This window comes from Notamacropus eugenii, chromosome 2 (genome assembly GCF_028372415.1).
Source record: "Notamacropus eugenii isolate mMacEug1 chromosome 2, mMacEug1.pri_v2, whole genome shotgun sequence".
Classification (NCBI taxonomy): domain Eukaryota; kingdom Metazoa; phylum Chordata; class Mammalia; order Diprotodontia; family Macropodidae; genus Notamacropus; species Notamacropus eugenii.
In genome coordinates, this window is record NC_092873.1 from 312,964,127 (window position 1) to 313,036,215 (window position 72,089).

General features: G+C 35.4%; 1 protein-coding gene and 2 long non-coding RNA genes across 6 annotated transcripts in view; all 3 read right to left on the minus strand.

Moving 5' to 3' along the window:
- Window positions 1–10,167: 10,167 nt before the first annotated feature.
- LOC140523014 (ankyrin repeat domain-containing protein 26-like) lies at window positions 10,168–34,484 on the minus strand. Its single transcript, XM_072638122.1, has 7 exons — window positions 34,470–34,484; window positions 29,013–29,156; window positions 26,047–26,837; window positions 23,481–23,630; window positions 18,501–18,613; window positions 11,624–11,669; window positions 10,168–10,292 (listed from the first exon to the last, which is right to left on the minus strand). The coding sequence occupies exons 1-4, from the start codon at window positions 34,482–34,484 to the stop codon at window positions 23,621–23,623; spliced, it is 960 nt and encodes a 319-aa protein (XP_072494223.1). The 3' UTR covers window positions 10,168–10,292; window positions 11,624–11,669; window positions 18,501–18,613; window positions 23,481–23,620.
- Window positions 34,485–35,619: 1,135 nt separating this feature from the next.
- Window positions 35,620–40,651, minus strand: LOC140527818 (uncharacterized). Its single transcript, XR_011974934.1, has 3 exons — window positions 40,256–40,651; window positions 36,687–36,824; window positions 35,620–35,744 (listed from the first exon to the last, which is right to left on the minus strand). It is a non-coding gene; the product is annotated as an uncharacterized lncRNA (long non-coding RNA).
- A 15,393-nt stretch (window positions 40,652–56,044) lies between these two features.
- The window catches only part of LOC140527819 (uncharacterized), a 21,654-nt gene continuing 5,609 nt past the window's right edge, over window positions 56,045–72,089 (minus strand). For 2 of the 4 annotated variants that reach the window (XR_011974938.1, XR_011974936.1), the window contains exons 4-9: window positions 71,609–71,899; window positions 68,262–68,456; window positions 64,622–65,389; window positions 62,708–62,844; window positions 62,005–62,116; window positions 56,045–61,211 (exon numbers count right to left, since the gene is read on the minus strand). This is a non-coding gene — a long non-coding RNA (uncharacterized lncRNA). The remainder of the gene's footprint in view (window positions 61,212–62,004; window positions 62,117–62,707; window positions 62,845–64,621; window positions 65,390–68,261; window positions 68,457–71,608; window positions 71,900–72,089) is intronic. The other 2 variants (XR_011974939.1, XR_011974937.1) reach the window with 2 other exon arrangements.

The following is a 72,089-nucleotide window of genomic DNA, read 5'->3' on the forward strand; positions in this document are numbered from 1 at the left end:
GGAGATTCCTCTTCCTGAGTTCAAATATGGCCTCAGACATTTAATAGCTGTGTGATCCTGGGAAAGTCACTTAACCCTGTTTGTATCAGTTTCCTCATATGTAAAATGAGCCAGAGAAGGATATGGCAGTCCACTTCAGTATCTTAGCCAAGAAAACCCCCAATAGGGTCAAAAATATTTGGACACAACTGAACAACAACAATTAACATAACACATATAACCATCATTTAACATTGATATTCTCCTGATGATGTCACACGACTACCAAAAAAAGGATACACAAAATTCCCTAAAAATTTGAGTTGTAATTGATCTAAAGGACAATGGAAAGACGCACAGTAGGCACAAGTGTACGGTGCAGCAAATTTACCCTGATAATTGAGAAAGGGAGCCAATGGAAACAATGCCTGTCATTTCCAGAGAGTTATTAAGTTTATAGAGTATTTTACTTTATTTGTCTAATTTGATCTTCACAACAACCCCATGAAATAAGTAGTAAATGAGGAAACTAAAGTATACTTCAAGGGAAAAAGACAACCTGAAATCACCTATTTAGTAAATATCAGAGATGATATTTGAACTCAAGTCTTCTGGACTCCAAGTCGAGGCCTCTATTCTCTGCTCTACATTATCTTGCACATTGTTAAAGGTAAATATGATTGATCAGAAAAGCAGATAGGTCAGTCATGTAATGAGATCAAGGAATAACAGATGAATAACAATAATGGTGCCAATAACAATTATTTATATGGAGCTTTAAGCTTTTCATATATGATCACATTTTATCCACACAACTGCACTCTGAAGGAGGTTCTCAGGACACAATGATATCGACAAAAATTGTCAAGGGTATGATAGCACTATTGATTATAATCAGCACCATGGAAGAACTATCACCCTGACGAACTCCTGTGCCCATCCAAGCATTTAGACTATAAACACTTGTATCCTCCATGCTTCTCATCCCTCTCAGTCCTTTCTGGCACCCTTCCACTCCAAGGATGTCTCTGTGATGTCTCAGGGACTGAGGAACCAGGAGTCAACTTTCCAGGTTCCTTTGGGTTTCTGGGAGTTTCCAGTTCATGTCCTCTACTCCTGCGAAGGGAAACATCTTTGACATTTAAGCTCCTGGCTTCAAATTTTCCATTTTCTAGAAGAAGGAAAAGGAAGAAATCGAGTTTAAGGTCCTCAGGACTACCATCTGAATCTCTGGGTAAGGACTGTATGAGTGAGGAAAAGCAATTTTCATTGCCTTTACCCTGAATGTTTAGGTGTGTGTGTGTGTGTGTGTGTGTGTGTGTGTGTGTGTGTGTGTGTGTGTGTGTGTGTAAATGTGTACTTGGGGTCATTAGATGTCTATGCACGGAGAGATGGAGATGGATAGATAGATGGATTGACAGATAGCCTGACAGGCAGATGATAAAGCTTAGATACATATGCACATATTTGGCTACATATAAATACACAAATATGTATTAATTGTTACAGATATTATATGAATATGGGTATGGATAGAGATTACAGAATCAAAAAATTTTAGAGTTGAGAGAGATCTCAGTAGACATCCAGTCCAACATATATCTGAAAGGAATCTCCACAATAACATATGTGACAAAAGGTCATCGAGCCTTTGATTAAACACCTCTACTGAGGATGAACTCACTACAATCAGGGGCAATCTATTCCACTTTTGAATGGGTCTCATTGTTGGGAAGGTTTTCTTAGCAGCAAACCTAAACTGATCTCTTTTAAATATCTATGCATTGCTGCTGGTTCAGCCATCTTTGGCCAAACAGAAGAAGATTGATCCCTCTTGTACAAATCAACTCTTCTAACACTTAAGATGATTATCATATCCCACTTGATCTTCTCCAGTTTAAATATTTCCAGCTCCTTCAGCTCATATATGGACTCAAAAGCCTTCACTATCTTGCTTTCCCTCCTCCAGACATTCTTCAACTTCTCAATGTCCTACTTAAACTATCGTGTCCAGAGCCTAACACAATATGCCAATGTGTTTTGACCAGCATGGAATACAGTGAGAATATCATCTTTTTTCTCACTGTCTTGAAACAAAGGATGGAGGAGTAGGTGGAGTGCTGGACTTGGGAGTTATAAAGACATGGATTCAAATCTTGCCCCTACACTTATTGGTGAGATGAGTCACATTTTCTAGGCCAAACTTTCCTCATTGGTAAAATGATGGATATAAATTCAAAGCTACATTTGAGGTAGCTTCCTGCTCTGAATTTATGATCCAATGATCTTAGTGCAGCCCAAGACTGCATTAGCTTAGTTTGGACTCCACAATACATTGATAAGTCATTGAACTTACCATCTCCTTTAATCTCCAGAGCTTTAAAAAAAATACTGTCTAGCTCTGCCTCCTCCATCATGTACTTGTGACATTTACTTTTAGAACCCATGCATTGTACTTTACACATATTCTCATTAGATTCAGATAAGGACGGTGGCTTAATGGATAGTGGGCTGGCCTTGAATAAGGGAAGAGTTGAAGTCAAGCCCTGCCTCAGACACAGCCTGGCTAGGTCACTTTGACCCACTTTCTAAGACTAGAGGTTTCAGAGAAGGTGCCAACCTGCATCAGAAAGGAGATGTGTTCTCACCAAGAGAGTTCCTTACATCAGAGAAATCAGAAATCAAGTCTATGTACCACAATTTATCCCTGAGCTCTGAGCTATCAAGATGTTTCAGAATGTTGACTGTCATACAGTGTTTTAGCTATCCCTTTTTATGCTTTGAAAATGCAATAAGCATGATTTCTATGTGTTTATCCAAGTCGCTGATAAAAACAGCAAAAAACCAAGGCAGATCCCTGATCGAGTCTCTGGAGTCTTCCTTCACGACAACCCAAAGGCCAAGCCATTCAGTCCCTTCTGAATCTGTCTAATCACACTGCCCATTTTTCCCCTTTGCTATGAGACTCACAGGAGGTACTTTCTGTTAAAACTGAAGTCAATGCTATCTGCAGATGTGCTGCCCTGCCCTAGCAGTTCAATACACCAGTCAAAAGTGGAATACGGTTCACATGGCATGATCTCTTTCTTAAATGAATGATACATTCTAGAATTGTCAGAAAGTGAAGCCAAGCTCACTGGTCTACAGTTTGGGGATCCCTTTTTGTTCTTTTCTAATTCTCTGAGCCCTCTCCTATTTCTGAGCCAGATGCAGGTGACTCAGCAATCTAGTTCTTCCAGAGCTCAAGAAGGTTGGATTTTTCTTTTTAAGACTGGATTAAGTGACTCAAATTCATCCAGAACAACTTGACAATATTTTACAATCCTGAGTGTCAACTCTCTCATGGATATTTTTGTCTTACCCTTCCTCCTTGGCAGAGAGAAGTCAAACCAGATTATCACCCCACCCATCCCTAGCAGCAATCTTTACCCTTGAAAATCCTCTTTCCTCAATACAGGGTTTAAAAAAAAACCTACTTTTTTTTTTTAATTGTTCTTAGCTTCACGCAGCAGCCTCAGTTCCTTCTGGGCTTTAACACTCCTGACAGTGTTACAGTACCACACTACACTCTTATATCCACTTTTGTTACCTGCCCTGGCTTCCATCTTTTGTATCTCATAAAAACTGAAGTTGTTTGATGATTTCTCTGGACATCCACATCAATCACAAAATTAAAAAATGTCTGATGTGAAGGGAACTCAATAGGTATTTTGGTCAAAATACAATAAGAATTCCCTTCTCTCCAGACAAATCCCATTTTTCTTCTTATCACTTCCACTTATGTCTTTAGAATTTCAGTTTTCACTATTTCCCATCTCTCCTTAGCTAGCATCCTTTGTAGATATTTCCAAAGGATCCATGTCATATCCTTCCTCTGAATACTTGGAAGTCTGAGACTCCAAATCTATGCTACATATCTAGCTTTACCTGGCTCTACATCCCTATATCACAGACTACCTGGAGTCAATTACCTTAATTTTTAAAAATAGTTTGAGAATTCTATTCCAATATAATTGGTTTCCTTTGAAGTCCTATGCATTTTGTATTGTGTATTTAAAATTAGTACTCTGAAAAAAAATAAAAATATTGCTCTGGCGAAGGGTCCATTGTCTCTTCTCCAGACTGCCAAAGAGCTCTGCATTTCAGGAAGGGGCAGGGGAGCAGCTGGATGAGAAAGAGAGAGACAGAGAGAGCTACAGAGAAAGACAGGGACAAAGAAAGACAGACACAGAGAAACAGAGAATGCCAAATAGGACCCAGTGAAATAAATAAACAGCAATCCTAACTGTGAATAAGAAACATTCCACCTAGAAGAAAACAGAATGAAGAATGCAAGAAGTTTGGCCAAGAGACAACCTTGAAATGGAGAGGGATAAGTGGAAGCCTTAACAACTTTGTCATTATTAGAACAGTTACACAGAGTACACAAAGAAGGCATAGATATGACTTGACTCTGATGGGATGATTTCAACAAAAATTTCAGGAGAAAGAGGGCTATGCTGGGAGAAGTGCATAGTGAAAATGGGGTAGGGTGAATGATCTCATAAAAAAAGTATGAAAGGAAGAGCTTTCATGGAGCAGTGAAAGCTGGGAGGGGTATAATGGGCAACACATTACTCTCATTGGAATTGCCTCAGAGGAAATAACATACATACTCAGATGTACACAGAAATCTCTTATCCTGAAAGGATTAGGGCTGTAAGGCAATAAGAAAAACTTGTGGGATCCAGCTAAGTTTACATCAATAAAATAGAAAATGAGCACATCAGTGAATTTGGCATGCAAGTACAAAAACTACAGAAAGGAGAAATTAAGTACTCCCAATCAAGCATCAAATTGGAAATCCTGAAAAATCAAGGGACACATTAATAAAATTGAAAGTAAGAAAACCATTTGAGTGAAAAAACTCGAAGTTGGTTTTTAATGAAAAAAACCACAAAAACAAATAAACCATGGACTAACTTGATTTAAATAAGAAGACCAAACTAGCAATATCAAAAATGAAAGGGGTGAATTCATCACCAATGAAGAGAAAATTAAAATAATTCTTAGGAGTTATTTTGCTCAATGCTATGAAAATAAATATAACAATCTAAGTGAAATAGATGTATATTGACAAAATTATAAATTTCCGAGAGGAAATAGGACAAGTAATCTTATCTTAGGAAAAGAAATTGAATAAGCTTTAAAAGAACTCTGTAAGAAATACTAAGCAGTACCAGACAGACTAATTTCACCTAACATTTTAAGGACAATTCATTTCAATACTATAGAAACTATTTGTTTAAATAATTGAGAAAGCAGTTTTATCAAATGATATTTATGGCAAAAATATGATTCTCATACCTAAACTCAGTGCTGCTGTGTATTTTATGCACAATTGTAACACTAGCTCCTTTGACGTGATAACATACGCACTCAGAAGGGTAAAGAAATCACTTACCCTATAAGGAATTAGGACAGTAGGGGGATAACCAAAGAGTGGGGAGTGGCGGGGGAGCTGAGAGAAGGGAGGTTGGGTCCAGAGAGGCAGTAGACAGAAGCAAAGCACGTGTGAGGAGGAAAAGGATGAGAGAGAATGATAAACAGAAAAAAAGAGGATGAAGAGAAATATACAGTAATCATACCTGTGAATGTGAATTACATGAGCTCACCCAGAATATGGATAGCAGAGTGGAACAAAATACAGAATTCAACAAAATATTTACAAGAAACACACTTAAAGCAGAGAGGCACACAGAGTAATGGTAAGATACTGGAGAAGAGTCTACTGTGCTTCAGCTCAAGTTAAAAAAAAAAGGAGGGATAGCATTTACTATTTCAAAGCAAAAGCAAAAGTAATTAAAGAGAGGAGGGAAACTACATTTTGCTTAAAGGTGCCAGAGACAATGAAGTAATATCAATACTAAATGTATGCACCACATAATACAGCATCAAAATACTTAAAGGAAAATGTAAATTTGGGAGAAATAGATAACGAGATAAAATACAATTTTAGAAAAATTCGACATGATAGACCTTTGGAGAAAATTGAATGGGAATAGGATAGAATACAGCTTTTTCTCAGGTATACATGTCACCTTCGCAAACGATGAGCATTTATTAGGGCATAAAAATCTCACAACCAAATGCAGAAAGATTAAAGGCATTCTTTTCAGAACATAGTGCATAAAAATCACATTGAATCATTGCCAAACTCATTAAATTTTAATTATGTAAATCACCTAATCCTAAAGAATGAGTAGGTTAAAGAAGGAATCATAGCAACAATAATTTCATTAAAGAGAATGACAACAATGAGGCAACATGCCAAAACTTGTGGCATTCAGCCAAACGGTAATTAGGGGAATATTTCTATCTTTATAAGTTTACATCAATAAAATAGAGAATGAGTACATCAATGAATTGGGCATGCAAATAAAAAAGCTAGAAAAAGGAGAAATTAAGAACACCCAATTCAGCACCGAATTGGAAATCCTGAAAAATCAAAGGAGAAATAATAAATAATAAAATAAATAATAAAATTGAAAGTAAGAAAACCATTTCCCTAATAAAACTCATGGTTGGATTTGAGGAAAAACCAATAAAATAGATAAACCAATGGTTAACTGGATTTAATAAAGAAAACCAAATTACTTATATCAAAAATGAAAGGGGTAAATTCATTGCCAATAAAGAGAAAATTAAAGTCACTACTGGGAGCTATTTTGCTCAATTCTATGACAATAAATCTAACAATCTAAGGGAAATGGATGAATATTTTCAAATATATAAATTGCTTAGATGAAATAGAACAAGTAATCTTATCTAAGAAAAAGAAATTGGACCAGACAAATGAGCTCTGTAAGAAAAACTAATCAGAATCAGACAGACTCCAAAGTGAAGTGCACCAAATATTTAAAGGACAATTGATTCCAATACAATAGAAACTATTTATTTAAATAGGTGAGAAAGGAGTCTTACCAAATGATATTTATGACACAAATATTTCTCTGATACTAATTAGTGTTCCTGCCTATGGTACTCACAATTGTAATCCTAACTCCTTTAACCTGGAATATCATCTTAAAACCTTAGATCCTTTAATGTGTAATCCTGACTGTAATTCCATGATATTTAAATTGTTTATTTTTAGCTACTGGCAAAATTTTCTCCTTGACTGCAAGTTCTAGAATTAATCGATTATATACTTGGGTGTTTTCATTTTGGAATTTCACGAGGTGATTGGTGGATTCTTTCAATTTCCATTCTACTCAATTATTGTAAGACATCTGGAGAGGTTTCCTTGACAGTTTTGTGAAATATGAAGTCCAGACTCTTTAAAAAATTAATTTAATGTTTAAAAATTATATTAATACTAAATCTCAAATAGACAATTAGAAAAAAGAAACATTATAAATTTAAATATTAAAACTTAAATAAAAAATAAGAAATAAAACAAAAGAATTGCCATATTTACAACAGAACATAGGAAAGGATTCAAAATATACAGCAATAAATTTCTATTTCAGGAAAGCCTACACAATAAACCCAAATAAATCATCTGCATTTCTATATATTGCTAATAAAGCCCAACAGCAAGAGACAGAAAGAGAAATCCCATTTAAAGCTACAATAGACACTATAAGATATATAGGAATCTCTCTGCCAAAACAAACCCAGGGACTACATGAACGCAATTACAAAACACTTTTTGGACAAATAGTCAGATCTAAGTAAGTGGAAAAATATCAGTTGCTCATGGGTAGGCTGAGCTAAAATAAGAAAAATGACAATTCTACCTAAATTAATTTGCTTATTGAGTGCCATATCAATCAAACTGCCAGATAATTATTTTCTGGAGCTAGAAAAAATAATATCATCCCCATCTTCTCTCTTTTCTTGTGGGGCAAGATAGATTTCTGTACCCCATTACCTGTATTTCTTATTTCCAAGTTGTATGCAAAAACAATTCTCAACATTCTTTCCTCAAATTCTGAGTTCCAACTTCTCTCACTTCTTCCCTCCCCATCCATCCCCAATGAGAAGGCAAGCAACTCAATATGGGCTATACAGATGTAGTTTTGCAAAAGACTTCCATAATAGTCGTGTTGTGAAATAGTAACTATATTTCTCTCCATCCTATCCTACCCCCCATTTATTCTATTCCTTCTTTAGATCTTGTCCGTCCCCTAAAGTGTTTATTTCTAGTTACTCCTTCCTCCCATTTGTCCTCCCTTCTATCATTCCCCACCCCACTTCTCCCCTTCTCCCCTACTTTCCTGTAGTGTAAGACAGATTTTCATACCAAATTGAGTGTGCATGTTATTCCCTCCTTAAGCCAAATGTGATGAGAGTAAGCTTCACTTCTTCTCTCTCATCTGTCCTTTTCCCTCCATTGAAAAGGTTTTTTCTTGCCTCTTTTATGAGAGAGAATTTGCCCCATTCCATTTCTCCCTTTCTCCTCCCAACATTTTCCTCTCATTTCTTAATTTTATTTTTTTTAGATATCATCCCTTCCTATGAAACTCACCCTGTGCCCTCCCTCCCTCCCTCTCTTTCTCTGTGAGTGCGTAATTCCTTCAACTACTCAAACACTGAGAAGAGTTATGAGTTACAAATATTATCTATGTAGGAATGTAAACAGTTCAACTTCAGTAAATCCCTTATGATTTCTCTTTCCTGTTTACCCTTTCATGCTGCTCTTGATTTTTGCGTGTGAAAGTCAAATTTTCTATTCAGCTCTGGTCTTTTCATCAAGAATGCTTGGAAGTCTTCTATTTTATTGAATGACCATTTCCCCCCTGAAGTATTATACTCAGTATTGCTGGGTAGGTGATTCTTGGTTTTAATCCTAGTTCCTTTGACTTCTGGATTCTGCCACTCTCAAATTTATTCAGATTCTCTATTTAGAGCTATGTGAAGAAATTTCTGGTAGAGCTTTGGTGAGTACATTCTCTCACTCCTCCATCCCTCCCCTCTCAAATTATATTAAAAAGCAGCAATCATCAAAACCACTTGGTACTGGCTAAGAAACAGAGAGGGTAGATCGGTGGAATAGGTTAGGTATACAAGACACATTAATGAATGATTATAGTAGCCTACAGTTTGAGAAACCCAAGAACTTCAGCTTCTGGGATAAGAACTCACTGTTTGCCAAACCTGCTGGGAAACTGGAAAATAGTTTGGCAGAAACTGGGCATAGACCAATGCCTGACATCATATACCAGAAAAAAAGTCCAAATGGTTACACGATCAAGGTATACAGACTGATACTATAAAAAATTCAGGGAGCAAGGAATAGATTATTTCTCAATTTAAGGAGAATGGAGAAGTTTATGACCAAACAAGAGATAGAGAATATTATGTAAGGCAAAATGGATAATTTTGATTACGTTTAATTTAAAAGGTTTTGCACAAACATAGTCAATGTAACCAAATTAGAAGGGAAGCAGAAAACTGGGAATTTTTACAACTAGTGTCTGTGATAAAGGCCTCATTTCTAAAATATATAGAAAAATGAGTCAAATTGACAAAAAATACAAGTTATTCCCCAACTGATAAATGGTTAAAGGATATGAAGAGGCAGTTTTTAGAGGAAAAAATTAAAGCTATCTATAGTCATATGAAAAATGCTCTAAATCACTCTTGATTAGAGAGATGCAAATCAAAACCACCCTGAGGTAGCCCTGTGTTGATGCACTAAGATGTTAGCAATCAGCAGCAGAAACTCGTAGATGTCAGACAAATGTTCTCCAGTAAACACAAAACTGAGGAAAAAATACATCTGAAAGTAAGCACGTCTTCCTCTTTAATTAAAAATGACAATTGGTTTAGCAATTGTATATCAATAATAAGTAAACCTGTGTATCTTATTTGTTATTTCTTAGCAATAATAATAGAAATAATAGAAAATAATAATAAAACAGTAGAAAACACATTATAACCTTCAAAGAGAGATAACTAAAGTATTATAGCCAATTTAGTGGTTTCTAGAGTACCTGCAACAACTAACAATTTGGGGGAAGTGTTGAAAATATAATGAAATAAATGTTTTCAATAAAGAATTGTAAAAACATATTTTCATATATATATATGTATGCACATGGTACATGTTAAAACATGACAACATATTTTCAACTAAGTCAGGAGTTTTTTTCATTTATATATTTAATGGAAAACCATTAAACATTATTAAACATAGTTCATTTGATAAATTAACATTCTTTCTTCCTTTAAAATATATATATTTCTGGCTTTGATATTCTTAAGGATTCTTTAATCAATCCTATTGGAGAAGTCCTTCAAGATCTTTAATCGAAGTTTATCAGTAGCTGGTGGAAAAGGAAAGAAGAAAAAAATCAATTGATCTTATACATATATATGTATATATGCATGTATACACACACTCTATATATGTGTGTGTGTAATTTTTAAATTTTGCTTGGCACAAATGATTCATCATATGAAGGGATTCTATATGTGAGAAGCATGAAAATTGTCATTGGTCCCACTTAGTCTTAGAGTGTCCCGAGCACTTTGAAGTCAAGGAACTTGGCCATGGTGTCATTGGCAGCATGTGTCTTATCATAGAGATGACTTAAACTCAATTTTTCAGGGAAGTCATCTACCAAACAAGGTGTTTTAAAACTCAAATCAGATAATGTATGCATAATGCTTTGCAAAGTTTAAAGCGCTATAATAATGTCAATCACTACTATTACACTTAAGATGGTGTGTTGATTTGATTTCATCAAATTGTTAATACTGTATTGTTTTTTCATCCTTTGCAGTAGAATATAAGCTACAATTATAATTATGTTCATGGAGGCCTGTTTACTTATGCTCACGTTGAGCTCTATTTCCTAATTAATTATGTTGATTTTTGTCTTTGGGTTCCCAATAAAATCAATCATGCCAATTATTTGATTTCCTTATTTGAAGAAAATGTGAACTACACTTGCATTTAGCTGCAACTTCTTTGTATTTTTTGGTTAAACTGAGAGCAAGGGTGTCAATATGAATATTACTTTGTTTTTCAGTACTGTTGGTCATGGGACAAAGGCTGTAAATTGAGATACTAACAATTATGCTGATATTTGTAGACGGTTTTTGAATTGAGGCATTCTTAGTATCTTTTGCCCCCTTTCTCATCACCCTCCTGAAATCACTGTGGAATCACAGGATTAAATAGAATAATAGAGTCTCAGAATTGGATATGACTTCAATGGCTTTCTAGTCCAAATAACCCTTGATTCTCAATCTTCTTGATTGTATCCCTCCAAAGTGTGTGACTAACTTCTCATACGAAGATCAGAAGGTGCTACAGAGAACTGAGGACCAATCTTCCTTCTGTTTCATGGGATACTGTGGCCAAAGATATATTACCTACTGACCAGCCTTTGGCATCTGAGTCTCTCTGTAATTGGCCAGGCTTCTCTTCTGGTAACAGACACAAGATGGCTTGTGCTATCTTTCTAGCTTATTGGAAAGAACCTGCTAAATCTTGCACTTCACCTGCATAGAAGAATCCATGGTTACTTCAAAGTGATGAAGAGGAGGGAGATGGCACTGAAACAGCACTTTATGGGAGTTTTACATCATATTTAAAAATGGTTAATAGCATCTAATTATAACATTTTATTTGTGAGCAGTTTGGACATACCTTCGTTAAGTTTCCTAGCTATATTTTCTTCTAACTCCTGCCACATCTGAAATAACATTAAAATACAATTCAGAACAAAGAGATAAATAAGGAATAAGGAAGTCAAGATAATACAGAGAACTTAAAAAATCTTTTAAAAAACTGCAGACAGCCAAAGAAATTACTAATAAACTTAAGACATCAGTTTATTTGACTTTAGTCATTCAACAGAAAATCGATTGACCTAATAAAATAATACTATTAAAAACAGAGTCAAGAATTTATCACAATCATACACAAAGAGACGTGAACTTTTTTAGCATAGTGGTCATGTCTCAGGTTGTGAATATAGTTTTCTTCTATGCTAAGCAAATCATATGCTATTTATTTCCATTTGATCAATATACCATTTTAAAAAAATAAAATCAATTTCATATCCTATACTTTAAAACACTTAATATCAATTATTAATATTTTCTCATTAAGCTACAGTCTAAACACAAAATGACCATTAAGTGTGCAAAACAGAAAAGAAAATTCCCAGAAATGATGAAATACAATACAGAAGCTGCAGGGATGGGCAGAGAGTATTAAATGAAAACAGGTCTTACATTTTTGTTACAATTAAGTTATTTCTTAATCCAGGCAGAAGCTGATTTCATGTGAATTTCTAAACCCATACTTAGTGGTTATGTAGATTTTAGTAACAACACTAAGATAAATTCTGCTTCCTTCTTTAAAGTGTGAAGAAAGAAGGAAAGATTGGTTCATTATTCATTATTTCAGTTCTTATAACCACTTCATAGAAGAGACAAGAGATGAAATAGGAGATCACTCTTGATAATGATTAAAGTACTATAGTTTTCCTTTCAGAAGACAAATGACATAGTTAGAATAGTATAGAGAGACATGAGGTAAATGTTACAATATACACATACTCCCAAGAGAACTTTATTTGGACATTTTGATTTGAATTGACTGTGACCTAGGGGTGGAGTATGTTGAGTTCTGATGGTATATACTTTTGTGCTTACAGCCATATGGACACTCTGGTAATAAGTTGTTATGCTACGTATTCTGCAAATGGGAAGTTCATGATGTGTTTGTGGCAATTGTTTGATATTTACTTAAGAAATGATAATGCCTGTTGCCTACGTAATAGTTGTGAAAGGTCTTAGGGCCGAATGTAAGGTTAATGGATCATGGGAGAAAGAATTAAAGATCTCACCACCCATTAATAGGTCTCAGACATGTTTTGTTAATTTCTACTGAGGCACAGAGTTACAAGAGTTGTGCCCTTCAGTCCTGAAAAGAGTATCTATACTTTGATGTGAGGTTTTATTTTGGGGCTTATTTTTTGGACTATTGATAATCACTCTGAAGCCAGGAGGGTCCATGCTCTGACTACTTCTTAAAGAGGCCTATTCAATTAATGGGTGTTACCTTACCTTAAGTACCTGCATAGACCTGAGCCTAAAAGGGCCAATGTCTCCCAATGTATCCTGGGTCAAGTCCAGTCATCCTGAGGAATATCAGGTTACTGGATTCAAATGGCTCTGGAGGAGAAGTGAATCTGGTGACCTTGCACAACCCCCCCTCACTCAAAGCCAAGTCAAGTGCAAGTCATATCATCATTTCTCTGATGACATGGTCTTCTTCGGCAATGAAGGATGAACACATGTACATCTCACATGTAGAAAAATATTTATAGCAGCTCTCTTTGTGGTGGCCAAAAACTGGAAATCAAGGAGATGCCCATCAATTGGACAATGGCTGAATAAATTGTGGTACATGAATGTAATGGAATACTATTGTGCTATAAGAAATGATGAACAGGAAGACTTGAGAGGCCTGGTAAAAATTTTATGAACTGAGTGAAAGGACCAGAACAAGGAGAACTTTGTACGCAGCAACAACCGCAGTGTGCAAGGAATTTTTCTGGTAGACTTAGCACTTCATTGCAATACAAGGACTTAAAAAATTCCCAATGCCTTCCACATCCAGAGAAAGAAGTGAAGCAGATAATTGTCTTTTGTGTTTTGTTTTATGATTTCTCCTGTCCATTTTAATTCTTCTGTGTGACATGACTAAGGTGCAAATGTATTTAATAGGAACGTATGTGTAGAACCTATATGAAATTGTATGCTGTCTCAGGAATGGAGTGGGGAGACAGTGGGGAAGAAGGGGGAAGGAGGGTAAAAAATCTAAGATATATGGAAGTGTTGGTAGAACAGTGAAAACAAAATAATAATAATAAAAACATGAAAAAAAGATATTCCATCTCCTGTCTCCAAGCTTTTCCAAAGACCTTCTCTCATGAAAGGCATGTGATCCCATCTTACTTGGGTCTTTCAGAATCCCCAGTATCTTTTGAAGACTCAGTTCAAGTGTATACAAGTTCGATCTTGATTGTCCTAGTTGATATGCCCAACCCTGTACAACAAAATGACTCTGCAGGTACTTTGTATGTGTTTTGGATTTACTAAGACATAAACAGGTAAGTGGTTCTTGTTTTGCAAAATAGAATGCAAGCTCTTTCATAGTAGGGGCTGTTTTGTCCCTTTTCCACCACAGTGCAAGTGCAATGCCATGTAAAGAGTACATGCTCAACAAATGTTTGTTTAATAAATGAATGCCAAGGAATGAACAGCTGAGTTGAGGACATTGGACCCATTGTCAGCATGTTGACTCCTGACAGGTGGCAAATGAATACTCAGGCTAAGCCATGAAACAAAGTAAAAATATAAATGGTTTTTACTCCTCTTCAGTGGCACCCCTCTTCCCAAGAAATGGAGATGGTGCTAAGAATCAATAATAGTTTTAGTAATTTATGAATATTAACAACTGCTGGTAATTTAAATGTCCAGTGACATTTGTCATACCATTGCAAAAAACATCCATAACATCTTTATTGAAGTTACTGAAATAAGCGAGAAGACAAAACAAAATTGTAGTGAAACTGAAACTGGCTTAGAAGGATCGATCACAGTTGGTTTCCCTATGTGCTCAAAACCAAAAAGATCCATTGTTCCACATGATACCTGGTCATCACATATAACAATGTTTATGACAAGTATTTATAAAAACACCACCAGGAAGATAATTGTTACCTCCATGCCAATAATCTGCTAAACAGAACAAAGAAGAGACAATCTACAAGAAACAAAGCATTTTTTATTCAAATCACAACTTATTTTGATGCTTAGTGACTTCAAAATGAAAATGGGAACAAGAGGGGATTCTAGAGGGTATGCTGGAAAACATAACCCACGTGTGAGAAATGAAAGATTGCAAAAGTTTTTAAGATGACTTAGAATCTATGTCTGTCTGCGTGTGTCTCCTGAATGTTTTCTTCCTGAAGAGTTTGAAGGTAAGTACCCAAAGCTCAACAAAATCATTAAAAGGCAGGAAATGATTGGTTCCTAGAAATGACATCAGAATCAGCTGAGTGCAGTCTGAATATATACTAGTTTTTTTCAAAAATGATAAAAATAAACATCTAGTCATAAGTGACTTAAATGGTCACAGATGCCCAAAGTGGTCCAAGCCATGAATAGAGAGCAAGTAAGAACATTGAGGAATATTGACTACACATCTTTTCATGGACGTGGATGCAGAGAAGAAAAGGGAGAAACAGATTATTGATTAAGGAGCTAAAGAAGTAAGCACACATGTACAGATCTTACACCACAAGATTCAATGAAATAAAGAAAAGGGAAGGTGAGCTGATTCCCAAAGGGAAAGAATAAATGTAATTCCTATCTATGTACAAGTAAAATAAAGTGGTCATCTGTGGGTTAATAAGGAGACTTTCTCATGGAATATTCTTCTCAAAATTGAAAACTGTTTTCAAAATGAACTTTTTAATTAAAAACGTCACAGTGAAGACATGTCTATTAACTAAGATTCATGTTCCCTTATCATATCTAAATCACCCAGACACTTACAAGACATTGGCCCAAAATCTTAATCCTTTCATCTTGACCGAGTGATTAATACATTCAAAATATATATATTTTTAGGGCATTTTAGCAGTGCCTTTAAAAAATTTAAACATTTGCTGGATCTTATGTTGACTACATTACATTTACCATGTCAATGCTAGGAGGTCCTTAGAAATGGGTATATTTTATAAAAAGAGAGAAAGATGCCATCGATTTGCAATATCTCATAAGTTTCTAACCCCAGTTTAAGAAAACCTTTATACAAATATGAACTAAAAACTAAATTAGGAGGTAAGTATTTATATTACATGAGATGGTTTTGCAAAAGATTTCTCCAGAATACTGAATAAAAAAGGTGTGTTTATAAGGATATAGTTTTTTGTGTTTATATAGCTGTTGAAGACGTTCTGGGAAAAAAAAAAACAACAGAAGAATCACAGAAAGATTGTATTTTAAGTGTTAAGATGCCAGTACCATGGGAAAAAAACAGAGAAGATATATCCTCTCTAATGCCACTCGTCAAGGTTACATAAATTGTCTTAAACTAGGTATGACTATATCTGAGAAGTTAACATATGACACATATGATAGCTGTTAATCTAAAAAAGCATTTTAAAACTCAGTATCTATCCTTTCTAAATATCATTAGGTTAAAAGGAACATATTTAACAGATCATTTTGACACATCACAAAAACCAGTATGGCACATTAAAAAATATTTAAGCAGGAAATTTCAAATTCCACTATGATAAATATTTTACATTATATCTTTAATATAAAGGAAGAAAAAAAATTCTAAATGACTATTCTTTGCCACGTAAGCCTCCACTCTGCTTTTTGAAGATATTGTGCTTTGAGTAGAATATAAAAAGTTTCCTCTTGGAATAAAACTTCCACAGAGGAGTACATTATATTATTCCCAACGTGCACTGGCTCCAAAAACGGATTTACAGTACAACTGGTGATTAAAATTAAATTCTTTTGTTTTTCATTCAAGTGTTGGTGACTCATTTCAGCTAGCCTCTCTTTAGTACTGTGAAGATGTCAAAGCACAAAGATGCTTAGCATCTGTGTTAAATGTTAGTGGCTTTTTTATTAATACTATAATAATTGTGACTTTTCCCTGAATAATTACTTAACTCTGAAAACAATTAAACTATATAGGTTATTACATTTTTGGCATAATTGCATTACTTCCATTAAGGTCCTTTCCTAGTAAATCATATAAAGAGGTGAGTGAAGGAAAAAGGTTTGCAGACTCTCCTCAGAAAATTAAAAACAAAACAAAATAAACCACAAAAGGTACTTGGAAATCTGAGATTCCTTACTAATCTGATTTTAGAGAAACCATTTAACCTGAATTTTGGTAAATGATATTGGTTAGTTGAATGATTTTAAGGGTATCCGATCCGGGTGATTATCCCAGGCAGTGCTTTTGCAATCTTTCCCCCAGGAGTCAGGCACCATCTAAATGACTCAGGGAAAAGGAGGCGACTCAGTTGAGCCTAAAAAGTATTTCTGGGGCTCTCAACTGTGTAGCCAGCCCATAACATCTACCTACCATTGTCACCAATATTTATGGCAAGGAAGACTGCTCCATCCCTTTTTCTTTAACAAATAGTATCTTTTGGCTATCCAAAACCCTAATCTATTTACACAAATATGAATTAAAAAACTAAATTAGGAGATAATTCTTCATTGCTTTGCAGATAGATTTCTGTATGATACTGTAAAAGAAAAAGTAGCATGTGTTTATATGGGTATGGTTTTTTGTGTTTATACAGGGGTTTAAGAAGTTTTTGAAAAAACCCCAGAAGAATCACAGAAAGACTATATTTTAAGTGTTAACATTTAATATTTACATCCTGTAATATTTGCTTTCTTTCTTTTCCCCTCCAATAGTTTCCTTCAATGAGCTTTCACCTTTATAGAAACTGACGGGATCAGACAGCAGGAGAATTGAGAAGGCTGGTTCAACTTGCTGTGGGTCAGTAAGATGGCCCTGCATCTTTCACTTCTGGTTGTCACCATTAGGAGAAGATTCATTACAATGTGATAAATCAATGAGGAACTGCATTTGGGTGAGGATGAGTGCAGAGGTCATGAGTGAATATCACAGGCAAAGGACAGAGGAGGGAAAGCCCATGGTATGTTTTGAAGGACAGAGAATAGTTCAGTATAACATGAGAGTAAGTTGTAGAAGAGAGAATAATAGATTTGAAGGGACAAAGGGCAGGTTGCTGCCATATTGTGAAGAGCCTTAAATCCCAGGTCAAGAAATGTTGTAGGGTCTAGCTCAAAAGTCATATACTTAATGGAATTTTGCTGATCCCACAAAGTCAGAAGATGCCTTTTCCTCCTTCAGGCTGACTTTTGACCATTCTAAAGCACTTACCACATTCTTATTTGCACATGTTATTTGGGTTCCTACATTACCTCTTTTAATAGACTATAATCACCTTCAAAGCAGGACTGCACATTACACATCCATCTCTGTCTCTCCAGGGACTAGGACAGTAATTTATAACAATAGATGTTTGATAGTACTTTTTGAATGAATGACAAGTGAACCAATTAAGTAAATAATGAAGGAAATAAATTAGGATGGAGAACACAGAGACTTACCTTAGAGAAACATTTATGTCCAGAAATAGTATACTTAACAAGAGACTGTCAAATGCTATATATAGTGTAATTCTGTCAAACATACTTTCAGGTACAGGTGCTATACAGCATTTCACTATAGCTTCAAAGATGCAGGGCAGAAGGTTTGTTTTACAGCAGTAAGTTAGTGAACAAAATGAAAGTGAAAAAAACTTTTTGTTAGAATTATACATGCTGTAATTATCCAAGTGTTAATATATAAAATGAATTTGTACTCAGCATTTAACAAAATAGTTAAGTCCTTGCTTACTTAATGTTTGTGAGGAAAAGTTTGCCAAAAGGAGTCTTACCGATTGAGGTCTTTCTGTAGTTCATCATTTCTCTTCGTTTCTTGTTCTAGACGATTTTCCAGAGATTGCTTCAACTCAATGAGTTTCTTTAATTTTTCCCTTTCAGTATTAAGCTTTAAAAATTTTTACAAAGAAAAATATTACAACAATTGAACTAGCATTTCTAAAAGGGATTCTTTTCATTAACTCCAGCTCCAGCTGTAAATCTCAGTTGAAGCACAGATGATAAACAAAAATACAGACAGATTTGAAAATGATTGATCTTCCTTAAGATGACATAGCTTTCCTGTGATTTCACTAAAAACTTTTTCTTTTTTTTGAAATTTAAATCAATGAAAATTCTCATTTTACTAATAATATTAATAAATTTAGAAATGGGTGAAATGCATAGGAATGAATACAAAGTAGGCCAAGTTTCCTTACACACCACACCTTGGAGGAACACTGGCCTTCCGCATTTCTCTAGAGCCCATGGAAATGATCCCTTCATCTCCACTTCCCCTTTGTGTTGGTACACCTGGCCCATGTTCTAAGCATTGTTATGTTGAAATGTCTATATCTGTGTTTGTAGGTAAGGCTGTAAAACTGTTCTCCTCATCTCTTGGTATTGGACTAAGTGAGATGCAAGGTGTGTAAACTGATGTTCTCTTACTCTCCTTGAGTGATTATCTGTAGTTTCAGATTATGAGACAGGTGCTCTTTTCTACCTTACAAAGCAAGAAAGAACCCTACTCATTGTGCTGAATACTGCTTGAATTGTATTGTAGATTCACTCCTGTTTCTCCTGTTTGCTTCCCTACTTCTCCAATGAATGATTACCACAGCTGCCATTTCTTCATCTCCTATTCCCATTTCACTGGTTTATTTATCAATAACTATTCCCTTATTTATTTTCTATGTATCTGTGATTTAATTGGCATAGGGAATTCTCAGTAGTAACATTCCATCTAGCAATACAAATAGGCCCTGCACTCAACCTACAACTTAGAATCTGCAACTCTCAGTCTCACTGAATGACTTAGGGCACCAGCAGGTTACAAAACTGGCCCAGGGTCATAAAGCCATTTATGTCAGCATTGGGATTTAAGCCCATGTTTACCTCACTCTGAAGCAAGATCTCTATTTATATAACATAGCGCTTTTCTTCATTGCCATGAAATCAGTTATTACCTCCCTACTTCTCTACTACAACTGTTGTCTCAATAGGCAGAAGTCACATCTGTATCTGAAAACCTTTCTTCTTAGTCTCGGACTTCACTGAAACATAGAACCTCTTTCTCTTATCTGATGGGTCATTTATTATTCCTATAAATTATCCTTTCACAGTGTTTCTTTTTCCTCTTATATCTCATGGCTACCCCTTTAGTCCTGGACCATAACCTCAAGCAGAGGATCAAACAGTGAAGGAGGTGAGCATTTTAGTCCAACCTTCTCATTTTACAGATTAGGAAACAAACATGATGATATTAAGTCAGGTGCCTAGAGTTTAATTAAAAACAAACAGGCTACAGGGTCTTTCTGTTCTAGTTTCACCCCCACACCAATCTTTACTACAGGATGCTAAGCCAATTACTGTAAAACACTGCTGAGATCATACTACTGCCTTACTCAGGAACCTGCAAAGGAACTGCTATGGGCTACCAGATTGAGGATAAAATTCTCTCTCTTCTTTTCTCTAAAATCTCACCTCATCCTATTTTTCCAACTTTTAATTCTAAGTACTTTACAGCTACCCTCCTCACAGTCCTGTGCTTTTGCTATCTTCCTATCATTCCCTATCCTACTGGACTCCATTGCTCTCCTATCCTACTGATCCCTTCCCAGATCTTGAGGGATCTCAAAGTTCTAACTCGTCTTCAAAGCTTTTCTTGGTATCTTCCTACAATGCTCCTTGCCTTCACTATACTCTTTGAGATTTCTGTCCGTGGCATCCAGTGAGTACACTATTCTAATTAGTGTCTAAATTTTGAACCACCTCTCATTTTAGTTTTTTATTATTTCAGTGTCTAATGGTGATGCATTGTATAGGGTCCTAGCAGGAATTCATTTAATCTTTTAAGCATAAGGAACTGAAGTATATTTACTTAGAATTATAAACAGATCAAATATGAACTAGCAATGAGTTAGTACAGCATTTTTTATAAATGAGGAATTCAAGGCTTGAAACAGAAAACCATTCATTAAAAAGAATTTGGATGGTAAGAGGCTGAGCCAGGATTCAAAGTTCAAAATACCTCTCAGATGTAGGTTTTTAAGAATTTATGTACATATGCATATATGCATGTGTATGTATGTATATATATAATTTAGGGATTAGGCAATTGTTCTTCCAGTAGAGGTGCTATCTCAGCTAATTTGCATTGAGCATTTCTTGTGTTAAGAAGAATAGGACTGGATAATACCACCTGCTCTAATCTCTAACTACAGTGATCTCTCCCTTTTATAAATACTTAAGGTATACCATTTACTTAGTAGCTCCTTAAATTCTACCCTGCATTATAAATGAACTTCCTCTATTTTGCATTGCTTTCCTAGGGAGACTGAAAATTCTTCAAGAAGAGAGGGCATGTCTCACACACAGGGTTGGCAATCTGCTCAGAACTTATCATAGTGGAATTCACATAATTAACATTCATTAACATTCATTCATGAGTTGATGAAGTAAGTTTTGAACAACGAAGAAACTGTAATTTGACTGAATTCTTAACAGTGTAAACTTGCATGAACAGAGAAATTAGACAAGAAATGGTGCCAGTTTGCCCTGAATGCCAATTAAATGAGGTAATTCATATTGCCAAAGACGGACTCTAACTTATTTCTTCCTAGCTTTACCTTCCAGGGCTCAGTCCACACCTAGTTTCTTGACTGCAGCCTGAAGCCAAAAGCTTTTGAAGGTTAACATTTTAATCTATGTGTTCCAAAAGGAATGTGAGGGAAATGAAGACAATGAGTGATAGGGGACTTAATTGGGAAACAGAACTTACTTCATTCCAATACTGATGTCTGAAACCTAGAAAAATTTCTCAAGCATCAAATACCAAAGAAAAGAAACTTTTTAAGAATGAGATTAGACCTCACAATAATTTCTTGGTTAAGACAAGTATACTGAAATTAACCAGGTTAACAGAACACTTTTGGAAAATTGGGAGGTGCTTATGAAAATGTGAGAGACAACGATTATTTATATGTAATTGAAAATAGTCTTTATGTTTTTGGAGCAGGGAAACTAGCATTTATTAAATGTCTAATATGTGCCAGGAATAAAGGCCATAAAGCTAAGAGATTTACAATTATTATTTCATTTGATTCTCACAACAACCTTGGAAAGTAGGTGCTATTATTTTCCCCATTTTATGGCTGAGGAAACTGAGAAAGATTAAGTGACTTGCCTAGGGTCACACAGAGATTATCTGAGGCCACATTTGAGGACAGATCTTTCTAACCACAGGCCCAAGTTTCTATCTATAATTCCCCCAAAGTACCTCTAAGTTGAGAAAAATCTCATCATAAAAAATTCTATTTTTGCTGACTTAGGCTCAGATTTCACTTGCTTTACCAATTATGATGGGTACTAGGTTGAAAATGTGTTTTGAAGAATATCAGAAATATCCATTTCTGTCCTTTTTGGCTGATATAATGATGAAAAGCATACATAACTACATACAAATGTGGGAAAGTAACGATAATGGAGAAAGGTATTTGATAGTAATAAAGGAAACATGTTAGGGGAATTTCACTTTGATGCTATTCTGTGCTTAACTTTGCTTTTATTGTAATCATTTCTAATAATAATGACAGTAACAATAAAATCATTTTATACTGAATTTCTCTTTTGCAGTTGGGGGCTCTGGGAAATTGAAAGTTTACAAAAAATCAAAATAGAAAAACTCAAAGTGCTTTAGGCCAAATATTACCTTGAAACAATTTTAATTTCAGCTAAACTTTCAACTCATGGCAAAGTCAACAAAGAAACATTTAGCATTCTTCTTGTTTTTCTACCACTAGTACTATTGCTCCTACCAGGACTACTACTACTAGAAGTGCTACTACCACTACTGTTACAACTACTAGTACTACTTTACTACTACAGTAATAACAATGACTTCTACTGCCAACATGCTGTGAAAAGGAAGTTCTATTGAAAAAAATGAAGTATAAACAGTCCCTGTCTGCAAGGAACTCTATTACAGTTGGGTTAAAGTGACTTAGAAAAAGAAAATGATAGATTCATAACAGATGTAAACACCACAAGGCGATGAATATACAGTTAAATACTAAATTATGTGGTATCAGATGAAAAGTGGAATTCAGAAGATTAAGAAATCAATACAGGTGAAAAGTCCAAAAAGGATTATGGGAAAAGATTCATTCAAAAGCATCTTGAAGGTGAAGAGTGGAAAGATTTTGGATATGTAGTGCAGATGACGAAGTGTAACTAAGCAAGAAGTCTGGGATGAAGGTATGGAGCTGGAAATCAGCACGATTAAGTGAGAGGATATTAATGAGAATATCCATCTAATTATTTTAATTCTCAGTGGCACTTTGCATGGATAATTTATACATTTACAAATTGTGAAGAAACAACATTTTCCTTTTATTCAAGGAGTAATTTGGACAGATGCAAACAAATAATTTCTATTTCGCAGTGCTTTTTGGGGGATTAAATCAGAAAATGAAGGTAAAGGTGTTTCTAAATATAAAGTGTGAAAGAAATGATTTAGTTATTATTGGTACTTGGAAAAACACCTCATTCTTTGTGTAAGGACAGATAAACCAAATTGTCAACCACATAAAGACTCAATATAGGCATTAAAATTTATGTGTCTAAATTGTGGAGGTTGTAGGTCTAATTGTAAGTCAATTTAAATGACTGATGCAGTGTTCAGAAAATTTATAATATTGGTGAAAAAAAGAGAAATGGCACACTAAACACATTTTCCATTTTTCAGGGACAAATTACTGATCTATTTGCATACATACTTCACTTTTGGTTTGATCTGTTTCCTTCTGTAGGTTTTTCTTATCTTCATAATCAATTTGATAACATGATGTAACTTCGAGTGAAACTACTGTCATGGATTGATAGTTGAAGGAAACAGGAAGTCCTCCTTGAAGATTTCTTAGGCTAGCCTGACAGAAATATGTCCAAATTATTTCTCTTACTGATTTCATAAAGCAATATTAGCTCATATAACATTAATATAATTTCAAATTTCAAATCAAAAGTTGATATATTTTCACATGCAAATGAATTTCATCAATATATTCATAGCCATTGTAGATTGAGAGGTGGAAATATTTAGGGACTATTTAACACAACCACCTCATTTAGCAGATGAGAAAAACGAAACCCCAGAGGTTAAATGAGTTACCCAAGGTCCTAAAGGTAGTCATTTATACAGAAAAGGATTGAAACTTGGCTCCTGAGACAACAAAGCTCTTTTGATTATACCCCTCAATCTTCATTCGGCATGGATCACATGAGATCTTTCGAGTTGCTCAGTATACTCCTCACAAAGCAATACATTGAGCCTGATTCCCTAATACTTCTTTTTGAGAAGAATTATACTACTTCCAAAGCTACCTAGGGACTAACATTTTTTACATGAAATTCACATGGAAAGTGATGGAATGAGGGGAGCAGAATGTATGCTTTTTTATACTTGATAGAAACATTAAGGGCTTCCCATTCCATTTTTCAGAAAAGTTAACTACCTTATTTCTATGCACCAGGCCTCAGAAGGAGGAGGACATCTGCAAGAAAAGGTTGCATTTTCCTTCCTCTCATAGTTTCTCCTGGAGAATGAACATAGGCACTGATATGCTTCTCAGGCTTGGTAAAAGCAGTTGATATCAACGATTTGGTTTGTTCAAAGCCCAAAGGACAACAACAACAAATCTGGTCGCTAGCTAATATTCACAACTTCAACAGTCTTTGCTAAGCTTCAAGGCAGTTCCTTTTTCTGTTCACATAGGAATTACACTCCAGGTTGCAGTCAATGGACAAAAGGGGGAAACTATGGAAAATATGGTAGTTCTCCCACTTATGTATATATAGCATGTTACCAGTTCAGAGTTTTGGACATACAGATGTATTCATCCATTCACATATATGTATATGTACATACACACACAGAAATACAGTCCTATGTGTATAGACTGATATGCTGCAAAAAATCCTCTCCACTTTCAGTATACAGCTAGGCAAATTATTGCATAAATTATTAATAGTAAATGAAGCCAAAAATCAAAAGAAATTAAAATGTTTTCTCTTTTTCAATAAGATGAAGTACTTTGTAAAACTCAATTTAACAAAGTCTGGTAAATTTTTTTAAAGGAAACATAAAGCTAAAAGAAGCCAATGTAAAGTTGTGAAAGTAAAATTGGCACAATTCACTGAATTCCCACAAGTAAACTAAATTCTACTATGAAATGACTAGATTTAAACACATGATCATATATACTAAAAATAAAAATTTTAAAGGTTTTCATGTGAAATTATTACCCAGTACAATATGTGGTAGAATTGACACTCATTACATATATAAAAAAATCACAGATAAGAGAAGTGCTATTAGAGTGTATAAAGCTATTTATATTCCACAAATAAAAGTCAGTGCTTCCAGAACCTGCAATTTTATACACTTAGCAACAATTGTTAGTAAAACAATAAAAAAAAAACTGAGATAAATAAAAAAAATTAGTAGGGAAGCGCAATTAAAATAAATAAGATTAGTAACACAAAAAGTTAATGCTTAATGCATAATTATAATCTTTTTGAATAGAATTACTGTCCTAAATTTAAAAGAAAAGTAGTGGCTAGACTCTGGAATTTCACTAACATATGATCCAGTCATTGATGTTCCAAAAATTAGTTCAAAGGAGTCTGAATTGAAACTAGTTACATTGTTGAGCATGTTTGAATTTTTATAAAAGCATAATGGGAATATTCCACTGTATCTCAAAAGATATATCAGATTTCAATTGTTATATTATTCCTAACATTATTTTGTAGGACTTTTCTTAAGTTTAGCATTTGAAATAATTTATTCCATTGTTGTATTCAAATGGAATATTAGGAAAATTAATAGAATAACAAATTTATCAGTAGTTATACATTAGTGACTTCCCCTACAAATATTTATTAAACCAAAATGTCATAGACTACATAATTTCTTTATGCAAAATGAGACATCTTACCTAAAAGAGGATTTTTTAAATTTATTTTTATAATTTTATTTTTTATTTTGTTTCTATAGTATTATTTTTACATTTAAAATTATTTTCATTTGTTTATTTAATTAGCTATATTTTATTATACTATGTTTTATTATTACTATATTCATATGATCTCATAAATTATATTATATATCACATTTATCATATTATGGATTCATATTCCCTTTCTTACATATCAGAATTTTTAGAATGAAAGTTAATATCATCTGCTGGTCGAAAAATCAAATTCCTAAATTATCTTGATCAAAATTTGACGTTCATTTCAGTAAGTTTAATGCTTATCAAAGAATAATATTTAAAGACCTACCTCTCTTTTGGCCTTCTCACTTTCATATTCACTCTTAAGTGGTTACATTCACTGATTAACACTTTGTTTCTCTCTTCTACCATAAGAATTTGCTCTTCAGCATCAGCACACACTTTGCTGCAAACATCAATAAAGTGTACTTGGGCATCACTCAGTGCCTTTTCTTTAATGGTTTTCTTTTGCATGTCTTCAAGCTGTTGCTGAAGCAAGATATTTTCATTCTGGATTTGGGCTAACCTTTCTTGGATAGATTCATTTTCTCTGAGGAAATCATTCTCTAACATGCTGGCTCTACTTTCAGCTTTACAGAGCTCTTGAAAAAGGACACCATTCACCTCTTTCAGGTTAGACAAGTCACGATTTAGTTTGTCCTGTAAACGAAGCCACTCATCTCGTTCCGCCTGAAAGGAATGTTTAAGGGCTAGGTTTGATGTCTGCTCCTGACTGTGAACACCAGAAATCACATGGAAACTGCATGCTGCCTTTTCTCTCTCTACTCTGTCTGTGTTTTGTTTTGCATTCTCCAGTTGAGAGTTCAGCACTGCATTCTCAGCTGTCAGAACTTTTACTTGTCCCCTGTACTGGAATATGATTTTTGTTAATACTTCTTTATTCAGTTCTAATTCCATTTGAAGCTCATCATTCTTTTCTTCTAAAACCCCGATATGATGTTTTTTTTCTTGATCCTTAATTTTTAGCGTGTCTAGTTCGAGTGTGAGCATGGCAACTTCATCCTGTAAGATTCGATTTTGATCCAACAGATATTTTTCGTTTTCATGGCTGTCAGAAACCTAAACATAATAAACAGAAAAAAATGCTACTCAAAATAAAATTATGTATTCTGATTTTTCCTTAGTAATTCAAAATAAATGCCAAAGTACCAAGAAGCAGTTTATTCAGAGAAAATTATGTTGAGGGAGTTGCCCGTATTTCACATTTCTGTCAGACTCAATTTCCTACAAACTTGTCTGCCTTTCAACATATTTTATTTCCTTTGCTCTATCTATTCTATTCCACACTCTTTACTCATAGTGTTACAAAAAAATAAAAATACTTAATATTTACACATTATCTCTTATATGTTAAATTATTTTACTTGTTTTCAGTGTTCTACAATCACCTCCATATATCTCAGATTTTTTTTCCCCTCCCTCCACCTCCTTCCCCCTTACCTGTCCACTCCCAGTTTACAGTCTTATATAAGTTCCATGCATATATTCCTATTAAGTACATTTTCACCTTAGTAATATTGCCTAGAGGAATTACAATGAATGGGAGAAACCATAAAACAAAACATAACAGAAAAGAAAATGGTCTGCTTCATTCTGTGATCAAATTCCACAGTTCTTTCTCAGGATGTAGAAGGCGTTTTGCTTCAAGAGTCCACGGGGAATTTTTTAAGTCCTTGCATTGCAATGAAGTACTAAGTCTACTATAAAATTTCCTCGCACACAGTGGTTGTTCCTGTGTACAAGGTTTTCCTGGTTCTGCTCCTATCACTCAGCATCAGTTCATATAAGTCCTTCCGGGCCCCTCTGAAGTCTTCGTGACACATTGCCTTTTGAGGTGTTTTACAAAGTTCTTCCCATATATTATCTCACCTAAGCCTTGCAGCACCCTTATGAGGGAAGTATTTATATTATTCTCCCCATTTTACAGATTAGGACTTAGGAGAGGTTGTTGAATAACTTGTCCATTTTCACACTCAGTAAGTATTAGTAGCAACATTTAAATCCAGGGCTCTTCAGACTCCAAATCTAACATGCTTTTTCCAATTTCTTCTTATGAGTTGATGATGAGTATTTGTCCTACATTTAGAGTCATTGTCCTGGTACAATCATTTTACCTCCAGAACAATGAAGTGATAAGTCTTAAATTTCTTAGTAGAAGTCTTAAGAATAATTTATTTTCTGACATATCTGTAGCATTTTTTGAAGTATCATTGATTTAAAACTTTTGGACGTTATCTAGTTGAAACCTCTCATTTTAGGGATGGGAAAAGTGAGACTTGGAGTGTGGTTTCCTAGTGATGGTAACCTAGCCTTAATCATCATATTTTAAAGGCATGAGGAAGGAATTATTGAGGCCAAAGTATAAAAAGTGGATATTGAACTCCCATCACAGGAAAACTGGTCCTGGAGCACTGGGCCCCATTCAGCACTGGTGAAAAGAGCTATATCAAACAGCTTAGAAGCCCCATTCTATGATATCCTTTCTAAAAAGCCAGCAGGAGAGTATGAAGTGGTAACAGCTGAGTTAAATGAAGCAGTCCAGTGTGCAGGCACCAAAGCACTACAAAGGGCCAACAACCCAAATGATTTACTTCAAACAACTTACGAAAAAAATAAGAAAATGCAAAATTCTAAATTTGGCGTTTAATGAACTTATGTTTCTATCGTTCTGAGCAATGATGAATGTGAATGAATGTTGCAATCCTTGTGATGGATAGAGCTTGATGTCAGGAAACTAAGTGAAAATTATTCCTGTTGCAAATACTTTTATTCCTTTTTCTTTAATGGAACAAGAGTGAGACAACAAAGTGAAATAGACCAAACTATTACCATATATTGTGTAACCCTTACTCTCTGCCCTGAAAAGTGCAAACAGATGAAATCACTTAAGCAAGGAAGAAAAGTGGTTTGTGTTTGAGGTGTCACCTTCCATCTGGTTGCATTCCTTTCTCCCACTACTTTCCTATGTCCAGAAAGGGCAGAGGCATTACAGAGAACCAGGGATTTTTTCAGTAGAAGTACACTTGGGTCTCTAGAGTGACCATTCAATTGAATAAAAGATACAACCAAGCAAAACAAACAGTCTGTGCTGATTTTGATCATCAGGTGTGTCCTGACTTGTCTGCTGCAGGCAGATGGATGTGACTGAGGATGACAAATATGTCCCAAAATGAAGAACAGAAATTCTGACTTTTAAAATATGTGGTTAGATTTGAAAATGACCAAAGTGAATACCTCAGAAATGTGAGTGATTTTGGAAGTGCCTACTTCTTTTTCTTTCTGCTTCCAAAGAGGATTATTCAGAATTCCCCCTTGCAAAGCTCCAGCATTCAGCTCCAGAAAAAGTTGTCTTTGAGTTTCATTTAGCTCTTCCTCATCCTGGGGACAACAATATCATAAAATTTTAAATCATCTTTTTCCTTCAAAAGTCAGCAACAACATTTTACCTTTAACTGGAACACAGAGTCTGAAAAACCACGGAAAATAGCTTTAAAGATTTAAAGAAAAGCAGGCTACTGAAAATGGAAAACAACAAAAAGGATGGCATTTCAAAGTTGGAAAGGAACCTCCACCACTACTCACTGCAATCCATATGCAGGGTTAAGTACCTGACTCTTACAAGCCTCAGCTTGGAGTCTTCACAGGTGGGGTTGGCCACCAACTCTCAAGTGAACTCATTCTATTTATGGATGGTTCTGTTTGTTAACATTTTTTTCCTGACAACCCTAAAAATGTAAATTTTTGCAACTCTTCAAAAACTTGAAAACAGAAGGATCAATATCTCTAGTTCCTTTAACAGATCCTCACAAGTCATGGACCCCAAGGCCCTTCCTCATCCTGTCTGCTGTCCTTCTTGCTAGCTAGCATAATTTTGTGGGAGCCACAAATGAATTAAGCAGGATAAGCCAAGTCTATTCACTTCAGAGCACAGAGGCATTTTCACCTTCTTTGTTTTGGAAGCTATGCTTCCCTGAATGGGATGCAAAATTACTCTAGATTTTGGGTTGTCAAATAACAGCAATAACTCAACTTCAGCTTAGAACTAAGATTCCTATGTCTTTTCAGACAAAACACTATCTAATCCTATTTACCCCAACTTATACATATGAAACTATTTTTGTATGTAATTATATAACTTTACTTTCTTCCTTACTGAATTTCATCTTATTGATAGGCTCAGTGACTTACTGAGACTTTGCCTTTCCTCCATGGAGAAAGGCTTGAATAATTTTAAGTAAATTAATAAGTAAATAAGTAAAAGACAAAGATCCTAGAGAGCAATAAACTATTCTGAATGACTGAAGGATGTGTGCTATAGTGTAATGCAAGGAAGAGAAAAGGGAATGAACTTGAAATTTCATTAGCCAAAGAATTTTCAGGGAAGGAAACTCTTTACAAATGGAGAGGAGTTCTCTGGAACTTATATTCCTATGGAGGCTGAGGAGAGAGCAGTGGTGTCAAATAGATCCCTCAGAACTGAGTTTTGTGGACAGATTTGGGGGAATTTGAAACCTCTGGCCCAGGGTCGGGTGAGATGAACACTGTGGCATCATTTGAACCCAAGTCTTTCTGGATTTCAGGCTAGTTCTCTTCACTACACCATACTGATTCTCTACTGTGAAACATACTCTAAAGAGTACCAATTCCACTTTACTTTTCCACGTCTCTTAGACTGTAATTTTACATTCAAATGCTACTTGAGGGGAAAATTTTTATTTTTTGTTTTATATTTGTGAGTACATATTTACAAATGATTGAACCCAACTTACTTATACTAGACATAAAAATAAAATTTCAGCTTTATCATTAAGTTTCTAGCATTCACAATGGACAGATTTCACTAGGAGACGATTTCTAACAGTATTCATTTTCAGATTAAAGATTCCTATAGTTTATCAGGCAAAAAATGAGACTTATCTGTTCACTGAAACATGCATTATTTTCTAAAGTAATTTAAAAAGCATTTGAAAATAAAATAAGTTCTGAAAAACTTCCAATAAAGCTAGCATGAAAGGCGCTTTTAATAAAGTAAAATATCAGAAATTTGATTATCATTTTTACATACCTGTTCCAGGTCACTTTTATCAAAACTTTCTTGGCTTTCCTCTGATGTCCTCCCAAATGCAGAAGAGTTGTTTATTTTGCAACCTGCAACTTTACCAAAGTTGTTTATTATTTATTATTTCAAGTAGTTTTTTACTTGAATCTCTGGGATTCTCTAAGTATATCATCATATCATCTGCAAAAGAGTGATAGCTTAGTTTCTTCTTTGCCTATTCTAATTTCTTCAATTTCTTTTTCTTCTCTTATCGCTACAGCTAACATTTCCAGTACCAAATTTAATAATAGTGATGATAATGGACACACACTTGTTTCACCTCTGATCTTACTGGAAATGCATCTAGCTTATCTCTATTGCATATAATCCTTGCTGAAGGTTTTAGGTAGATAATGCTTATTATTTTATGGAAAGTTCCATTTATTCCTATGCTCTCCAGTGTTTTCAATAGGAATGGGTGTTGTAGTTTGTCAAAAGCTTTTTCTGCATCTATTGAGATAATTATGTGGTTTCTGTTAATTTTGTTGTTGATATAATCAATAATGCTAATAGTTTCCTAATATTGAACCAGCCCTGCATTCCTGGTATAAATACTACCTGCTCATAATGTATTATTCTCATGATAAGTTGCTGTATTCTTATTTAAATAAAATTCTTAAAATCTTATTTAAACTTTTGCATGTACATTCATTAGAGAAATTGGTCTATAATTTTCTTTCTCTGTTTTGGCTCTTCCTGGCTTAGGCATCAAAACCATATTTGTATCATAAATAGAATTTGGGAGGAATCCTTCCCCAATTCTCCCAAATAGGCTATATAGTATTGAAATTTACTGTTCTTTAAATGTTTGATAGAATTCACTTGCAAATCCACCTGGCCCTGGAGATTTTTTCCTAGGGAGTTCATTGATGGCTTGAGATTGGGTTATTTAAGTATTCAACTTTGTCTTCTGTTAATCTGGGCAATATATATTCTTTAAAATAATCATCCATCTCATTTAGATCGTCGAATTTATGGGCATACAGTTCGGCAAAATAATTTCTAATTATTGTATTACTTTCCTCCTAATTGGAGGTGAGTTCAACCCTCTTCATTTTTGATATTGGTAATTTGGTTTTCTTCTTTCTTTTTTTAATCAAATGGACCAAAGGTTTATCAACTTTATTGGATTTTTCATAAAACCAACTTTTTAGCTTTATTTATTAGTTCAATAGTTTTCTTAATTTCAATTTTATTAATCTCTCCTTTGGTTGTCAGTATTCTTAATCTGGTATTTACTTGGGGATTTTCAATTTGTTCTTTTTCTAGCTTTTTCAGCTGCATGCCCAATTCATTGATCTCCTTAGTGGAAGCTTTATATCTTTCAATGTCTACATGAACCATTATATATTTTAAAATACTAAATTACTTTACTATATGTCAGTCCATCCAAACATGTCTTAAGGTATTGTTTACTATACAAAATTAGAAAATTATGTTTACTATTCATCAGTCCACAAAATATTAAGAAACTTAAAGTTTTTTATCAGGTATTTCTTGTATATTAAGTATTTAGGTTTAGTATGACACTTGAGGAATTGGTTGTATCATTTTACATATACAGATCTTTTTATATACTATGGATATTTTCAATTATTGATATATATACACATATACATACATACACACACATATGTCTATATGTATGTATAGTCAACATCAGGTCTGGAAAGGTTATATATGGGGTCATGCTGTAGAGCCCTAATGGAGGGGAGCACAAAGGTAAATGCACCAATAAAGAAGTACTACTGTGTAGCTTTTTGTATATAGGAGTGTTGTCCCACCTCTGATTTTGACACTGCCTATGTGAAGATTAACAAATCACTTACCCTTTCAGTGCTCTAGTCAATTCGCTGTGACCCTAAGTTTCAGAGAAACTGCTAACTTGCACTTCTAGAAGGAGTTAATTCATGCCAATGGAATTAGAATTGTAGTCTCTATCACCCAAAAGAATTGTGTGACATGGGCTTGTATCATGAGGCAGACATTTGTATAACCAACTCATTGAACTGAATTTCAGCTCATTGTTTCCTAAAACTAACCACAAGAGGAGAAAAGTAATTAACAAGAGCACTGGATTTCTAAATTTAACTCAATACATGGCAGAGCCAGGACTCAAACATTTGGTCCTAAATCCTTCCTGCCTACACTGCCTACTATCTACCCTGCAGCACTGTGTCATTTGGGAAGGATAACTTTTACTTGTTGGCATTTGTCATTCGTGGTTCATGGTATTACCCATGAAGAATTGTGCAAAATGATGACATTACACAATTAAAATTATGGTTGCATAAAAAGCAAACTGAGTATCAATCTTCAGAGAGCAGGAAAAAAAAGACTTTTGGATTCCAATATTTTGGGATAACTTGTGGGTTTTTTTTTTTTACCATAACCCTGAATTAAAATATCAAAAAAATGAGAATAAATAATTAGGAAAAGCTCAACCCCTAAATATAATAATTTGCCAAAGTACCAGAAAACTCGCAAATTTTGGGTTTTTTGACAAAGAACTTGGGCTTATTCACAATTAATGTGAACAAAAGAAGGCAAGAAATAATTGCAAGAAAGCAAGGTGTTCCAGGAATTAAAAATAACAACCAGGCCCCCGGACCAGAACTCAAGCACATGCATACTTCATGATAAGAGCCTGGTTCCCTTTGGCAACATGATTTATGAGAAAATTTGTATGCAAAGGGTTCAGTATTAATTAAACTCAAGAAAAAAAGGTTCTCACTTTATTACTGCTCTAAGCTTCACCTAAAAACAATGAAGATTTGGCGTTTATGGTAATAGCTCAGTGGCTTTTCAAGTTCGAAAGATGTGATCACCAGTTTCAAGTCTAATGATGGGTTAACGTTGCTGTACTGCTACAGTCATCTATCAGATAATACATTTTACCAATTGTTTTGATGAACAAAAACAAGGTAGAACAAATAAATGCCTTATGGTAGAGAATGAGTATTTGAAGGAAAGCATATATATTTTATAATAACAAATCATTAAAATTAATTTTTCTTCTTATTCCTATCCCCAGTTGTTTTAAACTTTTAAAATTCTAACATTAATATGTTTGTGCTTACACTATGATTTTGGCTTGTATAGAGAACAGTTTTGGTTATTATATATTTCATAAACTCATACATTCAGATATTTGCCACGAACATATTTATGAAATAGCTCTATCACTAATAAGCCATACTCTTCATTTGTCCCTTTACTTATTTATTGTCCATATTATAGACTATAACTTTTCCTTGATTGAGAAACTTCATAGACACTTCATCTTCAATGAGATTTCTAGGAACAGTTATTTTTATTAAAACTGCATTTCGGATTTTAAAAAATTTGCACTTAAAATTTGTATATGTAGTTAATATAATAAAAATTGAGGAAGAGAACTTGAATTTTTTAGTCTTAAAGGCTCATCACAATAATTTCATGTATGTAGGTAGAGATATACTATTTTACAAATGAATAAAATGAGGAAAAATTAGATTCACTCATCACCTGACTAGCTATAATATAAGAAAGTAATTTTCTTTTGAAAAGGGCATGATTTTAGACAGCACTAAGATGTACTTAAAATTAGATACTGTTTCTTCTGCCATTATGGTTTCTTATTTCTTTTAAGGAAGGGTTTACATAGCTCATCTCTTTCAGATACATAGTATAATAGGTACATGATAACACTTTCCTTTGAGCTCTATTGGCATGAGCAAGTCATCTAGGCTTTCTGCTTCTCAGTTTCATCACCATTCAAATGGGAGTAAATAGAATACCCACACTATTTTTTCTCACAAGGTAATGGGTAAATTGATTTGAAAAAGAAATCTCTTAAATGCAGGAGGAATTCATTATTACAAGCCCAGGTCATTAAGATTCCAAATGGCCCAGCTGGCAGGATTAAATATTGGGAGATCACTCAGAAAATCTCCTCTCTTTGAAAGTTTAACTGCCTAAATCAGAAGATTGGAAAGTCTTCCTAGGGTCTTGTTGGAGGTGGGCACATATGCAAATGTCTACCAAAAATCTAGGAACATATATGTATTACCTTTCAAATCTCTGTTCCCTCTTCCTCCTAACTCCTGTGGGTTTTGCATCCTCTTTGGTATCTCTGAAGTGAAAGCTTTATGAACATTTAAAAGTTTTGGAAACATTTAAAATGTATACATTTCCAAAGCTTAGATAAGTGATTTACACAGAGTTCCAAAAAAGGAAGAGGGCTTTGCTCTCCAGTTGTTTTACTGTTCTCTCTTTATATGTCCAAATATTAGATGAGGCCATCTGTCTCTGTGTATGAACATGCTACAGTTATAGGAGGCCCTTACATATTTATTTTTCTCATGTTTAAGAATCAGAAATAAATAGTATTGCTAAATATAATACATCTTACAGGTGTTCAAAACTTTTCACATGATTTGATTAAATACATTTACAAGCATGGAGAAATCTGAAAATTGTTAACCTGCTTAAAGAAATTTTTGGATAAAGTTGAAGTTAATAACACAAAAGATCTTGAGGCTGGTTTTAGTAAACAGTTTCAGGATAGTGAATCAACAAGGATAATTAAGTAAACAGCCCAAAATAAACCAGTTCCTACCCTTTTAAAGTATAAAATGGAAATAGAATATATATGTATATATATGTGTACATATATATACATATATATATGGATTTTAAGACTGCTCTTTCATTATTTCTTTAAATTAACTATTTCTTTGAATTTGTCAGTCTTACCTTCCTGATCCTTGGCAGGTCCACCCAAAGTAAATTTTGGATCAGAAGCCCTCTCCAAACTGTTGATTTGGGGTGAAAGGGCCTGATTAAGTGCCTTCTGTTTTCTGTACTGATTAATTAGTTCATAATGACTATAAAATAAAATATAAAACATAATATTTCTACATCAAGCGAGATAAAATTATATGCACCAATCTCTGCAAATCTCAGACCTTAAATAATCAGATTATCACCAAAATTTTTTTTATTCTTTTGATAAAGTCTGTAGAGTATAACTAATCATTCAATGTAGACATAATACACATGTACTCAAAGTCACAGTAATAGAGAATTACAGATTCAGAGCTTTAGATCATTTACTCTAATCACTTTATTTTATAGATTAAGTAACTGAGTCCCAGAAAAGGTTAACAGTTGTCCAGGATGACACCTATAGTGAGAGGCATGATTTCTCCTCAGGTCCTCTGGCTCCAATTAGAGCACTCTTTCCTGTGTACCAAACTGCCTCTCTGTAAATTCTAATGTTGACTATTAATATTTATGATTTATTCTTTTTAGTTATCACTCATTTGCAGGTGTCCAAGATGTAATGAGATTTTCCCTAAAACTAACTTAAGGTCTACTATCATTGGGAAGTGTCAGTAAAGATCAAAAAACAATCAAACAAACAAACAAAAAAACCCCTGCCTCTCTAAAGCAGACCTTATAAGTAAATTTTTGTGAAGTGAACTTTTGTGAAGATCAAATAATAAATGTATGGAAAACATTGGAAAGCCTTACAGAACTATAAAAATGGCAGCTATCATCCTCATTATTATTACTTCTGAAAAATATGATCTCAGATTACTTGACTTTCCTTTGTAGCCTGTCTCCTGTTTATGTCCTCCTGAACTTAGATGACCTAACTTGGCCATTTGTCCAGTTTCTTCTTATTGCCTTTAAGTAGTATGCTTGCTAGATGCTTGCTATATTATATGACTATGAAAGTCCCAGGCAGTCTCAGTTGTATGGAAGAAAAATTCCTTTAAATGCAACTATATAAAAATAATTAGAATTATAATGTTAGTACTTACATGGAATGACCACTGAAAACAGCATGATCCTCAGCTGTCCATCCAAATGTATCTCGGCAAGACAGATCAATATCATACTGAAGCAGAAGACTGACTATACCTGTTGGGTCACAACTGGCAGCAATCATCAGGGCTGTTCTAGAATAACAAAGAAACCATTCCCATTTAAGAATTTAAACTAGTCACAAGTAATTAGATTTTTCTTGATATGTTTCAATGACAGAATATCTCATATATGAGGTAATATGCTTGTGGAACATGAACACTTAGTAAGGGATGTGAGTCCTTTTTTGCTTATGTGCAGCATGAAAAATGGCAATTAGGACCAGAATGAAAGGTAAGAATGAGAGGGGTGTTTTTTTGTCTTCTAAAGAGTTTCAGCAGGGACTGTCAAATTTAAGTCTTCATGACAGACAAGAAGGCAGTGCATCAAAGCCATTTGTGTACAAAAGTGAAGAACTTTCAGAAGGACCCTACACACACTTTTCACTTGTTTGCTAGCCTTGAAAGTAAAGTGGAGGCTCTTTGCACGTGATGTTTATGAACAAGCCTATGTGAGTGAAGAAAAGGTCATCACCAGTAAGGTGTCACCATTGGATCTGAGGAAGGCCCATTAACTCATGAAGGCAGATAATTAAGAGTTAGTGTGATTACGAGCTGTACTAGTAGAGAGAGTATCTACAACAATGAAAACACAGATATCTGAAGTACTGAGTTTGTTGTATGCTAACTCATTCACGGATTTTCTGCCTAAGGCAGTATTGTAGCTATATCGTAATGTCAAGTAGAGATTTGCTGTTCCTTCACTATTTAGTGATAACTGATATGTCAGGCTGACTCTGTTAAAGGTGGAAGTAGTGTAAAAAGTATCCTCAGTGGAGAAACTCTGGATATTTTTAAAGGTATTTTGAAGTGTTAATAAAATCTTTCTAACAGGTAGAAATGTTCATTCTGTTTAAACCTTTCTCTCTGACTCAAAATCTCAATGTCAAACATAAGAAAAATCCAAAAGGAATCAGCAAATTTTATTTCTGGGGGGGAGGGAAATAATCGATTATGAGGAAGATTGAAACTGATGGAGTCATAAACTCTGGTTTTAGTATTTAATATTATCCTATGCTTAAAAGTATTAGCTTTGTTTTTTAAAAAATAATATTTAGTTTTGGGAACCAAGATGGTGGAGTCAGCAGTAAACTGCCATAACTCTCCCATATATACCTCTAAACAACCATAAAATAGTGCCCCAAAACAAATTCTGCAACAGCAGAACCATCAAAAGTACAGGGTTGAACAATCTTAGAGCCCCAAAAACTTGGAAGATTGGCAGGAAAGGTCTTTCTCATTTGGGTAAAAGGGAGCATAGTCCAGGACAGGAAGTATCCCAGCAGGTTAGTAGAAAGCCCCATGTCAACAAAGCAGTGGTAGATCGAGAGCCCCAGTATGGTGGAATAGGCCAATCCAACAGCAAGACTACCCATGTGCCTCAGAATAGCCAGGGGAGTGGGCAGACTCCAGTTCTGAGAACCTACATGCCTCAGCTTAGACGCAGGCAAACAGGAAGGCTCCATCCCTACAGGTGATTAAGCAAACAGGCAGCCACCAGTGGTCACAATGCCAAGTGCTTCAGTGAATCCCAAGGGACATGCTACAACACTCTACCAGCCATAGCACATGACAAACATCAGCACTAGAATCCCAGGACAGAATCAGGTAAGCTGCCAGTCCTCTATAGCAGTGCCTATAGCAGTGCCAGTCATCCCCACTAGCACTCCCATAGCACAGCACCAGACAAGAGGCTTCCCCATGGGCCTAAGCAAAACAGTGCAGCACCAGGTAAACAGCCAGGGACAGTAGACCCTCCCACAAGAATCCTGAAACAGTGCCCTTTCCACATTGTGAACAGAGCTCAATTAGAAAAGAAAGAAAAAGAAAAAAAGATGAGTGAAAAACAATTGAAAAAAAACTCATCATAGAAAGCTATTGTAGTCACAGGGACAGTGGAGAAAAAATTCACAGAAGGAGAATGATGTCTAAACACCTATAGGCAAAATCCTAAAGAAAAAAGAGAAGTGGTCTCAAATCCAGAGAGAGCTCATGGAAGAGCTCAGAAAGGAACTTAAAAATCATAGAAGAAAGGTACAAGGAAAAGTGGGAAAAGAAATGAGTGATACAAGAGAATTATGACAATATAAAATATTTGGGAGTCTACCTTCCAATACAAACTAACCAACAATGAACACAATTACAAAACACTTTTCACACAAATCAAGTCAGGTATACATAAATAGAAAAATGTCAGTTCCTTAAGGATAGACCAAGCTAACATAATAAAATGACAATGCTACCAAAACTAATTTACTTATTCAGTACCATACCAATCAAACTACCAAAAATTATTTTATAGAAATAAAAAATGAAATTCATGTGAAAGAACAAAAGGTCCAGAATATCAAGGGGATTAATGAAAAATAATACAAGTGAAGGTGGCCTATCTCTACCAGATCTAAAACTGTATTGTATAAAGCAGCAATCATCAAAACTACTTGAGACATGCTGAGAAACAGAGTAGTGGATCAATGGAATATGTCAGGTATCCAAGAAGCATGGTCAATGACTACAGTAATCTACTGTATGAAAAATCCAAAGACTACAGCTTCTGAGATAAGAATTCACTATTTGACAAAAACTGTTGGGAAAACTGGAAAAAAAGACTCATGACAGAAAATGTTATCCACATTCAGAGAAAGAATTATGGAGTCTAAATGGAGTTTGAAGCATACTGTTTTCTCTCTCTCTTTTTTGGCTTTTTCTGTCTCCTGGTTTTCCTCTTTTATTCTAATAATTCTGTCACAACATGACTAATGCAGAAATGGATTTAATATGATTGTATATGTACAGCCTACATCAGTTTGCATACCAGCCTGGGAAAGGGGGAGGCCCTGGAAGGAGAACAATTTTGAACTCAGAATCTGAAAAAAGGGAACATTGAAAACTAAATATAAATAAATTCCTCTGTGAGGATTTTATGGAATGAGGACAAAAGTCATGTAGGATAAGAAAGCATGGAAGGACTAAAATCTGAACCAGTGGCATAAGTATCTACAATGATAAGATCACAGGTCCATCAAAGGCCTTCATATTATTCTTATATTGATTTGTATTTGACAACACACATATTCTTAAGGACAATCAAAGGAAGAAGGAGCAAAGAGTACACACATCAATTTTCATGGGTGACATGAAGATTATTTCATGTAGAGAATCAATTGTATCACGAGTGCTCAAAACTACTATGTGATGATCTTAAGTTACTTAAAATCAAATAGCGAAACCTGCAAAAAGAAATCACCAATGGACGATGGATGGCACGCCCACATGAATGGCTTTCTCTGTGGCAGAAGCATAAATACTAGTTCTTTTCAGAGTTGATGTTTGTGGACATTTTCACCCTTTCCCAATGATGATCAATTTCAACTATTGTGGTTCACTAAGAGTTCCCTGATTGAAGTTGTTCTTATTCCTCTAGAAACTGTTATCTCTTTTATTCTTTAAAGCTTTAATTACTGTACCTGTCAAGCCTATCTGAGGTATTCCCATTTGCTCCATTCTTCAAGAAAAGATCTACCATATCTTGGTTATTTTCTTTAACTGCAAGCAAAAGTGGTGTATAGCCTTCCTGAAAAATCATATTAAAGATGGTGTTACAGTACACAAGAATTATTTATATGATTCAATTCAGTTGAAAGCATTTTGTGAACATCCTGTGAACTTGCTAATGACATGCTAAGGAAGTAAGCTACAATGGAACTTTGGAATGAGAGCAGGGCATAAAGCCTGCTTCTGTTAGTTAATTTCCGTGTGACCAGAAGTAAATTATTTCACTTCTTTGGGGCTTAGTTTCCTCATATGTAAATGACCAAATGAAACTAGATAGCCTGTGGGATTTCTTCCAGCTAGTAATTTGTGATCAGGAGATAGAAAGCCAGAATTTGTAAGACTTTCATATTGTTTTAGAAGTATCTTCCTTTCTTGCTGTCTTCATGTCATGATCAGTTATTGTATGCACGCAGCCAACCTTATTTCCCCAGTATTCTGCCAAGCTAAAACTATACTCAGGTCAGTTTTAAAGTTGTCTAGCTCTCTTCACACATTCCCCTGAAGTGTGTACAACCAGCCTCAAAAACTCAAGAAAATCTTGCCTTGAGGTGATAAAACTGGGAAGCAAGTCATTCTTTTGATATTTTCTCTCCCTTCACAACCCTCCTAATGTATACTTTGTTTTTTTTATTTTCTCTCTTGAATTGTAGTGACTAAGAATTAAACCTTTTCTTAAAAAATCAGGAATTATTCAGTAACTCTAGGAAGGAAATGGTATAGTGTTTAGGAAACAGAAAAAAAAAAAAACCCTAGATATACCTAAGAATTTGTTCTTGTAAAAATTCTGTCTTTGCAGTTTTATGTTTCATAGGAACAAATTTTAAAAGATTATTTTTAAAAACATTATGGAATTTCTACATGACAAATTAACATTGTGTTATCATAAGTAAAGGCCTATATGTAGAAAAGTATTGCAGACAAATATTTAATGGAACCTTTGCATTCTGGGGAGCAGACCTAATAAAGCATGCAAAGAAAATTCTAGAGAGACAGCTGTGATGGAATGAATAGAGAGCTAAACTCAAAGTCAGTAAAACCTAGATACAAGGCCTGCTGCTGGCACACTTATAGTGTCTGGGTGACCCTGGGAAGTCACTTGACATTTCAGCATTCCAGAACACTCCCTAAGTCAAGTTTTCATAATCTTTTTTGTGTCATGCACACCTTTTCAGAATAATGCTTTTAAATACCTAAAATATAGAGAATGCAAAGGAAGCCAATGACATTGAAATAACTATACCATAAATGTTGATTTTTTTTTTTTTAATTAATGGATCCCAGGTTAAGAATCCCTACTCTAAGATTAAATCTTAGAGCAGGACCTGGTCTAAAGCAGTAGAGGGAAGTTCCTCATTAGGAGGTCCTAATGAAGTAAATGAAATTTCCTCCTCTATTCCCTCTTCCCATCAGAAAATTCCAAAGGCCAATGAACTCTGACTACAGAATGATTTTAAGATATTTGCATGAAAGAAATGCTTCCAAGAATGAATGACCTATAAATATGTGAATTGGACAATGCCTGGTTTACACATTTTAGCTCATAAAATACTTTATCACACAAGAGGTGGGCTTCTACCTTGTTTTTTGCTTCCATGTCTATTTGATATCTAAGCAGCTTTGCTGCTATCTTTATGTTATGTCCAGAGGCAGCATAGTGAAGTGCAGTGTTGTGGTGGGTATCCAGAAGACTAGGGTCTGCACCGTGCTCCAGCAGGACACTTGCACACTCCTCCTGCTGACACTGCACTGCCTGTCAATGGAATGTAGAGAAAGAGACAATAAAAATACTCTAAAAAAATTAGTATACTAAAATATCATCAGTGATATTTAGTTAGTATAGCACATTTTCTTAATCAAAACGCTTTGTGTAGACCAGCACGGTTAACTAGTACATACCTTGATTAAAGATGTCTGATGGTGCTTGTCACGCAGGTTTAGTTCGCATTTTCTCTCCACTAAGAGAGACACAACATCTGGATAGCCATTTGCAGAGGCCAGGTGTAGAGGTGTCCTACGGAAATGAGAGAGCTATGTGACTGCTGGAGATTTACAAAAATCAAAATTGTACTATTATTAGGTACTACAGTTCTAAAATAAAACGCATTGCTCTTACTATGCCTGAAGTCTAAATCACCGCCAAAATAAATGTAAGTGGCCACCACTGTCACCCGAGGAAATCTACAACGTGCATTACTTCTTACTACCGCATGTGATGGCCCAATCCAAACACCATTTCACTAGAAGAGAGCACCTCGCCACTGAGGAAGAGGAAATCAGCTGGACGGTGGCTGAAAGAGAAATCAAGGCGTTTCCCTTCCATAAAAATGGGCAGGCAGGAGGGTGAGGGGCCAGCTTGGGATCCAATCTCCAGGAGGCAGAGCCTGCCCCTGCCCTGTCCCAGGTGCTGAAGGGAAGAGCTTCTCCAAGGGTTAGCCCAGGCACACGCACCCACGTGGAGGGAGGGGGGAGGGGGAGTGACTTAGGCTGTTCCTGGGGGCGGGGGGACCTTCCCTTCTCTGTCCGTCACCCCCCTCTCACCTCTTGTCTTTATCCACATCGTCCACTCTTGCTTGGCCGCGCAGCAGCAGGTGCTGCAGCTTCTCCACATCCCCCAGGGAGGCAGCTTTATGGATCTTCCCGAGGTCCTTCACTATGATGACATAGCCGGCACCTGGGCCGAACGGTCGGACCCCGCTGTCCCTCCTGGAGGAGAAGGAGGAGCGAGGTGGAGAGCGCCCTCTCCTTCGAAACATTTTGAAAATCTTCATCCTGGGGGCGGGTTTCAGAGATGGTCGGAAGAACTCATGAAGAGTTCTCCTTGGGTCACTCAGCCTTCTCTGGGCGCTCGCCTCCTCTCCAAAAAACTTCAAAAGTCAGAGACTCCAAAGAAACTGCGTCCGAACAGGGCAACAGTCAGAAAGGAATCGATCCTGGAGACGTTTGGAGGGAAGTGCGCGTGCGTGTGCCCGCGATAGATGCGAGGGTCATGCACACACGCCCAACGAGAAAAATTAAGCCTGAGTGAGTGCGCCGGTGCCAGGTCCGTTATCTCTCTTTGGTGGGGTCCAAAGGTCAAGCTATTAGTGCCAGGTGCACATTGCTAACATCTTAATTCATCAGCAGAGGGCTACATGAGGTTGTTTTGATTTGCATCTCTCTAATCAAGTGATTTAGAGCATTTTTCATATGACTACAGATAACTTTAATTTCTTCCTCTAGAAACTGCCTGTTCATATCCTTTGACCATGCATTAACTGGTAAATGACTTCTATTCTTCTCAATTTGACCCAGTTTTCTCTATATTTTAGAAATGAGGCCTTTATCACAGACACTAGTTGTAAAAACTCCCAGTTTACTGCTTCCCTCCTAATTTGGTTGCATTGGCTATGTCTGTGCAAAACCTTATAAATTTAAGGTAATCAAAATTATCCACTTTCCATTTTATAGTATTCTCTATCAGTCACAAATTTCTCCATTCTCCTTAAATTGACGAATAATCTATTCCTTGCTCCCCGATTTTTTTTTATAATACCAGCCTTTATACCTTGATCGTGTACCCATTTGGACTTTTTCTGGTATGTGGTGTCAGGCATTGGACTATGCCCAATTTCTGCCACACTATTTTTCCCCTTTTCTCAGCAAGTTTGGCAAACAGTAAGTTCTTGTTCCAGAAACTGGAGTCCTTGGGTTTCTCAGACAATAGGCTACTATAATCACTGATTATGTGCCTTGTGTACCTAACCTATTCCACAGATCTACCTGTCTATTTCTTAACCAGTACCAAGTGGTTTTGATGATTGCTGCTTTTTAATACAATTTCAGGGATGTAGCAACAAGATGAGTGAGTGAGAGCATGTACTCATCCTAAACTTTACCATAAATTCCTTCAGATAACTCTAAAAAGAGAATCTGAATAAATCTGAGAGTGGCAGAATCCACTAGGAGACAGATTGTGATAGATTTCCAGCATAGGACAGCCGGGAAGTTAGACAGGAAGGATCTGTTACATGGGGCTGAGGGAGCACAGAGTGCACATGCTGCACCAGCACAGACCACACCATAGTGGAGTATCCAAACTGAAACTGAAGGAGCAGTTCGAATTCTTAAACATATCAGCCCAGGAAAGGAATCCAGTGGAACTCAGTTAGAGAGAAGTACAGGGCCCCTGGCAGCAGTCACTCCTGTGACTATCACCTCACAGATTAATTACTGTAAGTCACCTACTTGAACTTCCCAGAACCAAGATGGCAAAATGATTGATAAATACTTTATTCCTCCCCTTGTTGACCTGGAAAAACCCATAAAATATTTCCCCAGGTAAAATCCTGGAACAGTGGGATCAGCCTAAGCAGCAAACAGTCTCTTACCCATGAGGCTAGCAAAAGTGCAAAGGGGAGAGTGGTCTCTCTTGCTGTGACTGAAAGGGACCAGCGTAGAACCTGGGATGTCTGAGACAGCCCCTCCTCAGTGAACAAGAAGGAGATCTGGAACCCCAGGGGGTTGGAGAACACAAAGAACAACACCAAGAAGCCAGCCATGCCTAAGCACCCCAGGGGAATAGGGAAGAAGTTAGTGCAGACAGGTTCACCTACCTCTGAGCTTACCTATGCTCTAGTTCAACAGAGAAGAGCTCCTGTGGCCAGACTACTCCTCCCCCATAATTAACGCAGCTAGCTCCATGGTAACTCCTGGGAAATCTGGAAAGATTTGACCTGGCCTCTGCACTCTCACACCAGCCAGCTCAGCACCGGCTAGGCAGCAGCATTTATTTATTTATTTATTTGTTTATCTATTCATTCATTCAATCAATCATTGATTTATTGATTTATTTATTTCAAGTGTTTATTTCTTTTTAGTTTTCAACATTAATTTCCACAAAATTGTGAGTTCCAAATTTGCTCCCCAACTCACCCCTCACCCATCCCAAAACACTGTGCATTCTGCTTATCCTTCCCCCAATCTGCCCTCTCTTCTATCACAGTCCTCTGTTCCCTTTGTCTCAGAAATACTACTTTTACGACTGTATCCCCAAGAAAACAGAAAAATGGGAAAGGGTCCCACTGTACAAAAATATTTATAGCAGCATGTTTTGTGGTAGCCTAAAACTGGAAATCAAGGGGACGCCCATCAATTGGAGAATGGCTGAATAAATTACTGTATATGAAAGCAGTGGAATACTATTGTGCTATAAGAAATTATGAACATCAAGACTTGAGAGAGGCTTGGAAAACTTATATGATCTGATGCTGAGGAAAGGATCAGAACCAGGAGAACTTTGTACACAGCAACAACCGCAATGTGCAAAGATTTTTTCTGGCAGACTTAGAACTTCATTGAATGCAAGGACTTAAAAAATTCCCAGTGGTCTTTGATGGCAAAATGCCTTCCACATCCAGAGACAGAATTGTGGAATTCAATTGCTGATTGGAGCAGATCATTTTTTTTTGTACTATGTTTTGGTTTGTTACATGAGTTCTCTCATTCATTTTAATGACTATTAAACCATGACTATGGTGAAAATTTATTAAATAGGAATATATGTGTAGAACCTATATAAAACTGTATGCCCTCTTGGAGAGAGAGGAGAGAGGTGGGGGAGGAGGGAGGGAAGGAAAAAATCTAGGTTGTATGGTAGTGATTGTGGAACACTGAAAATAAATAAATAAACAAAATTAGAATTCGGCAAGTAGAAGCTAATGACACTGTGACACATCAAGAATCAGTCAAACAGAATCTAAAGAATGAAAAGAGAAGAAAATGTAAAATATCTAATGGGAAAAACAACTGACCTGGAAAACAAATCGAGGAGAGAAAATGTAAGAATTATTGGTCTACCAGAAAGCCGTGGTGAAAAAAAAGATCCTGGACAATATCTTCCAAGAAACTATCAAGGAAAATGTCCCAGAAGTCCTACGTCCAGAGGACAAAATAGTTATTGAAGGAATCCACCGTTAACCTCCTGAAAAGGATCCCAAACTAAAAACACCAAGGAATATTGTTGCCAAATTCCAGAACTTATCAAGTGAAGGAGAAAATATTTCAGGCAGCCAGAAAGAAAGTATTCAAATATTGAGGAGCTACAGTTAGGATCACAGAGGACCTTGAAGCATCTACATTAAAAGATAGAGGGATTGGAATATGATATTGCATAAGGCAAAGGAGCTGGGACTACAACCAAGGATGAATTACCCACTAAAATTGAGCATAATATTTCAGATAAGGAGATGGAATTCAGTGAAATAAGGAATTTCCAGACCTTCCTGATGAAAAGGCCAGAGTTCAATAGAAAATTCTATCTTCAAACACAAGTCACAAGAGTGCCACAAAAAGGTAAATGGGAAAAAACTTGTTATTCAATATGGGCAAACTGTTTACATCCCTGTAAGGGAAGATGATGCTTGTTAATCTTGATAATTGTATATTAATTATGTTATCTAAAAGGGATACACATAGATACAGGGAATGGGTACAAAGTAAATGATGTGATGATAAAAATGGGTTTTAACAATGCAAAGGGATTGTAATGGGAGATGTGAAAAGGAGGAGGCAGAAAAAGGTAAATTACATCACATTAAGAGATACAAAAATAGATTACATTAGAGGGAAAGAGGGGAGGGAGATAAGCATTGTTTGAGATTTAACTCTCAGCTGATTTGGTTGAAGGAGGGAACAACAAACTCAGTTACATGCAGAAATCTAACTAGCTGTACAGGCAGTATGGGAGAAGTAGGAAAGAAATGGGAGTTTAGGGTAAAAGGGAGAGAAGACATGTTAAGGGAAAAGGGGAGTAAAAGGGAGAGGGCTGAAAGAAGGGAGGGAAAACTGAGGGAGGTGGTGGTCAAAAATGAAAACTCTATTGTGGGGGGGGAAGAGAGAAGGAAGAACCAAAAGCTTAAACGAGGGGAAAGAGAATGGAGAGAAAGACAAATAGCAATCATAATTGTGAATGTGAATGGGATGAACTCTCCCATAAAATGGAGAAGGATATCACAATGGATTAAAAATCATAATCCAACAATCTGTCGTTTTCAAGAAACACATTTGAAAAGGGAGATACACATAAGGTAAAGTTAAAAAGATTGGAGCAGAATATATGGTGCTTCATCTGATGTAAAAAAAGCAATGGTAGCAATCCTAATCTCAGGCAAAGCAAAAGCAGAAATAGATCTAATCAAAAGAGACAAAGAAGGAAAGTACCATAAAGTTACCATAGAGAACGAAGTAATATCATTACTAAACATATATGTTCCAAGTGGTTTAGAATCCATATTCTTAGAGGAGAAATTAAGGGAGCTACAGGAAGAAATATAGGGCAAAACAATACTAGTGGGGACTTCAACCTCCCCCTCTCTGAACTTGATGAAACTAACCTCAAAATAGCCAAGGAAGAAGTTAAGCAGGTGAATAAAACTCTGGATAAGATAAGTATGACAGACCTCTACAGAAAACTGAATGGGGATAGAAAGGAATATACATTTTACTTAGCGGTATATGGCACATACACAAAAACTGACCATGGACTAGGGCATCAAAACCTCACAATCCAGTGCAGAAAGGCAGAGATAGTCAATACATCCTTCTCAGATCATAATGCAATAAAATTTTATGTAAAAAAAGGTCATGGAAAGAGAGACCAAAAATTAATTGGAAACCAAATAAACTAATCCTAAAGAATGAGGGGGTTAAACAACAAATCATAGACACAATCAACAACTTCATTCAAGAGAATGACAATAATGACACAACTTACCAAATCTGATAGGATATTACAAAAGCAGTTCTTCAGGTTAGTTTTATATCTTTGAATGCCTACCTGAGTAAAATAGAGACCAATGAATTGGGCAGCTGAAAAAGCTAGAAAAAAAAGTAACTGAACATGCCCAAGTAGATACCAAAGGAAAAATACTGAAAACAAAAGGAGTTTGTTTATTAATTTAATAAATAATTAATAAACACATTTATTAATAAAATTGAAAATAAGAAATCTATTGAACTAATAAATAAAACTAAGAACTGGTTTTATGAAAAAAACCAGTACACTTGATAAACCTTTGGTCAATTTGATTTAAAAAAAGAAAGAAGAAAACCAAATTACCAATATCTAAAATGAAACGCATGAAGTCACCTGTAATGAGGAGGAAATTAAAAGGATAATGAGAAATTTCTTTGCCTAACTGTATTCCCATAAATTTGACAATCTAAAGTAGAAGGATAATTTTTTAAAAAAAAATATAAATTGCCCAGATTAACAGAAGAGGAATTTGAATACTTAAATAATCCCATATCAGAAAAAGAAATTGAACAAACCATCAATGACCACTGCTGGGGATGGAAGCTCAATTCCATGTGGACAGTCTCAGGTGGGTAAAGGTGGGAACTTCTAAATCTTAGAGTTCTCACGAGGCCCCCCAGGAAACGACTGGGAATCGAGGTGAACCGAGCTATCTCGTGTATTTCCGCCTCTTCCCGTGAGAAACGTGATGGAAGAGAGCTCTCCCCGCCCTCGAGATTGTCCCGGATCTGGGCACACCTATTGTTATCTAACAGCACGGTATTCAGGTGCAAACTATGCGGCTGGAGAGCTTAATTAGGATCAGGAAAGCCTGAAAGCACTCTTACGCGGGAAGGGCGCGGACAGGACAGAAGGCTCCGCTTTCCCTCTTCTTCGCTCTTCCCTCCCCCTCTCTCCCCACTTACACTTCTGCTTCCAATCTCTTATTGTAAGATCTTTGCCTCCTTGGGATATTCTTCGCTCCCTCCTAAGGAAGAATTCCCCTGCACTTTGTAACCAGAACCCTGAATAAAGCTCAACCCTTGTTCGACTCTGATAGGTCTCTTCTCTCATACGAGTATCCGGTTTGGCCAGCCAAAGACCTCCAATAGAGGTAAGGTAAGACTCGGGTAGCCCACAGGCCTCTAGGCCTGGCAGACCACCCCAAGAAAAAATCTCCAAGCCCAGATCCATTTAGAAGTGAATTCCATGAAGCATTTAAATAACAGTTAATTCCAATATCATATAGACTATTGGAGAATTGGAGAAGGAGTCCTTCCAAATTCTTTTCATGATACAAATATGGTTCTGATACCTAAACCAGAAAGAACCAAAACAGAGAATGGAATTTATAGACCAATTTCTCTAATGAATACACATGTTTAAATTTTAAATATGATATTAGCAAAAAGAATATAGCACCTTACCACAAGAAGAATACATTATGATCAGGTAGGATTTATACCAGGATTGCAGGACTGATTTAATATTAGGAAAATAATCAGTATTATTGATCATATCAACAACAAAACTAACAGAAACAACATGATTTTCTCAATAGATGCAGAAAAAGCTTTTGACAAAATACAACACCCATTCCTACTGAAAACACTGGATAGCATAGTAATAAATGGAACTTTTGATAAAATAATAAGCAGTATTTACCTAAAACCATCAGCAAGCACTATATACAATTGGAATGTGGTAGATTCATTTCCAGTAAGATCAGGAGTGAAACAAGGATGTCCATTATCACCATTGTTATTCAGTACGGTACTAGAAATGCTAGCTGTAGTAATGAGAAGAACATGAAATTGAAGGAATTAGAATAGGCAAAGAAGAAACTAAGTTATCACTCTTTGCAAATGATATGATCATATACTTAGAGAATCCAGGAGAATCAAGGAAAAAACTAATTGATATAATAAACAACTTTGGGAGAGTTGCAGGTTACAAAATAAACCCACATAAATCATCTGCATTTCTATATATTACTAACAAACCCAACAGCAAGAGATAGAAAGAGAAATCCCATTGAAAACTATGATATTCACTATAAAATATCTGAGATTCTACCTGTCAAAAGAAACCCAGGGAATATATGAACACAATTACAAAACCCTTTTCACACAAATAAAGTAAATGGAAAAACATCAGTTGCTCATGGGTAGGTTGAGTTAATATAAGAAAAATGACAATTCTACCTAAATTAATTTAGTTATTGAGTGTCATACTAATCAAACTACCAGATAGCTATTTTCTAGAGCTAGAAAAGATAGTTTTAATATTCATCTGGAAGAAAAAAAAGTCCAGAAAATCAAGTGATTTAATAAAAAAAAATGCAAGAGAAGGTGGTACTTCCAGATCTCAAATTGATTATAAAGAAGCAATCATGAAAACCACTTGGTACTAGCTAAGACACAGAGGGGTAGACCAGTGGAATATGTTATATACTCAAGACACAATACACAATGAATATACTAATCTACTGTTTGATAAACCCAAGAATCCCAGCTTCTGGGATAAGAACTAACTGTCTGACAAAAACTGCTGGGAAAATGATAACAGTATAGCAGAAACTGGGCTTAGAACAATGTCTGACACCATACACGAGAATAAAGTCCAAATGGATACATAATCTAGGCATAAAGATTGATACTATAAACAATTTAGGGTATCAACTAATGGTGTATTTGACAGATTTATGGAGAATGGAGAAATTTTTGACTAAACAAGAGACAGAAAACATTTTGAAGTGCAAAATGGATCATTTTGCTTATATTAAATTGAAATTTTTTTGCATAAACAAACCTAATGCAACCAAGATTAGGAGGAAAACAGAAAACTGGAAAAGGAATTTTTGCAAGTGGGATCTGTGGAAAAGATTTAGTTTCCACAATATATAGGGAGTTGAGTCAAATGTACAAGAATACAAGTCATTCCCCAGTTGATAATTGGTCAAACAATAGGAACAGGCACTTTTCAGAGGAAGAAATTAAAGCTCTCTGTAGTCACATGAAAAAATGCTACAAATCAATATTGATTAGAGTGATGCAAATAAAAAAACTCTCTGAGGTGCCATATCACACCTATCAGATTAGCTAACATGACACAACAGGAAGATGATAAATGTGGGAAAAGATGGGGGAGAGTTGGAAAATTAATTCATTGTTGGTGGAACTATGATCTGATCCAACCATTTTAGAGAGCCATTTGGAATTATGCCCTAAGGGCTACAAAAATATGCCTCCCCTTTGACACAGCAATATCCCTTCTAAGACTGTATCCCAAAGAGATCATAAAAATGGGAAAGGGTCTTACATGTATAGAAATATTTATGGCAGCTCTATTTATGGTGGCCAAAAACTGGAAATCAAGGGGATGCCCATCAATTGGGAAAAGGCTGAACAAGTTGTGGTATGTGAATGTAATGGAATACTATTCTGCTATAAGAAATGAACAGGAAAACTTCAGAGAGGCCTGGAAAGTGTTATATGAACTGATGCTGAGTGAAAGGAGCAGAACCAGGAGAACTCTGTACACAGCAACAAGCACAGTGTGTGAGGAATTTTTCTGGTAGACTTAGTCCTTCACAGCAATGCAAGGATCTTAAAAAATCCCAATGGACTTTTGAGGTAAAACACCTTCCACCTTCAGAGGAAGAACTATGGGAATTCATCACAGAATGAAGCGTGCCATTTTCTTTTGTGCTATCTTTTGTTTTATGGTTTTTTCCCATTCATTTCAAGTCTTTTATTCAACATGACTAAGGCGAAATTGTATTAAATAAGAATGTATTGTAGAACCTATTTAAGATTGGATGCCATCTCTGGGATGGAGTAGGGACAGAGGGGGGAATAAGGCGAAGGATGTTGAAAAAAATCTAAGATAATGGGAAGTGATTTCAGAACACTGAAAACAAATAATCATTAAAAAACCTAAAAGAATGAAAAAGTGGAAGACAATGTGTAATATCTCATTGGAAAAACAACTGACCTAGAAAATAGATCCAAGAGAGATAATTTAAAAATCGTGGGACTACCTGAAAGCCATGATCGAAAAAAGAGCCTAGATATCATCTTTCATGAAGTTATCAAGGAAAATTGCCCTCATATTCTAGAACCAGAGAGTAAAATGCATATTGAAAGAATCCACCAATTACCTCCTGAAAGAGATCCCAAAAGAAAAATTCATAGGAATATTGCCATCAAATTCCAGAGGTCCCAGGTCAAGGGGAAAATATTGCCAGCAGCTAGAAAGAATTAATTTGAGTATTATGGGAATATAATCAGGAAAACACAAGATCTAGCATTTTCTACCTTAAGGGATTGGAGGGCTTGGAATATGATATTCCAGAAGTCAAAGCAACTAGGATTAAAAGCAAGAATCACCTACCCAGCAAAAGAGAGTATAATACTTCAGGGGGAAAAATGGTCATTCAATGAAATAGAGGACTTTCAAGCATTTATGATGAAAAGAACACAGCTGAATAGAAAATCTGACTTTCAAACACAAGAATCAAGAGAAGTATGAAAAGGTAAACATGAATGAGAAATCATAAGGGACATAATAGAGTCGAACTATTTACATTCCTATATGGAAAGATAATATTTGTAATTCTTGCAACTTTTCTCACTATTTAGGTCATTGAAGGGAGGAGAGAGAGAGAGAGAGAGAGAGAGAGAGATAGAGAGAGAGAGAGAGAGAGAGAGAGAGAGAGAGACAGAGACAGAGACAGAGACAGAGACAGAGACACAGAGAGACAGAGACACAGAGAGACAGAGACAGAGAGAATAGATTATGTTGAATGGGAAGGGATGATATCTAAAAAATTAAAATTAAGGGATGAGAGGAATATATTGGGAGGAGAAAGGGAAAATGGAAGGGGGCAAATTATCTCTCATTAAAGAGGCAAGAAAAAGCTGTTTCAATGGAGGAACAAAGGGGTAAGGTGAGAGAGAAAAAGTGAAGCTTAAGCTCATCACGCTGGACTTAAGAAGGGAATAACATTCATACTCAATTTGGTATGAAAATCTGTCTTACACTACAGGAAAATAGGGGAGACAGGGATAAGTGGGTTGCGAAAGGGATGATAGAAGGGAGGGAAAATGGGAGGAGGGAATAATTAGAATAATCCCTTTAGGGGAGGGATAAGGTTTAAAGAGAGAAAATAAATAGGCAGCAGGATAGGATGGAGGGAAATAAATTTAATTTTTCACAAGATGACTATTATGGAAGTCTTTAGCAAAACTATGCTTATATAGCCTATATTGATTGCTTGCCTTCTCAGTGGGGATGAGTGGGGATGGAGGAAAGGACAGAAGGTGGAACTCAAACTTTTAGGAACAAATGTTGAGAATTGTTTTTGCATGCAACTGGGAAATAAGAAATACAGGTAATGGGGTATAGAAATCTATCTCACCTCACAAGAATTATTCTTAAGACTTCTACTAAGAAATTTATGACATCACTTCATTGTTCTGGAGGTAAGATAATTGTACTAGGACAATGACTCTAAATGTTGGACAAATGCGTATCTTCAACACCTAAAAGGAAATTAGCTAATGGAAAAGCATGCTAGATTTGGAGTCTGAAGAGTCCTGCAGTGAAATACTGCCACTAATACGTACTGAATGTGATAATGACCAGGTTATTCAATAACATCTCCTAACCTAAGTCCTAATCTGTAAAATGAGGAGAATATAAATATTTAATAAGGGTGTTGCAAGGCTTAGGCGAGATAATGTATGAGAAGAACTTTGTAAAATACCTTAAAAGGCAATGTGTCATGAAGACTTCAGAGAGGCCTGGAAGGACTCATATGAACTGATGCTGAGTGAATGGAGCAGAACCAGGAAAACTTTGTACAGAAGAACAACCAGTGTGTGCCAGGAAATTTTCTGGTAGACTTAGTACTTCATTGCAATGCAAGGACTTAAAAAATTCCCAATGGACACTTGAAGCAAAATGCCTTCCACATCCTGAGAAAGAAGTGTGGAATTTCATCAGAGAATGAAGCAGACCATTTTCTTTTCTGTTCTGTTTTGTTTTATGGTTTCTCCCATTCACTTTAGTTCTTCTAGGCAATATAACTAAGGTGTAAATGTACTTAGTAGGAATGTATGTGTAGAACCTATATAAGATTGTACACCATCTCACGGAGGGAGTGGACATGGAAAGTGGAAAGAGATGGAGGAAGGGAAAAAAAATCTAAGATATATGGAAGTGATTGTAGAACACTGAAGACAAGTAAAATATTTTAATATAAAAAAGGCAATGTGTAAATATTAAGTATTTTTATTATTTTTTTGTAACACTATGCCTAACCAGTGTGGAATAGAATGGATAGAGCAAAGGAAATAAAATATGCTGAAAGGCAGACAGCTTTGTGGGCTTAAAAGTACAGTCCATATCTTCTGATTGATGAAGGACTTTTAATAACTGTTCTTTGTGAAAATTGAGTCTGACAGAAATGTGAAATATGGGCAACTCCCTCAATTTAATTTTCTCTGAATAAACTATGCTTCTTGGTACCTTGACATTTATTTTGAATTACTAAGGAAAAATCAGAATACATAATTGTATTCTGAGTAGCATTTTTTTCTGTTTGTTATGTTTAAGATCCTGACGGCCATGAAAAAGAATAATATCTGTTGGATAAAAATCGAATCTTACAGGATGCAGTTGCCATGCTCATACTCGAACTAGACACAGTAAAATTAAGGATCAAGAAAAAGAAAATCAATATAGAGAAGATATTGAAGTTTTAAAAGAAAAGAATGATGAGCTTCAAAAGGAATTACAAGTGAATGAAGAAGTATTAAGAAAAATCATATTCCAGTACAGTGGACAAGTAAAAGTTCTGACAGCTGAGAATGCAGTGCTGAAGTCTATATTGGAGAATGCAAGACAAAACACAGACAGACTAGAGAGAGAAAATGCATCATACAGTTCCCATGTGATTTCTGCTATTCACAGTCATGAGCAAAATGAGCTATCAAAACTAGCCATTGAACATTCCTTTCTGGGAGAACTTGATGAAGGACTTCATTTACAGGACAAACTATATCATGACTTGTCTACCCTGAATGTCCTTTGTCAAGAGCTCTCTAAAGCTGAAAGTAAAGTAAAGTAAAGGTTAGAGAATGAGCTACACCATATACACATGATTCCCTCAAGGAAAAGACACTCATTTTAGAAAGCACACAACGAGAATTAAACCATGCCCAACAGAAAGCAAAGGAACTTGAACACACAAATCAACTGGAAAAGGAAAACTGAACAAACATATTGTTGAAGATGAATCTCTCCAAGAAAGATTAGCCCAAATCCTGAGTGAAAATGTTTTTTCAGCAACAGCCTGAAGACACCCAAAAGAAAACCATCATTAAAGAAAAGCTATTGAGTGATGCCCAGGTACAGTTTGTTGATCTCTTCAGTAACGTTTGTGCTGATACTGAAAAACAAGTTCTTATGGTAGAAGAGAAAAATAAAGTGTTAATTAGTGAATGTAACCACTTAGGAGAGCAAATGTAGAAATATGAAAATGAGGACGAAAGAGAGGTAGGTGTTTAAATATTACACTTGGATAAGCATTTAACTTTTTGAAATGAAAGTCAAAGTAATTTTGATGAAGATAATTCAGCAATTTGAATTTTCATCAGGCAGATGATATTATTAAATTTCATTGAAAAAATTCTGATATGTAACAGGAGAATGAGAAGCAATAATATTAAATAATAAGATAATAATAACGTACTAGTGCATAACAGAATGTGAATATAATAATAAAATGCAATGTAATTAAATATAGATAATTAAAAAGATACATGAAAATAATTTTAAATAAAAAGTAATAGTATAAAAATAAAATAAAAATATTAAATTATAAAAATCATCTTTCAGATAAATCACTTTGCTTAAAGAAATTATTCAGTACATGAAATTATTACTCTCTGTAACTTTTCATCTAATAAAGAGCTTGTGAACTGAAAACAAAATGACTCAGGCTTCTGAGGTGTTTACTTTGGTCATTTTCAAATCTACCTACGTATTTAAAAAGTAAGGATTTCCCTTCTTCATGTTTGGACATATTTGTCATCCTCAGTCACTTAAGTCTGTCTGCTGCAGATATGTTCCGACATACACGGTGACCAAAATCAGCACCGGTTATTTGTTTGGTTTGGTTGTTTCTTTTCTTTGAGAATGACCACTCCATAGATCCAAGTGTACTACTACTGAAAAAATTCCTGGTTCTCAGTAGTGTCTCTGCCCTTTCTGGACATAGAAAAGGTGCAGATCCTCAGTGTCACTAAGCCCTAGGTTAGTGGGAGAAAGGAATGCAACTAGGTAGCAAGTGACACCTCAAACAAAAACTGCTTTTCTTCCTTGATTAAGTGACTTCATCTGTTGGTACTTTTCAGGGCAGAGAGTAAGGGCTACAAAATATATGTTAATAGTTTGGACTATTTCACATTGTTGTCTCACTCAGGTTCCATGAAAGAGAATGAATACAACTATTGGCAACAGGAATAAATTTCACTTGGATTTCTGACATATGGCTCTATCCACCACAAGAATTCCTTCATTCATTCACATTCTTCATTGCTCAGCATGATAAAAACATAAGTTCATCAAATCTCAGATTTTGAATTTTACATTTTCTAAATATTTTGCAACAGTTTGAAGTTAATCATTTGGATTGCTGGCCTTTAGTAATCCTTTTGTGCATGGGAATTGCAGTGCTTCATTTAACGTGGCTGCTACCTATTCATGACTTCCTCCTCTCTTTCTAGAAGGGATCTCGTAAAATGGGGTCTCTTAGCTTTTTTCCACCAGTCCTGAATAGGACCCAATGCTCCTGGATCAGTTTTGCTATAATGGGAGTGCAATATCCACTTTTTATACTTTGGCGTCCATAATTCTTTCATTGTTCCTTTAAAATTTCATGGTTAAGGCTAGATTACCACCAACGGAAGACTACACTCCAGGTTTTGTTTTTCCCATGCCTGAATGAGAGATTTCGACTAGATGACTTGTATAAATTTTGCATCAATGATGCTATGAAAATGTTGCAGATTTATCAGAAAACAGCTTTTTCTCAAGCCTTCTACTAAAAAATTTTATACTGTTACCACTTCTTTGGTCTGGAGCTACCATAATTGTGTCAGAACAAGGACTCTCAATGTAGAAAAAATGCTTATCTTCAATATTTTAGAGGAAATTAGTTAATGGAAATCCATAGTAGATTTGGAGTGTGAAGAGACCTGGATTGAGTCACAGTTACTAATACTTAATACATGTGATAATGGGAAGGTTGTTTAACAATTTCTTCTACCCTAAATCCTAATCAGCAAAATGGGGAGAATGATATAAATATTTCCCTCATAAGGATGATGCAAGTTTTAGGTGAGATGATGTATTGAAAGTACTTTACAAAAACCTTAAAAGGCCTGTATAAATATTAGGTTTTGTTATTTTTATTGTGACATTATGACTAATCAGTGTAGGATAGAATGGATAGAACAAAGGAAATCAAATATGCTGAAAGCAGACAGCTTTGTGGGCCTAAAATTACAGCCCATATCTTCTGATTGATGAAGCATTTTTAAGATCTGTTCTTTGGAAAAATTGAGTGTGACATTAATGTGAAATAGGTGAAACTCCCTCAGTTTATTTTTTCTGTGAATATGCTATACTTCTTGGCCTCTGGGGGTTCGTTTTGAATTGCTAAGCAAAAATAAGAATATGTACTTTTATTTTGAGTAGCATTTTTTTTCTGTTTATTTTATTTAGGTTCCTGTTAGGAATGAAAAGGAAAAATATTGGGTAGAAAAAAATAAAATCGTACAGTGTGAAGTTGCCATGCTCAAAGTGGAACTAGACACAGTAAAAATTAAGGATCAGCAAAAAGAAAATCACTATACAGAAGAAATTGAAGTTTTAAAAGAAAGGAATGATGAGCTTCAAAAGGAATTACAAATGAATAAAGAAGCATTAACAAAAATCATATTCCAGTACAGTGGACGAATAAAAGTTTGGATAACTGAGAACGCTGTGCTGAACTTTAAATTGGACAATGCAAAAGGAAACATAGACAGACTAGAGAGAGAAATTGCATCATACAGTTCCCATCTGACTTCTGCTATTCATTTTCATGAGCAATATGAGACATCAGAATGAGCTCTTGAACATTCATTTCAAGGAGAATGTGATGAGTGGCTTCATTTACAGGACAAACTAAATCATCATATGTCTAGCCTAATAGAGAACAATGGTGTTCTTTGTCAAGAGTTCTCTAAAGCTGAAAGTAAAACCAGCAGGTTAGAACATGAGCTGTACCACGTAAATGATTCCCTCAGGGAAAAGACATTCATTTGAGAAAGCACACAGAGGGAATTAAACCATGCCCAAAAGAAAGCAAAGGAACTTGAACACACATATGACCTGGAAAAGAATAAATGAAACAAACATATTGTCAAAGTGGCAGAGCCAAGATAACAGAGTAGAAGCATTTACCTTTAGCAGCTCTCCTCCCACAGCCCATTAAATATCTGTAAAAAATGACTCTACACAAATTCTAGAGCAGCAGAAGTCACAACATGACAGAATGAAAGAGATTCCTGGTCCAGTGCAGCCTGGAAGGACAACAGAAAAGGTCAATAGTGCCACACAGAGCTCTGCACAGAATGGGCGGTACTGCAACAAGGACAGGACTGGGCTCCAAGGCACCACCAGCAGCAGCTGCAGGTCCCAGATTCCTCAACTCAGAAATGCCAAAGACTGCTTCAAAGGACAGTGAGAAAGCTCTTTCACTTGGGTGAGAAGGGAATGCAGCAGTCTAGCTTCCATTGTTGGAGTCCTGGCCTAAAGCTTCTGGGGGAATTGAGAAACTCATCTGGATCTCACTCCTGAGTGGTGGCCCTGGGGTGAGAAGGAGTGCTAGGTGGTATGGTGGAGCTGGTAGAGGCTCTATAGAGGGAATCCTGCTCACAGATCAGAGTGCAGACCAGGAGAGAAATAAATTCCTCTCCCTTGATTGTGCCACCTTGAGGGAACTGAGAACTTACAGATCCCCAGAGTATACCATCCTCTGGACAATGGATTCAATAATGAAGTAACTGGCTGGGGAAATGACCAAAAAATGGAAAAAAATAAGACTATGGAAGACTATTTTCTTGGTGAACAGTTATTTTTTTCCATTCTATTGGATGATGAAGAACAATGCAAAATATCAGGGGAAGGCAAGGCTTCTGCATCCAACACCTCCAAAATACACATGCAATGCTCTCAGGCCATCAAAGAGCTCAAAAAGGATTTTGAAAATCAACTAAGAGAGGTGGAGGAAAAATTGGGAAGAGAAATGAGAGCTTTGCAGGAACATTATGAAAAGTGAGTCAACAGCTTGCTAAAGGAGAACCTAAAAAAATGCTGAAAAAATTAATACCTTTAAAAATAGACTAACATAAATGGCAAAAGAGTTCCAAAAAGCCAACGAGGAGAAGAGTGCTTTAAAGAGCACAATTAGTCAAATGGAAAAGAAAGTTCAAAAGCTCAATGAAGAAAACAGTTTTTAAAAAAATCAGAATGGAGCAGATGGAAGCTAATTACTTTATGAGAAACCAAGAAATTATGAAACATAACCAAAAGAATGAAAAAATAGGATATAATGTGAAATATCTCATTGGAAAAACAAATTACCTGGAAAATAGATCCCAGAGAGACAATTTAAAATTTTGGGACTACCTGAAAGCCATGATCACAAAAAAAAAAGCTAGACATCATCTTTCATGAAATTATCAAGGAAAATTGTTCTGATATTCTGGAACCAGAGGGCAAATAAATATTGAAAGAATCCACCAATCACCTCCTAAAAGATATCTGAAAAGAAAAACTCCTAGGAATATCATAGCCAAATTCCAGAGTTCCCAGGTCAAGGAGAAAATATTGCAAGCAGTTAGAAACAATTCCAGTATTGTGGAAATACAATCAGGATAACAAAGAATCTGGCAGCTTCTACATTAAGGGATCAAAGGCTTGGAATATGATATTGTAGAAGTCAAAGGAACTAGGACTAAAACCAAGAATCACCTACCAAGCAAAACTGAGTATAATACTTCAAGGGGAAAAAATGGTCATTCAATGAAACAGAGGACTTTCAAGCATTCTTGATGAAAAGACTAGAGTTGAATAGAAAATTGGACTTTCAAACACAAAAATCAAAAGAATCATGAAAAGGTAAAAAGGAAAGTGAAATCCTAAGGGACTTACTAAAGCTGAGCTGTTTACATTCCTCCATGGAAAGATAACATTTGTAACTCTTGAAACTTTTCACAGTATTTTGGGTAGTTGGAGGAATTACACACACATACACACGCACACACACACACACACATATATGGGGAGAGAGAGAGAGAGAGAGAGAGAGAGAGAGAGAGAGAGAGAGAGAGAGTACAGGTTGAGTTGAATAGGAAGGGATGATATGTAAATAAATAAAATTAATGGATGAGTGAGGAATATATTGGGAGAATATATTTCTCCCTATATATTTTTAAGGTCTTCAATACATTTTTCAAGTTTTCAAGTCTTCAATACATCCTGAGGCTTTCACATAATATTTATGTTCCATGTGCTTTTTAATTGTACTCAAATCCATTGACCTCTTAATGATGCTGTAATAGTCTGGGAGATTGAGCTTGGTAACATCCACAGACTGCTGGAAGGGCCAAGAGAAGCTGTGCTACCATAGAGCCTTCAGGACTACCTTCTGCAGATTCTGCAGCTGGTTTGTGAGACAGCCAGTCTTTCTGGCATTTATGTACTCTGGTGGAGGAGGCTTGACAAAAGCCATCTGTCAGCTTGACAGACACATTCTGAACAGCTTTTTCATGATGAAGTGTTGTCTTTCCTATACATATATTGCTGCTCACCCATCGCTGTTACTGCTCACCCAAAATGGCTACCAGTCTGAGTCATTTTGTAAGCAGCAGATTCTATTTCTTTGTTCATCCATGGAGGATTATTCAGAATTCCAGCTTGCAAAGTTTTGGCCTCAGATCCTGTCTTTGTCCTTGAGTGTCATCTCACTCTTCTTCAACCTGGGGACAACAATTTCAAAAATTTTTAATCACTTTTTTCTTCAAAATTCCACAAAAGCATTTTAACTTTAACTGGAATATAGAATGTGAAAAAGGATGGAAAATAGATAAAAATTTCTAGGAAAAGTAGACTATTGAAAATGAAAAGGAATAAGAAAGATAGCATTTTCAAGTTGTAAGGGACCCTCAACAACTATTCATTCCAATTCATATCCATTGTTACATTGTAACAGTACTGCAGTTCACTCATTTAGAACTATGGACTGTTAGAGCCAAGAGTGACATTAGTGATAAGTTAGTACATCATTTTATAAATGATGAAGCAGTGGCCTGAAACAGAAAATCACTTGTCGAAAGTTATCTAGATGGCAATGGGCTGAGCCAGGACTCAAAATCTGGAAAAAGTTACCCTCAGGGGTAGATTTTTAACAAATTTCAGGCATACATATACACACACACGCGTGCGCATATATGTATGTATGTACACACATGTATTTATGTGCATGTACATGTGTATGCATACATGTATATTTTTATGTGTGCATATACACACATAGGAACAGATATATAAATATATATACAAATATACATGTATACACATAAAAAAATGTAAGTATTCCACCAATTGTTCTTCCGCCAGAGGTGTTAACTCAGCACATTTGCATCGAGTATTTTTGGCGCTGAGAAGCCAGGAATGGATTAATACCATCTGCTCAAACCTCCAAGTATAGTAATTTCTGTTTTATAAATATTTATAGGTATACCATTCACTTAGTAGTTGTTTAAATTCTACCTTGTATAATAAATGAACTTCCTTTATTTTGTATTGGTTTCCCAGTGAGAATGAAAATTCTTCAAGGAGGGAGGGCATGTCTTACACAAAGTCTTTGCAACCTGCTCAGAAGCTATAATAGGGAAATGAAGACAATGAATAATAGGGGAGTTGATTAATGATTTCATAAAACAATATTAGCTCACATAAAATAAATATACTTTCAAAATTAACATATATAAATATTTTCACATGCAACTTAATTTCATCAATATATTCATAATTATCATAGATTTAGAGCTAGAAATACCTTAGGGGCTATTTAATACAACCACGCCGTTTTGCCAAAGAGAAAAACTAAAGCTCAAAAAGGTTAAATGAGTCACCCAAGGTCCTAAGGGTAGTCATTTATAGAGAAAAGGACTGGAACTTGGCTCCTGAGACTACAAAGCTCTTTTGAGTATACTACACAACCTCCACTCAGCATGGATCAAATGTTCTCTTCTTGCTCAGTATACTTCCTATTAAGCAATGCATTCAGCTTGATTTCCCCATTATCTCTTTTGGAGAAAAATTATACCACCTCCAAAGTTACTAGGAACCAATATATTTTATCTGAAATTTACATGCAAGGTGAGGGAATGGAGTGGGAACAATCCAAAGTTTTTCTATTTGATAGAAACATCAAGGGTTTCCCCTTACATTTTTAAGACGAGTTAACTACCTTATTTCTATGCACCTGTGCTGAGAATGAGGAGGACATCTATAAGAATAGGTTGCATTTTCCTTCCTCTCATAGTTTCCCCTGGGGAACGAATATAGGCGCTGATATGCTTGTCAGACTTCCTGGCTGTCAGGATCCTAAACATAACAAACAGAAAAAAAATGCTACTCAGAATACAAGACAGACTTGGTAAAGCACTTGACAAGAATGTTTTGGTTTGCTCAAAGCCAAAACGGCAACAAATATGGTTGCTAACTACTATTTACATCTTCAACTGTCTTTGCCAAGCCTTCAAAGCAATTCCCTTATCTGTTAGCATAAGAATTACACTCCTGGTTGTAGTCAATGGACAGAAAAAGGGGAAACCATACAAAATGTGGTACTTCTCCCACTTTTGTATACACAGTACACTGCAAGGTCACAATTTTGTACATATATACATATATTCATCCACACACACACACATATATGTATGTGTGTATGTATATATATATATGTATATATATATATATGTATATATGTATATATATATGACTGTGTACTTCTTTAATTACAGAGAAATATACAGTTGTAAATGTATGGACAGATATGCTACAAAATATCATCTTCACTTTCACCGTATGGTAAAGCATATAAATGCACAAATTACCAATAGCAAATGAAACCAAAAAGCAAAAGAAATTAAATCTTTTTTTCTCTTATTAGGTGTCATTAGGTACCTTGTAAAACTAAATTTAAATAAAATCTGGTAATTTTTTTAAAGGATATGTAAAGCTAAAAGAAGCCAATGTAAACTTGAGAAAATAAAATTGCCCTAAGTAACTGAATTCCTACAAGTAAAATAAATTATAGTATGGAACGACTGAATTCAAATACACGATCACATATACTAAAAATATAACTAAAATTTTTTTTTTTTACAAAATTTTTACACATTGCGTATCTGAAAAATCACAGATAATGAGAACTGCTAGTAGATTGTAAGGAGCAGTTCATATTCAACAAATAAAAGTCAGTGATTCCAGAAACTGCAATTTTGAACACTGAGCAAGAATAGTTAGTAACAATAAAAAATACTGAGATAAATAAAAAAATGTCTAGGGAAGTACAAACCATCAAAAAAAATAAGACTAATAACTCAAAAATATTAATGCTTAATGTATAATCAAAATCTTTTTGAATATAATTACTGTCCTAAATATTAAAGAAAAGTAATGGCTAGTCTTTGGAATTTCACTAAAAATAGGATCCAGTCTTCAATGTTTCTAAAATTAGTTCAAAGGAGTCTGAATAAAAACCAGTCAGACTGAGGAGCATGTTTAAAATACTTATGAAATGGGTAACAGTAATATGCCACAGTAACTCAATGGAGATATCTGATTTTAATTGCTATATTATTCCTAGCATAATTTTGTAGGATTCTTCATAAATTTTAGCATTTCAAATAAGTTATTCCATTTCAGTACTAAAATGGAATGCTAGGAATAGCATTAGAATAATAAAATTTATTAGTATTTATGCACAAGCGATAACACTATCTATACCTATGATATGAAAATTTCATAGACTAAATAATTTCTTTAAGCAAAGTGAGTCGTCTTATCTGAAAGATGATTTTTATAATTTAATATTTTTAATCTTATTTTTATACTATTACTTTTTTATTTAAAATTATTTTCATGTATCTATTTAATTATCAAAATTATTTTGACTTTCATTTCAAAAACTTAAATGCTTATCCAAGTATAATATTAAAAGTCCTACTTCTCATTCAGCGTTCTCATTTTCATATTTACACATTTGCTCTCTTAAGTGGTTATATACACTGATTAACACTTTATTTTTCTCTTATACCACAAGAACTTGTTTTTCAGTATCAGCACAAATGATATTGAAGAGATCAATAAATTGTACCTGGGCATCACTCAATAGATTTTCCTTAATGATGGTTCTGTTTTGGGTGTTTTCAAGCTGTTGCTCAAAAAACATATTTTCACTCAGGATTTGGACTAATCTTTCTTGGATAGATTCATTTTCAACAATATATTTGTTCAGTTTTCCTTTTCCAGTTGACTTGCATGTTCAAGTTCCTTTGCCTTCTGTTGGGCATGGTTTAATTCTCTTTGTATGCTTTCTAAAATGAATGTCTTTTCCCTGAGGGAATCATGTACATGGTGTAGCTCATTCTCTACCTCTAGGCTTTACTTTCAGCTTTAGAGGGCTGTTAGGGTAGACAAGTCATGATTTAGTTTATCCTGCAAATGAAGCCCCTCATCATGTTCTCTTAGAAAGGAACGTTCGATGGCTAGTTTTGATGGCTCACTTTGCTCATGATCGTGAATAGCAGAAATCACACGGGAACTGCATGATGCAGTTTCTCTCTCTAGTCTGTGTTTTGTTTTGCATACTCCAATATAGACTTCAGCACTGCATTCTCAGCTGTCAGAACTTGTCCACTGTACTGGAATATGATTTTTCTTAATACTTCTTCATTCAGTTGTAATTCCTTTTGAAGCTCATCATTCTTTTCTTTTAAAACTTCAATATCTTCTCTATATTGATTTTCTTTTTCTTGATCCTTAATTTTACTGTGTCTAGTTCGAGTGTGAACATGGCAACTGCATCCTGTAACATTCGATTTTTATCCAACAGATATTTTTCTTTTTCATGGCTGTCAGGATCCTAAACATAACAAACAGAAAAAAATGCTACTCAGAATACAATTATGTATTCTGATTTTTCCTTAGTAATTCAAAATAAATGTCAAGGTACCAAGAAGCATAGTTTATTCAGAGAAAATTAAATTGAGGGAGTTGCCCATATTTCACATTTCTGTTAGACTCAGTTTTCACAAGGAACAGTTATTAAAAGTCCTTCATCAATCAGAAGATATGGACTGTACTTTTAAGCCCACAAAGCTGTCTGCCTTTCAGCATATTTTATTTCCATTGCTCTATCCATTCTATTCCACACTGGTTAGGCATAGTATTGCAAAAAAAAACAAAACAAAACAAAACTTAATATTTACACATTGCCTTTTTTATATTAAAATATTTTACTTGTCTTCAGTGTTCTACAATCACTTCCATATATCTTAGATGTTTTTCCCTTTCCTCCATCTCCTTCCACTTTCCATGTCCACTCCCTCCCTGAGATGGTGTACAATCTTATATAGGTTCTACACATACATTCCTACTAAGTACATTTACACCTTAGTTATATTGCCTAGAAGAACTAAAGTGAATGGGAGAAACCATAAAACAAAACAGAACAGAAAAGAAAATGGTCTGCTTCATTCTCTGATGAAATTCCACACTTCTTTCTCAGGATGTGGAAGGCATTTTGCTTCAAGTGTCCATTGGGAATTTTTTAAGTCCTTGCATTGCAATGAAGTACTAAGTCTACCAGAAAATTTCCTTGCACACACTGGTTGTTCTTCTGTACAAAGTTTTCCTGGTTCTGCTCCATTCACTCAGCATCAGTTCATATAAGTCCTTCCAGGCCTCTCTGAAGTCTTCATGACACATTGCGTTTTAAGGTATTTTACAAAGTTCTTCTCATACATTATCTCACCTAAGCCTTGCAACACCCTTATGAGAGAAATATTTATATTATTCTCACTATTTTACAGATTAGGACTTAGGTTAGGAAATAGTCCAGGACTCTTCAGACTCCAAATCTAGCATGCTTTCCATTAGCTAATTTCCTCTTAGGTGTTGAAGATAAGCATTTGTCTTACATTTAGAGTCATTGTCCTGGTACAATTATCTTACCTCTGGAACAATAAAGTGATAAGTCTTAAATTTCTTAGTGGAAGTCCTAAGAATAATTTATTTTCTAATACATCTGTAGCATTTTCATAGCATCATTGATTTAAAACTTTTAGAAGTTATCTAGTCAAAACCTCTCATTTTAGCGATGGGAAAAGTGAAACCTGGAGTGTGGTCTCCTAGTGAGGGTAACCTAGCTTTAATCATCATATTGTAAGGGAATGGAAAGAATTATTGAGGCTGAGTGAGATAAGGACCTTGTGAAGACTTCATGTAGCAGGAAAATAGTAGATTTTATTTTTAGAATGAAAGCTTATTTGTATTTTAAGCTTGCAGGGATTTGGACACCTTGCTTCCAGGAATTCAGGGACTAAGGGCACTAGGCACCCTCCCTCCTTTCTATTAGTGCTATCTCAGCACTAGAGTTTTACCAAATAAGGACACAATCTGTGGAATCCAACTCTTTCCCATCGATTTTAATATTACTTCCACGTCCTCATTAAGTTTGCCAAGTAAGGAATCGTTAATTCCCTGCTCCAAGAACCCCCTCCATTTCACCTCACTTTATATACTTCTGTCACATCTGCAGTTAGTTAGTTAGCTAGTTGCCAAATAAGGAGGTATATGTCTGGATTGATTGTGCTTAACTTCCTGGTTTCCTTGTCTAGCTTTTTAGCCCAGATTTTAAGCCTGCCTCCCAGTCAATGGAGATGAGGGATGGTGGAGGGCTCAATTCTCTGCATTAGGGTATATAATAATGCTTTGTTCTTTGTGAGTTGCCTCATTCCACTAGTCTGTACTTTCTCTGGAGAACTGAATAAACACTTTCTCTTCTTACCTCGAGATGCTTCTTTATTTCATAAATTTTTAGGTACGGATCTAGTACACCACACAAGACCAAAGTAGAAAAACTGGATATTGCACTCTCATCATAGTAAAACTGGTCCATGAGCATTGGGCCCCATTCAGGACTGGTGGAAAGATTTATATGTGGTATCCTTTCTAGAAAGCCAGCAGGAGGGTATGAGGAGGTAACAACTGAGAAGCATTCCAGTGCACAGGCAAGAAAGGATTACTAAGGGCCAACAACCCAAACGATTTACTTCAAACAATTGTTTAAAAAAATATGAAAATGAAAAATTTGGCATTTGATGAACATATATTTCTATCATGCTGAGCAATGATGAATTTGAAGGAATGTAGGAATCCAGATCATGGATAGAGCCATATATCAGAAAGCTAAGTGAAATTTTTTCCTGTGGCAAATAATTTTATTGCTTCTCTTTCATGGAACATGAGTGAGATAACAAAGTGAAATAGAGCAAACTATTAACATATATTTTGTAACCCTTACTCTCTGCCCTGAAAAGGGCAAACAGATGAAATCATTTAAACAAGGAAGAAAAGTGGTTCTTCCTGGTTGCATTCCTTTCTCCCACTAACTTAGGAGTTAGTGACACTGATGAGCCACCCCTTTCCTATGTCCAGAAAGGGCAGAGGCACTACTGAGAACCAGGGATTTTTTCAGTAGAAGTACAGTTGGGCCTTAGGAGTGACCATTCAATGAAAAAAAAGAAACAACCAAGCAAAACAAACAGCATATGAGGATTTTGATCACCAGGTGTGTCCTGACTTGTCTGTTGCAGACAGATGGATGGGACTGAGGATGACAAATATGTCCCAAAATGAAGAACAGAAATCCTGACTTTTAAAATATGTAGTTAGATTTGAAAATGACCAAAGTGAATACCTCCAGAAGTCTGAGTGATTTTGGAAGCACCTACTTCTTTTTCTTTCTGCTTCCAAAGAGGATTATTCAGAATTCCTCCTTGTAGAGCTCTGGCATTCAGCTCCAGAAAAAGTTGTCTGAGTTTCATTTAGTTCTTCCTCATCCTGGAGACAACAATTTCATTAAATTTTAAATTATCTTTTTCCTTCAAAAGTCAGCAACAACATTTTACCTTTAATGAATATAGAATCTGAAAAAGAACAGAAAATAGCTTTAAATATTAAAAGAAAAGCAGGCTACTGAAAATGAAAAGCAACAAGAAGGAAGGCATTTCCAAGCTGGAAAGGAACCTCCACCACTACTTAGTGCAATCCATATCCCGGGTAAAGTACCTAACTCTTACAAGCCTCAGCTTGGGGTCTTCACGGGTGGGGTTGGCCACCATCTCTCAAGTGAACTCATTCTATTTATGGATGGTTCTGGTTCTGTTTGTTAACAATTTTTTCCTGACATGAATCTTAAAAATGTACATCTTTGCAACTCTGATCCATTGCTCTTAGCTCTGTCCCTCAGGCTGAAGCAGAGCAAGTTTCATCCTTTTTCCACATGACAGTCTTTCAAAAACTTGAAGACAGAAGGATCAATATCTCTAGTTCCTTTAACAGATCCTCACAAATCATCAACCCCAAGGCCCTTCCTCATCCTGTTTGTCATCCTGCTTACTAGCTAGCATAATTCTGTGGGAGCCACAAACGAGTTAAACAGGACAAGCCAAGTCTATTCACTTCAGAGCACAGAGGTATTTTCACCTTCTCTGTTTTGAAAGTTATGATTCTCTGAATGGGATGCAAAATTACACTAGCTTTTGGGTTGTCAAATAACAGCACTAACTCAGCTTCAGCTTAGAACTAAGATTCCTGCATCTTTTCAGACAAAATCCTACCTAATCTTATTTCCCCCAACTTATACATATGAAACTATTTTTGTATCTAATTATATAATTTTACATTCTTCCTTACTGAATTTCATCTCTTTAATAGGTTCAGTTCAGTGCTCTGACTTATTAAGACTTTACCTTTACTCCATGTAAAAAGGTTTGCATAATTTTAAGTAAATTGATAAGTAAATAAGCAAAAGATAAAGATCCTAGAGAACAATAAACTACTCTGACAGACTAAAGGATTTGTACTAGAGTGTAATGAAAGGAAGAGAAAAAGGGAATGACCTGGCAATTTCAATAGTCAAGAATTTTCAGGTAAGGAAACTCTCTATAAATGGAGAGGAGTTCTCTGGAACTTATATTCCTATGGAAGCTGAGGATAGAGCATTGGTGTCAAATAGATTCCCCCAGTATTGAGTTTTGTGGACAGATTTGGGGGAATTTGAAACCTCTGGCCAAGGGTCAGGTGAGATGAACTCCGTGGCAACATTTGAACCCAGATCTTCTCGGATTTGAGGCTAGTTCTATTCCCTACACCATACTGATTCTCTCTTGTGAGAAATACTTTAAAAAGTACTAATTCCACTTTACTTTTCCATGAATCTTTAGATTGTAATTTTACATTCAAATGCTGTAATATGGGAAAATTTTATTTTTTGTTTTATATTTATATGTACATATTTACAAATGATTGAACCTAACTTACTTGTACTCGACATAAAAAGCATAGCTCTTTCTTGAAAACTGTAATTATTTACCTCCCCACTCCCAGGGAACCCATAAGTATTCTTAACAAGAAAAGATGGAGATAGTGACTTTTAAATTACAATTCACCTGTTTCAAATGATTTGCTACTGTTTTCAGTTCAAGGTCCAGAGTTCTGAGAGGGCATTTAAGTTCCTGTCTTAGCTCCACTTTTTTACTACCTCGTTCTTTTTTTCTTAACTCAAGTCTAATATTTGGAAATAGCATTTCTGCAATCACTTGCTTCATTTCCTCTTGCTTCAGAGTAAACCTAGATTAAAATTGCCTTTTTTCAATGACAATTCAGTAGAAATAAGGAATAAGTGCCATTTGAATATACTCATCTGGATGTCTAAAGGAAAAGAACATTAATTTAGGGGGAACTGGATCCCATGTAGGGAACTCACTGTCAAGAATCTCCCTATATTGAAGCAGACTGATCCATGCTCTACACTTTTGAGTTTACCTGTTTCAGATACCTGTGGCACTGAGAATTTACATAATTTGCACAGGATCACAAAGTCAGGATGTGTCAGAAATTGATGGGGTGCTTGGGTGCATATGCTTGTCCCCCAATTCTAAAATCACATTTCTCTTTGATGATAACATTTGTCCTTAGCCTCAAAACACTATCTTAGGCAGTTTCTCCCCAGCCCAAGGACACAGTCTGTCCTAGCAACAAATATTATCTCATTTCCTGATACAGTAGCTAGCCGCACCTGTAGAGTTCATGAGTTTCAACATCTGTGTGCTGGCTGACCTGGCTGTGTACTTGGTCCTAATGACATTTACTACTCAATGACCAATCATATGTATCCTCGCCTTGGATATACATACACTCCTTTACATTTCTCTTGTCCAACAAGATATTCATGAGAGCAGTCTGGTATTCCTTAGTCAGTGCTGACCACTAGTTGACTTAGTGATGTTTCAGGCTTAAAACCACATCTCCATATAGTTGCCCCCTCCTTCATTCTATTTCCTGATAAATGCTGGGTAAAATACTTGCCCAGTAGAAACCAAAATTACATGTTCCTATAAGAAGTAACCACTCCTTAATCCCACCCTGAATCATCTAATTAGCATATTTGGCACATGTTTTACTATAGAATATCCTAATTAACTTTTCCTGTACCTGGCTAAGGTTGCAGGTTCCCTAAGAACCCTTGCTGCTAAAAAGTGTAAGAAATCTTTAACTTGAACTCAAAAATGCTTGAGTTTGTGAATTCATTCCAGGTGACCTGCCCCTGGTACTCTGGTCTTTGTAGGGGACTCACTGCCCCCAATATAAGTCTTCATCAAAATGAGATAGGAACCCATTTCTTTTATCCAGGTTACTCCAGGGCATTATAGTTCTATCAAAAATCTATCATGTAGTCTGGGTCCTTTTGCTTTTTGTATTCAATGAAGAGAATCATAAATTGTATGTAGCTAGAAGAAAAGACTATTTCAAAATTCCTGAGTTTTGATGCATTTGAATGACTCTGGTAAAAAGTGTAGAGGGGGATGTATATAAAATTTAATCCATTTTGCCATTACTATTGATTATTCAATGGATTTTTTACTTCATTTTGAAAAAATAAAATACAACTAATTGTGCTACAGCTTTCAAAATTCACTAAAAATGCATCTCTATCTGATATCCATAGAGTAAAAATGAATCAGTACGGCTCAATCATAATATTGTTTAAATGATGTAGTATTTTTGCCTTCCTAACCTCAAATCCTCTGTCACAATTCTTCAATGGTAAGAAAAATGCTTCCAAGGCTTTATTTAAAATTGTGAGTTCCACACCTCGTGCTATGGAGTTCTTGGTTCCATCCTGCTTTTTGATGCTCTAACTCAGATATCATTTGTGTTCCTTCTGATAATTCTTCCTGCAGTCTACAGATCTTGTTTTCTAAACTCTTAATTTTTTTGGTGAGTAGTGGACAATGTTTTTCTTTACATTCTACTGATTGATCATATCTAAGTGCTGTATCCTCAGTTATCACAAGTTTAATAAGATCTGCACAGAGAAAAACACAAGTCAATAAAAATATGAGTAGTTTAAAATCTACAAGACAGTAACAGTATACTTAGAATTCAAATACTCTGGCAATGACAAAATCATATCCATGTATAAATCCTGAGAATATAGCAAAATATTACTTTGTCAAAAGATTTACACTGAATGTGAAAATAACCTATTTCCCTGT

Coding starts and splice junctions, on each gene's coding strand:
- LOC140523014 (XM_072638122.1), bottom strand. Junction 26,838..29,012: donor AAATCACTCACATTTCTGAG/GTATTCACTTTG, acceptor TATTATGTTTAG/GTTTCTGACAGCCATGAAAA.